Source organism: Stenella coeruleoalba, assembly GCF_951394435.1.
Source record: "Stenella coeruleoalba genome assembly, chromosome: X".
In the NCBI taxonomy this organism is placed as follows: Eukaryota; Metazoa; Chordata; class Mammalia; order Artiodactyla; family Delphinidae; genus Stenella; species Stenella coeruleoalba.
In genome coordinates, this window is record NC_137152.1 from 47124000 (window position 1) to 47196088 (window position 72089).

Below are 72089 nucleotides of genomic sequence, written 5' to 3' on the forward strand. Positions count from 1 at the left end.
GTAGTGTTTTTAATTTTTTCACCTAACAAAAATTTTGTAAGTAGGCAATCCAAGGTTCTTACGGCAGTTCCATTATGCCATTAGATAGCCACAACTGATTATTTTGCCTCTTATATAACTATTTGAATTTTAGGAAAAAAGAATGAGAAGAGCAAGAGGCAACTGCTAAGAGTCTGCCTCAATGATATGCTTATTAGCTACATTAAGCTACATTTGGAGAAGGGGTTGAATGGGAATGTCCCTGATTTGTAGCATTTGCTGATTTCTCTGATATAAATACTGTTCTTGCAAGCCAGTGAAATAGATGGTTTTACCACAGACTCTTGGCTCTGCCCTCTTTTAAAACACTTCCTTGTGAGCCACACTAAACAATTTCTATTTATATGTGACTACTCAGTATTGTATTCTGTAGCAACCCCTTGCTGCAGAGGAGGCTAGAATTATTGCTGCCCTAAAAGCATAGAAGGGGAGGAGAGCTGTTAGGCCAAAAGTGTCTGCTATAGTTGTCCATGTAAAAGAATAAGATAATAGTAGAAATATTTCTGAGGAAGAGAACATTGAGAAAAAAACAATTAGGTTACGTCTATAAAGTAGCAGAAGCAGGCAAATTAAAAGATTGCACACAGTAGATGCATAATTCAGTGCTGAAATATTTTATTAAAAGTTATAAAATTTGAGTATGTAAATATGGAAAGGAATGAAAGTCAAACTGTTGAGAATATTCATATCTTTAAAATGTTTGGACGATAGAAAAATATTCACACTGCATAAAATTTCATTATGGCTATATATATATGTATATGCTGCAAAGGAAGCATATACAGAACACATTTAACATAAATTTATTAATGTATAATAATGAATAAAATGTAAATTATTGGCAATGTTAGGAAATGGATTTTTATTTTATTTTTCTTTTTTTGTGGTACACGGCCTCTCACAGTGGTGGCCTCTCCTGTTGCAAACCACAGGCTCCGGACGCACGGGCTCAGTGGCCATGGCTCATGGGCCCAACTGTTCTGTGGCATGTGGATTCTTCCTGGACCAGGGCACGCAGTCGCGTCCCCTGCATCGGTAGGCAGACTGTCAACCACTGGACCACCATGGAAGCCCTAGCAACTGGATTTTATTACTTAAAATTGATTTAGAGTCCATTTGTTCTAAAGATAAATTAGAGAAGAAAATATGTATATTCCAAGTACAGAGAATTTTGCTTTTTCTATTCCATTAGAATTCCAAGGAATAACTATGAGAATAATTATTCCCTGACTCTAAGATGGCGTCAAGATGATACATGGGTTCATTTTGTCAGATCATTGTTTTAATTCGTTCTACAATCTATTCTATTATTCATTTTCTAATTAAAATCTACTGTGTGCTAGGCAATTGTGTCAAGACATCTTTTAGTCTATTGGGGAAGATAGTCAATAAAAATCATTTCAAATATGGAATTCTACCAACGTCCACTGCAAGGAGATGCTGAAGAACCCTATTGCCCATAAATTAAACTAATATGAGAATCATTGAAATCATAAAACTTAATTCCTCATTTAATAAAATTGTTAAAAATTGTTTTCCCTCAAGTGTAAAATCATAGAAGAAAATGATGTACACGGTTCTAACTGCATCATGCCTCCCATGATGAAAGATCACCTTCTCTGTTTATCTATAGCCAGATATAACTATAATAGGTAATTCCACAGCAAAAGTTGCAAATGATTATGTTTCTATGTTATTATCATATTCTCCTCAAGTTTTTTTGGACAATTTTGATTGATTCCAGTTTCTAAAAGTGAGATATTATGTCTTTTTAAAATTATAGTCCCAATATCTACAAAACTCCTGAAATTATAGTAAATGGCTGAAAATAAATGTTGAATGAATAAATGAAAGGCTGAGAGGATATCGGTGGTGTGCTGAAGTTCTGGATTGATAAAAGGCAAAGTGAGTTGGAAAGCAGCTGATAGGTCAAGAAAAAGCTTTTAAATAAATAGTAAAGGCAAGAGATATTGACTGTAGTATGATTTTGGACTCATGCCATACATATTTGTCATTATACGTCTAATGAAAACTAAATTATTTATGCTAATGGACTCTATGGATATTTTTTTAACAACTTTATTAGAGTATAATTGCTTTACAATGGTGTGTCAGTTTCTACTTTATAACAAAGGGAATCATTTATACATATACACATGTTCCCATGTCTCTTCCCTGCTGCATCTCCCTCCCTCCGACACTCCCTACCCCACTCCTCTAGGCGGTCACACAGCACCTAGCTGATTTCCCTGTGCTATGCAGCTGTTTTTCACTAGCTATCCACTTCATGCTTGGCAGTGTATATATGTCAATGCCACTCTCTCACCTCATCATAGCCTACCCTTCCCCCTCTCCATATCCTCAAGTCCATGCTCTGCTATGTCTGAGTTTTTATTCACGTCTTACACATAGGTTCTTCATGACCTTTTATTTTTTTTTGTTAGATTCCATTTAAATGTGTTAGCATATGGTATTTGTTTTTCTCTTTCTGACTTATTTCACTCTTTAAGGGAGACTCTAGAGCCATCCACCTTACCACAAATAACTCAATTTCATTTCTTTTTATGGCTGAGCAATATTCAGTTGTATATATGTGCCACAGCTCCTTTATCCATTCATCGGCTGATGGACACATAGGGTGCTTCCATATCCTGACTATTGTTAATAGAGCTGCAATGAATATTTTGGTACATGACTCTTTTTTTTTTTTTTTAATCATTTTTTTTTAACATCTTTATTGGGGTATAATTGCTTTACAATGGTGTGTTAGTCTCTGCTTTATAACAAAGTGAATCAGTCATACATAAACATATGTTCCCATATGTCTTCCCTGTTGCGTCTCCCTCCCTCCCACCCTCCCCATCCCACCCCTCCAGGCTGTCACAAAGCGCCGAGCCAATATCCCTGTGCCATGCGGCTGCTTCCCACTAGCTATCTACCTTACTGCGTTTGTTACTGTGTATATGCCCATGACTCTCTCTCGCCCTGTCACAGCTCACCCTTCCCCCTCCCCATAACCTCAAGTCCGTTCTCTAAGAGGTCTGCGTCTTTATTCCTGCTTCACCCCTAGGTTCTTCATGACATTTTTTTCTTAAATTCCATATATATGTGTTAGCATACGGTATTTGTCTTTTTCTTTCTGACTTACTTCACTCTGTATGACAGACTCTAGGTCTATCCACCTCATTACCATGACTCTTTTTGAATTAATGTTTTCTCAGGGTATATGCCCAGTAGTGGGATTGCTGGGTCGTATGGTAGTTCTATTTTTACCTTTTTAAGGAACCTCCATACTGTTCTCCATAGTGGCTGTATCAATTTACATTCCCACCAATAGTGCAAGAGGGTTCCCTTTAGTGCACACCCTCTCCAGCATTAGTTGTTTCTAGATGTTTTGATGAAAGCCATTGTGACAAGTGTGAGATGATATCTCATTGTAGTTTTGATTAGCATATATCTAATGATTAATGATGTTGAGCATTCTTTCATGTGTTTTTTGGAAATCTGTATACCTTCTTTGGAGACATGTCCGATTACGTCTTCTGCCCATTTCTAGATTTGCTTGTTTATTTTTTTGATATTGAGCTGCATGATCTGCTTGTATATTTCAGAGATTAGTATTCTGTGAGTTGCTTCATTTGAAAATATTTTCTCCCATTTTGAGTGTTGTCTTTTCATCTTCTTTATGGTTTCCTTTGCTGTGCAAAGATTTTAAGTGTCATTGTGTTACAATGTATTTTTATTTCCATTTCTGGGTCATAATGGATCTTGCTGTGATTTATGTCATGGATTGTTCTGACAATGTTTTCCTCTAAGAGTTTCATAGTGTCTGGCCTTACATTTAGTTCTTTAATCCATAACCAGTTTATTTTTGTGTACAGTTCTAGGGAGTGTTCTAATTTCATTCTTTTACAGTTAGCTCTCCTGTTTCCCAGCAGTAGATATTGAAGAGGCTGTCTTTTGTCCACTGTATATTCTTGCCTCTTTCATCGAAGATAAGATGACCTTATTGTGTGGGTTTATCTCTTGGCTTTCTATTCTGTTCCATAGCTCTATATTTCAGCTTTTGTGCCAGTACCTTACTGTCTTGATTACTGTAGCTTTATAATATAGTCTGAAGTCAGGGGGCGTGAATTGTCCAGCTCCGTTTTCCTTTCTCAAAATTGCTTTGGCTATCGGGTCTTTTGTGTTTTCATACAAATTTTGAAATTTTTTGTTTTGGTTCTGCGAAAAGTGCAATTTGTAGTTTGATATGGTTTGCATTGAGTTTGTAGATTGCTTTGGGTAGTATATTCATTTTCACAATGTTGCATCTTCCGACCCAAGGACATGGTATATCTCTACATGTGTGTGTATCATCTTTAATTTCTTTCAGCAGTGTCTTATTGTTTTCTGCATACAGGACTTTTGTGTCCTTAGGTAGGTTTGTTCCTAGGAATTTTCTTCTTTTTGTTGCAATGGTAAATGGGAGTGTTTCCTTACATTATTGTTCAGATTTTTCTTCATTACTGTATAGGAATGCAAGTGATTTCTGTGCCTTAATTTTGTATACTGGTACTTTACAAAATTCATTGATTAGCGTCATAGTTTTCTGGTAGCAACTTTCGGATTCTCTATGTATAGTATCATGTCATCAGCAAACAGTGCCAGTTTTATTTCTTTTCTGATTTGGATTCCTTTTATTTCCTTTTCTTGTCTGATTGCTGTGGTTAAAACTTCCAAAACTATGTTGAATAATAGTGGATAGAATGAGAAGCCTTGTCTTGTTCCTGATCTTAGTGGTAATGGTTTCAATTTTTCACCATGGAGAACGATGTTGGCTGTGGGTTTGTCATATATGGCATTCATTATGTTGAGGTAAGTTTCCTCTGTGCCTACTTTCAGGACAGTTTTTATCATCTATGTGTGTTGAATTTTGTCACCAGTTTTCCTGCTTCTATTGAGATTATCATATGGTTTTTATACTTCAGTTTTTTTAATATGGTGTACCACATTGATTGTTTTGCATATATTGAAGAATCCTTGCATTCCTGGGATAAACACCACTTGATCATGGTGCATGATCTTTTTAACGTGCTGTTGGATTCTTTTTGCTAGTATTTAGTTGAGAATTTTTGCATCTATATTCATCCGTGATATTGGCTTGTATTTTTCTGATTTTTTTTCTGGTTTTGGTATCAGGGTGGTATTGGCCTCAAAGAATGAGTTTGGGTTTGGTCCTACTTATGCTGTATTTTGTGAGAATTGGAGAAGGATAGGTGTTAGCTTGTCTCTAAATTTTTGATAGAATTCGCCTGTGAAGCTACTTGGTCCTGGGATTTTGTTTGTTTGAAGATATTCTTTTTAAGCACTGAATACTTATATAAAGAAAAACAATATAATAAGGTGGTGAGCACAAATACACACAATGTAGATTTGTAAATCAAATGACAAAATGCATTTATCTATTGTACAAAGTTTTCCTAAGCCAAACTTGGAGTACTTTTATAGTAGTTAACTTACAAAATAGCTACTATATTGCTAAATTTTAATTCACTACCTTGTTTTTTTAATTTACAATACCAGTTTTCTGCATAGTACAAAGTTGCATTTCTACCCCAGTGGTCTCCAACCTTTTTGGCACCAGGGAGTGGTTTTATGGAAGACAATTTTTCCCCAGGCAGGAAAGGTGAGGTGGGAAAGGTTGGTTCAGGTGATAGTGCAAGTGATCGTTCAGGCAGTAAAATGAGTAATTGTGAGCATTGGGGAGCAGACGAAGATTCGATCTGTTGCCCACTGCTCACCTCCTGCTGTGCAGCCAGGTTCTTAACAGGCCATGCAGCCTGGGAGTTGGGTATCCCTGTTCTAATCCACACAATACAAGAAGGATGTAAGTTCTTTTATTTTTTAAATAAATTTATTTATTTTATGTATTTATTTTTGGCTGTGTTGGGGCTTTGTTGCTGCATGTGGTCTTTCTCTAGTTGCAGCGAGTGTGGGCTACTCTTCGTTTTGGGGCACGAGCTTCTCATTGTGGTGGTTTCTTTTGTTGCTGAGCACCAGCTGTAGGCATGCGGACTTCAGTACTTGTGGCATGTGGGCTTAATAGTTGTGGCTCATGAGCTCTAGAGCACAGGCTCAGTAGCTGTGGCACACTGGCTTAGTTGCTCCATGGCATATGGGATCTTCCCAGACTAGAGATTGAACCCATGTCACCTGCACTGGTAGGCAGATTCTTAACCACTGTGTCATGAGGTAAGTTGGATGTTACTTCTTTATACTGTCTTTTAGATGAATCACTTTGCTCTACTTTTACAAGTATACCCTGCAAGAGCTACTAATCTTCTTCACATTCTAAATCCATTGTTCCTGTGAGTAATGGAAATTCCCTCCAGATTTCTGCAGATTGTTTTTTGCCAGTCAGTTTGGTATTCTGTGCTTTTTACATATTTTTGGCTGTTTGTAAATTTTTGTGTGAGCTTGAGAGTAGTTTTACCAGAAAAGGAAGGTCAGATGGCATGGTATGATGGAATAGCAATTTCATTCCATATTTCTATTATGAAGTTGTTTGTACCATAAGGTATTTTGCATGAGTCCTACATCCCCAAATGCTCAGTGAACTTCCTTGTGAAATCTACCCACTTATAAAAGAGTTTCATCATATCATTCAGATTGTTATCAAAGTGGGTTTTAGCTATCAAACTCACCAACTCTTTGTTGATGTTCCTTTCAACCACTAATTCATGTGTGAGATAATAAATGTCTAAATGTTGTCTTGAAAATTTGCTTTATAACAAACATACATCACCTGCAAAATGTTTTTTATATTTATTAGAATTGCATCGAATTGCAGCAAAATGCATAGTGACAGTGGTTTATATAAAGTGGGGTTTTTAACTTTTTCACCTAACAAAATTTTTCTAAGCAGGAAATCCAGGGCTGTTACGGCAGTTCCATTATGCCATTAAATAGTCACAACTTATTATTTTGCCTCCTATAATACTGTTTGAAATTTAGGAAGAAAGGATGAGAAGGGCAAGAGGCAATTGCTAAGAGTCTGTCTCAATGATATGTTTTTTAGGTACATAAAGCTACATTTAGAATTTGAGTGGGATGGGGATGTCCCTGATTTGTAGCATTTGCTGACTTAGTTGATATAAATACTGTTCTTGCAAGCCAGCGAAACAGAACGTTTTACCACAGACTCTTGGCTCTGCCTTCTTTTCAGCACTTTCTTGGGAGCCACACTAAATAATTTCTATTTATATCTGATTACTCAGAATTGTATTCGGTAGCAACCCCTTGCTACAGTGGAGGCTAGAAATTAGTACTGCCCTAAAAACAGGGAAGGGGAGAATAGCTGTTAGGCCAAAAATGTCAGCTATAATTGTCCATGAAAAGCAATAAAGTAATATTAGAAATATTTCTGAGGAAGAGAATATTCAGAAAAAATAAATTAGGTTACTTGTATAAAGTTGCAGAAGCAGACAAATTGAAGGATTGCACACAGTAGATGCATACTTCAGTGCTGAAATATATTATGAAAAATTTATTAAATTTGAGTATGTAAATATGTAAAGGAATGAAGGTCAAATTGCTGAAAATGTTCATATCATTAAAATATACGTGCAGGGCTTCCCTGATGGCACAGTGGTTGAGAGCCCGCCTGCCAATGCAGGTGACTTAGGTTCGTCTCCCTGTCTGGGAAGATCCCACATGCCGTGGAGCGGCTGGGCCCATGAGCCATGGTCGCTGAGACCGTGCGTCCAGAGCCTGTGTCCAGCGGTGGGAGAGGCCACAATAGTGAGAGGCCCATGTACCGCAAATAAATAAATAAGTAAAACTAATATAAAATAAAAAAAATATATGGAGGATAGAAATATATACTCATTGCATAAAATTTCATTATGGCTATATATATATATATATATATATATATATATATATATATATATGTCAAAGGACGCATATAGAGAACACATTTAACATTAATTTATTAATGTCTAATAAAGTATAAAATATAAATTAGTAATAATGCTTGCAAATGGATTTTTTTTTGTGGTACATGACCTCTCACAGTTGTGGCCCCACTTGTTGTGGACCACAGGCTCCAGACGCACAGACTCAGTGGTCATGGCTCATGGGCCCAGCCACTCCATGGCATGTGGGATCTTCCCGGACCGGGGCATGAACCCACGTCCCCTGCATTGGTAGGCGGACTCTCAACCACTGCACCACCAGGGAAGCCCTAGCAAATGGATTTTATCACTTAAAATTGAATTAGAGTCCATTTGTTCTAAAAATAGATTAGAGAAGAAAATGTGTATATGCCAAGTACATAAAATTTTGCTTTTCATATTCCATTAGAATTCCAAGAAATAACTATGAGAATTATTACTCCCTGACTCTTTGATGGAGTCAAGAAGACACATGGGTTCATTTTCTCTGGATCGTTGTTTTAATTCTTTCTAAAATCTATTCTATTTTTCATTTTCTAATTAAAATCTACTGTGTGCTAGGCAACAGTGTCAAGACATCTTTTAGTATATTGGGGAAGATAGTCAATAAAAATCATTTAAAATATGGAATTCTTACCAACTTCCATTGCAAGGAGGAGCTGAGAAACCCTATTGGCCATAAGCTAAACTAATTTGAGAATCATTGAAAGCTAAGAAGTTAATTCCTCAGTTAATAAAATTGCTAAAAATTGTTTTCCCTCAAGTGTAAAATCATAGAAGCAAATGAAGTACACATTTCTAACTGCATCATGCCTCCCATGATGACAGATCACCTTTGTTTATCTATAGCCAGATATATCTATAATAGGTAATTCCACAGCAAAAGTTGCAAATGATTATACTTCTATGTTATTATCATATTCTCCTCAAATTTCTTCTGAAAATTTTGATTGATTCCAGTTACTAAAAGTGAGATACCTGTTTTTTAAAAATTATAGTCCCGATATCTAAAAAATTCCTAAAATTATAGTAAATGGTTGAAAATAAATGTTGAAATAAAAAATGAAAGGCTGAGAGGATATCGGTGGTGTGCTGAAGTTTTGGATTGATAAAAGGCAAAGTGAGTTGGAAAGCAGCTGATAGGCCAAGAAAAAGCTATTCAATGAATAGTAAAGGAAAGAGACATTGACTCTAGTATGATTTTGGACTCATGCCATACATATTTGTCATTATACTTATAATGAAAACTAAATTATTTATGTTAATGGACTCTGGATAATTTTGTGTTTTTTTAACGTCTTTATTGCAGTATAATTGCTTTACAGTGGAGTGTTAATTTCTACTTTAAAATAAATTGAATTAGTGGTTCATATACACATGTGCCCATATCTCTTCTCTCCTGCATCTCTTTCCCTCCCACCCTCCCTATCCCACCCTTCTAAGTTGTCACACACCATCTAGCTGATTTCCCTGTGTTTCACAGCTGCTTCCCACTATCTATCCACTTTATGCTTGGTAGTGTATATATGACCATGCCACTCTCTCACCTCATCACAGCCTACCACTCCCGCTCCCCATATCCTAAAGTCCATGCTCTAGTAAGTCTGTGTTTTTATTCCCATCTTACTCCTAGTTTCTCCATGACCTTTTTTCTTTTCTTTTCTTAAATTCCATATATATGTGTTAGCATATGGTATTCGTTTTTCCCCTTCTGACTTACTTCACTCTTTATGACAGTCTCTAGATCCATCCACCACACTACAAGTAACTCAATTTCATTTCTTTTTATGGCTGAGTAATATTCCATTGTATATATGTGCCACACCTTCTTTATCCATTCATCTGCTGATGGACATTTAGGTTGCTTCCATGTCCTGGCTATTGTAAATAGAGTTGCAATGAACATTTTGGTACATGACTGTTTTTGAATTATGGCATTCTCAGTGTACATGTCCAGTAGTGGGATTGCTGGGTCATATGGTAGTTCTATTTGTAGTTTTTTAAGGAACCTCCCTACTGTTCTCCATAGTGGCTGTATCAATTTACATTCCCACCAACAGTGCAAGAGTGTTCCCTTTTCTCCACACCCTCTCCAGCATTTATGGTTTCTAAATTTTTTGATGAAAGCCATTCTGACCGGTGTGAGATGATATCACATTGTACTTTCGATTTTCAATTCTCTAATGATTAATGATGTTGAGCATTCTTTCATGTGTTTGTTGGAAATCTGTATACCTTCTTTGGAGACATGTCTGTTTAAGTCTTCTGCCTATTTTTGGATTGGCTTGGTTGAATTTTTGATATTGAGCTGCATAGTCTGCTTGTATATTTTGGAGATTAGTCTTCTGTTAGTTGCTTCATTGGAAAATATTTTCTCCCATTCTGAGAGTTGTTTTTTCATCTTGTTTATGGTTTGCTGTGCTGTGCAAAAGATTTTAAGTGTAATTGTGTCACAATCTTTTTTTTAAATTTCCATTTCTGTGTCATAATGGTTCTAGCTGTGATTTATGTCATGGATTTTTCTGCCTATGGTTTCCTCCTAGAGTTTCATAGTGTCTGGCCTTACATTTAGTTCTTTAATCCATATTGAGTTTATTCTTGTGTGCCGTGTTGGGGTGTGTTCTAATTTCATTCTTTTACATGTAGCTGTCCTGTTTTTCCAGCACTAGATATTGAAGAGGCTGCCTTTTCTCCATTGTATATTCTTGTCTCTTTCATCAAAGATAAGATGACCTTGTTGTGTGAGTGTATCTCTGGGTTTTCTATTCTGTCCCATTGCTCTATATTTCAGGTTTTGTGCCAGTACAATACTGTCTTGATTACTGTAGCTTTGTAATATTGTTTGAAGTCAGGGAGCCTGAATCCTCCAGCTCCGTTTTCCTTTCTCAAAATTGCTTTGGGTATTGGGTCTTTTGTGTTTTCATACAAATTTTGAAATTTTTTGTTTTACTTCTCTGAAACGTGCAATTTGTACTTTGATAGGAATTGCATTGAGTCTGTAGATTGCTTTGCATAATATATTCATTTTCACAGTCTTGATTCATGCGGCCCAAGAACATGGTATTGCTCTCCATATTTGTGCATCATCTGTAATTTCTTTCATCAGTGTCTTATGGTTTTCTGCATACAGGACTTTTGTGTCCTGAGGTAGGTTTGCTCCTAGGAATTTTCTTCTTTTTGTTGCAATGGTAAATGGGAGTGTTTCCTTACATTTTCTTTCAGATTTTTCTTCATTAATGTATAGGAATGCAAGTGACTTCTGTGCCTTAATATTGTATAATGCTACCTTACCAATTTCATTCATTAGCTCTCGTAGTTTTCTGGTAGCATCTTTCGGATTCTCTATGTATAGTATCATGTCATCTGCAAATAGTGACAGTTTTACTTCTTTTCTGGTTTGGATTCCTTTTATTTCTTTTTCTTGTCTGACTGCTGTGGTTAAAACTTCCAAAATTATGTTGAAAAATAGTGGTTAGAATGAGCAGCCTTGTCTTGTTCCTGACCTTAGTGGTAATGGTTTCATTTTTTCACCAGAAGGATGATGTTGGCTGTGGGTTTTTCATATATGGCATTTATTATGTTGAGGTAAGTTCCCTCTATGCCTACTTTCTCGACGGTTTTTACCATCAATGTGTGTTGAACTGTGTCACCCTGTTTTTCTGCTTTTATTGAGATTATCATATGATTTTTATTCTTCAGTTTGTTAATATAGTGTATCACAATGATTGGTTTGTGTATATTGAAGAATCCTATTATTTTTGTTTATTATGTCTATTCCTGGATAAACACCACTTGATCATGTTGTATGATCTTTTTAACGTGCTGTTGGATTCTTTTTGCTAGTATTTAGTTGTGGATTTTTGAATTTATATTCATCCGTGATGTTGGCCTTTAGTTTTCTTTTTTTGTGATATCTTTTTGTGGTTTTGGTATCAGAGTGATGTTGGCCTCATAGAATGAGTTTGCGAGTGGTCCTACTTATGGTGTATTTTTTGAGAATTTGAGAAGGATAGGTGTTAGCTCTTGACTAAATGCTTGGTAGAATTCGCCTGTGAATCTACCTGGTCCTGGTATTTTGTTTGTTTTAAGATTTTTTTAAAGCACTGAATATTTTATATAAAGAAAAACAATATAATAATGCTGTGAGCACAAATATACAAAATTTAGATTAATAAAACAAATGACAAAATGCATTTATCTATTGTACAAAGATTTCCTAAGCCAAATTTGGAGTATTTTTATATTAGTTAAGTTACTAAATAGCTACTAAATTCCTAAATTTTAATTCATTATATTGTATTTTCATTTACAATACCAGTTTTCTGAATAGTGCAAAGTTGCATTTCTACAGCAGTGGTCCCCAAACTTTTTGGCACCTGGGTCTGGTTTCGTGAAAGACAATTTTTCCACAGCGAGGAAAGGTGGGGTTGAAAGTGATGGTTCAGGTGATAATGCAAGTGATGGTTCAGGCAGTATTATGAGTGATGGGGAGTGATGGGGAGCAGCAGATGAAGTTTCACTCTCTTGCCCACTGCTCACCTCCTGCTGTGCAGCCTGGTTCATAACAGGCCATTCGACCTGGGAGTTGGGTATCTCTGTTCTAAACCACACAACACAAGAAGGTTGTAGGTTCTTTAATTTTTTTATACATTTTTTTATTTTATGTATTTATTTTTGGCTGTGTTGTGTCTGTGTTGCTGCATGTGGGCTTCCTCTAGTTGAAACGATTGGAGGATACTCTTCACTGTGGTGCACGGGCTTCTCATTGTGGTGACTTCTTTTGTTGCTGAGAGCCAGCTCTAGGTGTGCGGACTTCAGTAGTTGTGACACGTGGGCTTAGTAGTTTTGGCTCATGGGCTCTAGAGTGCAGGCTCAGTAGCTGTGGCACACGGTCTTAGTTGCTCTCTGGCATGTGGGATCTTCGTGGACCAGGGATTGAACCCGTGTCCACTGCCGTGGCAGGCAGATTCTTAACCACTGTGTCACCAGGAAAGTTGGATGTAGCTTCGTTATACTGTCTTTTAGATGAATCACTTTGTTCTACTTTAGCAGTATACCCTGCAAAAGCTACTAATCTGCTTCACATTCTAAATCCATTGTTCTTGTGAGCAATGGAAATTCCCTCCAGATTTCTGCAAAATGTTCATTGCCAGTCAGTTTGGTATTCTGTGCTTATTACATACTTTTGACTGTTTGTAAATATTCATGGGAGTTTGGAAGTAATTTTACCAGGAAAGGAGGGTCAGATGGCATTGTATGATGGAATAGCAATTTCATTCCATATTTCTATTATGAAGTTTTCTGTACCATAATGTACTTTGTGTGAGTCCTACGTCCTCAAATGTTCAGTAAACCTCCATGTGAAATCTACACTCTTATAAAAGAGTTTCATCATATCATTCAGATTATTATCAAAGTGGGTTCTAGCTATCAAAACTCACCAACTCTTTGTTGATTTTCCTTTCAACCACTAATTCATGTGTGAGATAATAATTCTCTAAATAAGTCCGGAAAATTTGCTTAATAAGAAACATGCCTCATCTGCAAAAATAAGTTTTTTATATTTATTAGAATTGTATCTAATTGCAGCAAAATGCATAATGACAGTGGCTTATATAAAATATTGTTTTTAATTTTTTCACATAACAATAATTTTCTAAGTAGGCAATCCAGGGCTGTTACAGCAGTTCCATTATGCCATTAGATAGCCACAACTGATTATTTTGTCTCCTATAATACTATTTGAATTTTAGGAAGAAAGAATGAGAAGGGAAAGAGGCAATCACTAAGAGTCTGCCTCAGTGATATGTTTATTAGCTACATTAAGCTACATTTAGAGTTTGGGAGGAATGGGGATGTCCCTGATTTGTAGCATTTGCTGATTTCATTGATATAAATACTGTTCTTGCAAGCCTGTGAAACAGAAAGTTTTACCACAGCCTCTTTCTGCCCTCTTTTAAAGCACTTTATTGGGAGCCAATCTAAATAATTTCTATTTATATCTGATTACTCAGAATTATATTCTGTTGCAAGCCCTTGCTACAGTGGAGGCTAGAAATTAGTACTGCCCTAAAATCAGGGAAGAGGAGAATAGCTGTTAGGCCCAAAATATCAGCTATCGTTGTCCATGAAAAGCAATAAAATAATATTAGAAATATTTCTGAGGAAGAGAATATTCAGAAAAAATAAATTAGGTTATGTCTATAAAGTTGCATAAGCAGGCAAATTGAAGGATTGCACACAGTAGACGCATACTTCAGTGCTGAAAGATATTATTAAAAATTTATTAAATTTGAGTATGTAAATATGTAAAGGAATGAAAGGCAAACTGCTGAAAATATTTGTATCTTTAAAATATATGTACGGGGCTTCCCTGATGTCCCAGTGGTTGAGAGTCCACTTGCCGATGCAGGTGACATGGGTTCGTATCCCTGTCTGAGAAGATCCCACATGCCGCGGAACAGCTGGGCTCATGAGCCATGGCCACTGAGCTCGCACATCCAGAGCCTGTGCTCAGCGACGGGAGAGACCACAATAGTGAGAGGCACTTGTACCGCAAATAAATAAATAAATAACATATAAAATAAAATAAAATATATGGACAATAGAAAAATATTCTCATTGCACAATATTCCATTATGACCATATATATATATATATATATATATATATATATATATATATATTTCAAAGGAAGCATATACAGAACACTTTTAACAGTAATTTATTGATGTGTAATAATGTATAAAGTATAAATTAGTAGCAATGCTTGCAAATGGATTTTTTTTTTTTTTTTTTGCGGTGCGTTTCCTCTCACAGTTGTGGCCTCTCCTGTTGCGGACCACAGCCTCCGGACGTGCAGGTTGAGCGCCCATGTTTCATGGGCCCAGCCACTGCATGGCATGAGGGACCTTCCCGGACCAGGGCAGGAAACCGTGTCACCTGTATCGGTAGCTGGACTCTCAACCACTGTGCCACCAGGGAAGCCCTAGCAAATGGATTTTATCACTTAATATTGAATTATAGTCCATTTGTTCTAAAAATAATTTAGGGAAGAAAATATGTATATGCCAAATACAGAAAATTTTGCTTTTTCTATTCCATTAGAAATCCAAGCAATAACAATGAGAATAATTATTCCCTGACTCTATGATGTAGTCAAGAAAATACATGGGTTCATTTTGTCTCGATCATTGTTTTAATTCTTTCTAAAATCTATTCTACTTTTCATTTCCTAATAAAAATCTACAGTGTACTAGGAAATTGCATAAAGACATCTTTTAGACTACTGGGGAAGATAGTCAATAAAAATCATTCAAATATGGAATTTTTACCAAATTCCACTACAAGGAGGAGCTGAGGAACCCTATCACCCATAAACTAAACTAATTTGAGAATCATTGAAAACTAAAAAGTTAATTCCTCAGTTAATAAAATTGTTAAAAATAGCTTTCCCTCAAGTGTAAAATCATAGAAGCAAATGAAGTATACATTTCTAACTGCATCATGCCTCCCGTGATGACAGATCACCTTCTTTGTTGATCTATAGACAGATATATCTATAATAGGTAATTCCACAGCAAAAGTTGCAAATGATTATGCTTCTATGCTATTATCATATTCTTCTCAAGTTTCTTCGGAAAATTTTCATTGATTCCAGTTTCCAAAAGTGAGATATTATGTCTTTTTAAAATTACAATCCCAATATCTATAAAATTCCTGAAATTATAGTAAATGGTTGAAAATATATGTTGAATGAATAAATAGAAGGCTGAGAGGATATCGGTGGTGTGCTGATGTTCTGGAATGATAAAAGGCAAAGTGAGTTGGAAAGCAGCTGATAGGCCAAGAAAAAGCTTTTCAATAAATAGTAAGTGCAAGAGACATTGACTCTAGTATGATTTTGGACTCATGCCATACATATTTGTCATTATACATATAATGAAATCTAAATTATTTATGCTAATGGACTCTATGGATAATTTTGTGTTTTTTTTAACATCTTTATTGGAGTATAATTGCTTTACAACGGTGTGTTAGTTTCTACTTTATAACAAAGTGAATCAGTTATACATGTACACATGTTCCCATATCTCTTCCCTCCTGTATTTCCCTCCCTCTAACGCTCACTATCCCACCCCTCTAGGCGGTCACACACCACCTAGCTGATTTCCCTGTGCTACGCAGCTGCTTCCCACGAGCTATCCATTTTATGCTTTGTAGTGTATATATGTCCATGCCACTCTCTCACCTCATCACAGCCTACCCCACCCCCTCCCCATATTCTCAAGTCCATGCTCTAGTAGGTCTGTTTTTTATTCGTGTCCTCCCCCTAGGCTCATGACATTCTTTTTTCTTTTCTTAAATTTCATATATATGTGTTAGCATACGGTATTTGTTTTTCTCTTTCTGACTTGCTTCACTCCTTATGACAGACTCCAGGTCCATCCACCTCACCACAATTAACTTAATTTCGTTTCTTTTTATGGCTAATATTCCATTTTCTATATGTGGCACATCTTCTTTATCCATTCATCTGCTGATGGACATTTAGGTTGCTTCCATGTCCTGGCTGTTGTAAATACAGCTGCAATGAATATTTTGGTACATGACTGTTTTTGAATTATGGTTTTCTCAGGGTATATGCCCAGTAGTGGGATTGCTGGGTAGTATGGTAGTTTTATTTGTAGTTTTTTAAGGAACCTCCATACTCTTCTCCATAGTGGCTGTATCAATTTACATTCCCACCAACAGTGCAAGAGTGTTTCCTTTTCTCCACACCTTCTCCAGCATTTATTGTTTGTAGATTTTTTGATGAAAGCCATTCTGACTGGTGTGAGAGGATATCTCATTGTAGTTTTGATAGGCTTTTCTCTAATGATTAATGATGTTGAGCATTCTTTCATCTGTTTGTTGTCAATCTGTATGCCTTCTTTGGAGACATGTCTGTTTAGGTCTTCTGCCCATTTCTGGATTGCCTTGTTTGTTTTTTTGATACTGAGCTGCATGATCTGCTTGTATATTTTGGAGATTAGTCTTCTGTGAGTTGCTTCATTTGAAAATATTTTCTACCATTCTGAGGGTTGTCTTTTCATTTTGTTTATGGTTTCCTTTACTGTGCAAAATATTATCAGTGTCATTGTGTCCATTTTTTAAAATTTCCATTTCTGAGTCATAATGGATCTTGCTGTGATTTATGTCATGGTTTGTTCTGCCAAAGTTTTCCTCTAAGAGTTTCATAGTGTCTGGCCTTACATTTAGCTCTTTAATCCATATTGAGTTTATTTTTCTGTACAGTGTTAGGGAGTGTTCTAATTTTATTCTTTTACAGGTAGCTGTCCTGTTTTGCCAGCACTAGATATTGAAGAGGATGTCTTTTCTCCATTGTATATTCTTGTGTCCTTCATCAAAGATAAGATGACCTTAGTGTGTGGGTGTATCTCTGGGCTTTCTATTCTGTTCCATTGCTCTATATTTCAGTTTTTGTGGCAATACCATAATGTCTTGATTACTGTAGCTTTGTAGTATTGTTTGAACTCACAGAGCCTGAATCCTCCAGCTCCATTTTTCTTTCTCAAAATTGCTTTGGCTATCGGGTCTTTTGTGTTTTCATACAAATTTTGAAATTTTTTGTTTTAGGTCTGTGAAAAGTGAAATTTGTAGTTTGATAGGGATTGCATTGTGTCTGTTGATTGCTTTGCATAATATATTCATTGTCACAATCTTGATTCTTCTGGCCCAGGAACATGATATATCTCTCTTTCACCAGTGTCTTATGGTTTTCTGCATTAAGGACTTTTGTCTCCTTAGGTAGGCTTGTTCCTAGGAATTTTCTTCTTTTTGTTGTAATGGTAAAAGGGAGTGTTTCCTTACATTCTCTTTCAGATTTTTCTTCATTCGTGTATAGGAATGCCAGTGACTTCTTGCCTTAATTTTGTTTACTGCTACTTTGCCAAATTCATTGATTAGCTCTTGTAGTTTTCTGGTAGCATGTTTCAGGTTCTCTATGTATAGTATCATGTTATCTGCAAACACTGACAGTTTTATTTCTTTTCTGATTTGGATTCCTTTTATTTCTTTTTCTTGTCTGATTGCTGTGGCTAAAACTTACAAAACTATGTTGAATAATAGTGGTTAGAATGAGCAGCCTTGTATTCTTCCTGACCTTAGTAGTAATACTTTCAATTTTTCACCAGGAAAATGATGTTGGCTGTGGAATTATCATATATGGCATTTATCATGTTGAGGTAAGTTTCCTCTATGCCTACTTTTGGGTGGATTTTATCATCAATGTGTGTTGAATTTTGTCACCAGGATTTTTTGCTTCTATTGAGATCATCATATGGTTTTTATCCTTCAGTTTTTTAATATGGTGCATAACATTGATTGTTTTGTGTATATTGAAGAATCCTTACACTCCTGGGATAAACACCACTTGATCATGGTGCATGATCTTTTAAACGTACTGTTGGATTCCTTTTGCTAGTATTTAGTTGAAGATATTTGCATCTATATTCATCCGTGATATTGGCTGGGCCTTTTATTTTTTTGTGATATCTTTGTCTTGTTTTGGTATCAGGGTGGTGTTGGCCTCATAGAATGAGTTTGGGAGTGTTCCTACTTATGCAGTATTTTGTGAGAATTTGAGTGGATAAGTGTTAGCTCTTCTCTAAATGTGTCATATATTTTGCTTGTGAAGCTAACTGGTCCTGGGATTTTGTTTCTTTAAAGATTTTTTTAAGCACTGATTATTTTATATAATAAAAAAATAAAATAAGGTGGTGAGCAAAAATACACACAATGTAGATTTATAAATCAAATGACAAAATGCATTTATCTATTGTACAAAGTTTTCCTAAGCCAAACTTGGAGTATTTTTATATTAGTTAAGTTACTAAATAGCTACTATATTCCTAAATTTTAATTCATTATCTTGTATTATTATTTACAATACCAGTTTTCTAAATAGTGCAAAGTTGCATTTCTACAGCAGTGGTCCCCAGTCTTTTTGGCACCAGGGACTGTTTTCGTGGAAAACAATTTTTCCACAAACAGGAAAGTTGGGTTGGAAAGGGATGGTTGAGGTTATAACGCAAGTGATGGTTCAGGCAGTAATGTGAGTGATGTGGAGTGATGCGGAGCGGCAGATGGAGTTTCACTCTCTTGCCCACTGCTCACCTCCTGCTGTGCAGCCAGGTTCCTAACAGGCCGTTTGGCCTGCGAGTTGGGTATCCCTGTTCTAAACCACACAACAAAAGATGGATGTAGGTTCTTTTAATTTTTTTTTTATTTTATGTATTTATTTTTGGCTGTGTTGCCTCTTTGTTGCTGCATGTGGGCTTTCTCTAGTTGCAGCGAGTGGGGGTTATTCTTCGTTGTGGTGCACGTGCTTCTCATTGTGGTGGCTTCTTTTGTTGCTGACCACCAGCTCTAGGAGCGGGGACTTCAGTAGATGCAGCACGTGGGCTTAGAAGTTTTGGCTCATGGGCTCTAGGGCACAGGCTCAGTAGCTGTGGCTCATGGGCTTAGGTGTTCTGTGGCATGTGGGATGTTCTCTCACCAGGGATCGAACCTGTGTCCACTGAAGTGGCAGGCAGATTCTTAACCACTGTGTCACCAGGGAAGTTGGATATAGCTTCCTTATACTGTCTTTAGATTAATCACTCTGCTCTGCTTTTAGCAATGTACCCTGCAAGAGCTACTAGTCTGCCTCACATTCTAAATCCATTATTCTTGTGAGTATTGGAAATTCCCTCCAGATTTCTGCAAAATGTTCATTGCCAGTCAGTTTGGTATTCTGTGCTTTTTACATAATTTTGACTGTTTGCAAATTTTTGTGGGAGTTTGGGTGTAATTTTACCAGGAAAGGAGGGTCGGATGGCATTGTATGATGGAATAGCAATTTCATTCCATATTTCTATTATGAAGTTTTCTGTACCATAAAGAACTTTGTGTGAGTCCTACGTCCTCAAATGCTCAGTAAACTTCCATGTGAAATCTACACTCTTAATAAAAGAGTTTCATCATATCATTCAGATTGTTATCAAAGTGGGTTCTAGCTATCAAAACTCACCAACTCTTTGTTGATTTTCCTTTCAACCACTAAGTCATGTGTGAGATAATAATTCTCTAAATATTGTCTGGAAAATTTGCTATATAAGAAACATACATCATCTGCAAAAATAAGTTTTTTGTATTTATTAGACTTGTATCTAATTGCAGCAAAATGCATAGTGACAGTGGCTTATATAAAGTAGTCTTTTTAACTTTTTCACCTAACAAAAATTTTGTAAGTAGGCAATCCAGGGCTGTCACGGCAGTTCCATTATGCCATTAGATAGCCACAACTGATTTGCCTCCTGTATTACTATTTCAATATTAGGAAGGAAGAATGAGAAGGGCAAGAGGCAATTGCTACGTGTCTGCTTCAATGATATGTTTATTAGCTACATTAAGTTACATTTGGAGTAGGGGTGGGATGAGGATGTACCTGATTGGTAGCATTTCCTGATGTCGTTGATATAAATACTCTTGTTGCAAGCCAGTGAAACAGATGATTTTACCACAGACTCTTGGCTCTGCCCTCTTTTAAAGCACTTTCTAGGGAGCCACACCAAATAATTGCTGTTTATATCTGATTACTCAGAATTGTATTCTATAGCAAGCCCTTGCTACAGTGGAGGCTAGAAATTAGTACTGCTCTAAAATCAGGGAAGGGGAGAATAGCTGTTAGGCCAAACGTGTCAGTATAGTTGTCCATGAAAAACAATATAATAATATTAGGAATATTTCTGAGGAAGAGAATATTCAGAAAAAATAAATTAGGTTACTTCTATAAAGTAACAGTAGCAGGAAATTTGAAGGATAACATACAGTAGATGCGTAATTCAGTGCTGAAATATTTTATTAAAAAGTTATTAAATTTGAGTATGTAAATATGTAAAGGAATGAAAGTCAAACTGCTGAAAATATTCATATCTTTAAAATATATGGACGATAGAAAAATATTCTCATTGCATAAAATTTCATTATGGCTATATATATATATATATATATACACACACACATATATGCTTCAAAAGAAGCATATACAGAACATATTTAACATAAAATTATTAATGTCTAATAATGTATAAAATGTAAATTAGTTGCAATGTTAGCAAATGGATTTTTTTTTTGTTCTGTTTTGTGGTACGTGACCTGTCAGAGTTGTGGCCTCTACTGTTGCGGACCACAGGCTCCGGACACGCAGGCTCAGTGGCCATGGATTATGGGTGCAGCCACTCCACGGCATGTGGGATCTTCCTGGAACGGGGCAAGAATCTGCAATCACTGCATCGGTAGGTGGACTCTCAACAACTGCGCCACCAGGGAATCTAGCAAATTGATTTTATCACTTAAAATTGAATTAGAGTCCATTTGTTCTAAAAATAAATTAGGGAAGAAAATATGTATATTTCAAGTACAGAAAATATTGCTTTTTCTATTCCATTAGAATTCCAAGGAAAAATTACGAGAATAATTATTCCCTGAATGTAAAGTGGAATCAAGAAGTTTCATGGGTTCATTTTTATCTGGATCTTTGTTTTAATGCTTTCTAAAATCTATTCTATTGTTCACTTTCTAATTAAAATCTACTGTGTGCTAGGCAATTGTGTGAAGACATCTTTTAGTCTATCGGGGGAAGGTAGTCAATAAAAATCATTTAAAATATGGAATTCTTACCGACTTCCACTGCAAGGAGGAGCTGAGGAACTCTATTGACCATAAACTAAACTAATTTGAGAATCATTGAAAGCTTAAAAATTCATTCCTCAGTTAATAAAATTGTTCAAAATTGCTTTCCCTCAAGTGTAAAATCACCGAAGAAAATGAAGCACACGTTTCTAACTGCATCATGCCTCGCCTGATGACAGATCACCTTCTGTGTTTATCTATAACCAGATATACCTATAATAGGTAATTCCACAGCAAAAGTTGCAAATGATTATGCTTCTATGTTATTATCATATTCTCCTCAAATTTCTTCTGACAATTTTGATTGATTCAAGTTTCTAAAAGTGAGATATAATGTCGTTTTAAAATTATAGTCCCAATGTCTATAAAATTCCTGAAATAATAGTTAATGGTTGAAAATAAATGTTGAGTGAATAAATGAAAGGCTGAGAGGATATCGGTGGTGTTCTGATATTCTGGATTGATAAAAGGCACAGTGAGTTGGAAAGCAGCTGATAGGCCAAGAAAAAACTTTTCAATAAATAGTAAAGGCAAGAGACATTGACTCTAGTATGATTTTGGAAACATGCCATACATATTTGTCATTATACATCTAATGAAAACTAAATGCTTTATGCTAATGGACTCTATGGATAATTTTGTGTTTTATTTTAACATCTTTATTGGAGTATAATTGCTTTACAATGGTGTGTTAATTTCTGCTTTATAACAAAGTGAATCCATTATACATATACACATGTTCCAATATCTCTTCTCTCCTGCATCTCCCCCCTCCCACACTCCCTCTCCTACCCCTCTAGGTGGTCACACACTACCTAGATGATTTCCCTATGCTACGCATCTGCTTTACACTAGCTATTCACATTATGCTTGGTAGTACATATGTCCATGCCACTTTCTCTCCTCATCACAGCCTTCCCCAACCCCTCTCCATATCCTCAAGTCCATGCTCTACTAGGTCTTTGTTTTTATTCCCGTTTTCCCCCTAGGTTCTTCATTACATTTTTTTTCTTTTCTTAAATTTCATATATATATGTTAGCATACGGTATTTGTTTTTCTCTTTGTGACTTACTTCACTCTTTATGACAGACTCCAGATCCATCCGCCTCACCACAAATAACTCATTTTCGTTTCTTTTTATGGCTGAGTAACATTCCATTGTATATATGTGCCACATCTTCTTTGTCCATTCATCTGCTGATGGACACCTAGGTTGCTTCCATGTCCTGGCTATTGTAAATAGAGCTACAATGAATATTTGGTACATGATTCTTTTTGAATTATGGTTTTCTCAGGGTATACGCTCAGTAGTGGGATTGCTGTGTTGTATGGTAGTTCTATTTGTAGATTTTTAAGGAACCTCCATACTGTTCTCCATAGTGGCTGTATCAATTTACATTCCCACCAACAGTGCAAGAGGGTTCCCTTTTCTCCACACCCTCTCCAACATTTATGGTTTCTAGATTTTTTGATGAAAGCCATTCTGACCAGTGTGAGATGATATCTCATTGTAGTTTTGATTTGCATTTCTCTAATGATTAATGATGTTGAGCATTCCTTCATGTGTTTGTTGGCCATCTCTATACCTTCTTTGGAAACATGTCTGTTTAGTTCTATCCATTTTTGATTGCCTTGTTTGTTTTCTTCATATCTGTACAAGCAGAGCTGCATGATCTCCTTGTAATGTTCTGTGAGTTGTTTTATTTGAAAATACTTTCTGAGGGTTGTCTTTTCATCTTGTTTATGGTTTCCTTTGCTGTTCAAAAGCTTTTAAGTGTCATAGTGTCACTATTATATTTTATTTCCATTTCTGGGTCATAATGGTTATTGCTGTGATTTATACCATGGATTTTTCTACCTAAGTTTTCCTCTAAGAATTTCATAGTGTCTGGCCTTACATTTAGTTCTTTAATCCATATTGAGTTTATTTTTGTGTACAGTGTAAGGGAGTATTCTAATTTCATTCTTTTACAAGTAGCTGTTCTGGTTTCCCAGCACTAGATATTGAAGAAGCTGTCTTATTTCCATTGTACATTCTTGCCTCCTTCATCGAAGATAAGATGACCTTATTGTGTGGGTGTTTCTATTCTTTTCCATTACTCTATATTTCAGTTTTTGTGCCAGTACCACACTGTCTTGATTACTGTAACTTTGTAGTATAGTCTGAAGTCAGGGAGCCTGAATCCTCCAGCTCCGTTTTCCTTTCTCAAAATTGCATTGGCTATCGGGTCTTTAGTGTTTTCATACAGATTTTGAAATTTTTTGTTTTTGTTCTATGAAAAGTGAAATTTGTAGTTTGATAGGGATTGCTTTGAGTCTGTAGATTGTTTTGCGTAGTATGTGCATTTTCACAATCTTGATTCTTCTGACCCGAGAACATGACATATCTCTCCATGTGTGTGTATCATCTTTAATTTCTTTCATCAGTGTGTTATTGTTTTCTGCATAAGGACTTTTGTCCCATTAGGTAGGTTTTTTCCTAGTAATTTTGTTCTTTTTGTTGAAATGGTGAATGGGAGTGTTTCCTTATGTTCTCTTTCAGAATTTCCTTCATTAGAGTATAGGAATGCAAGTGACTTCTGTGCCTTAATTTTGTATACTGCTGCTTTACCAAATTCGTTTGTTAGCTCTCGCAGCTTTCTGGTAGCATTTTTCGGATTCTCTAAGCATAGTATCATGTTATCTGCAAACAGTGACAGTGTTACTTCTTTTCTGATTTGGATTCCTTTTATTTCCTTTCCTTGTCTGATTGCTGTGGCTAAAACTTCCAAAACTATGTTGAATATTAGTGGTTAGAATGAGCAGCCTTGCCTTCTACCTGATCTTACTGGTTATGGTTTCTCTTTTTCACCAGGAGAATGATGCTGACTGTGGGTTTGTCATATATGGCATTAATTATTTTGAGGTTAGTTCCATCTATGCCTACTTTCTGGACTGTTTTTATCATCAATGTGTGTTTAATTTTGTCACCAGGTTTTTCTGCTTCTATTGAGATTATCATATGTTCTTTATACTTCAGTTTGTTAATATGGTGTATCCCATTGTTTGTTTTGTGTATATTGAAGAATCCTTGCATCCCTGGGATAAAGACCACTTGATTATGGTGCATGATCTTCTTAACATGCTGTTGCATTCTTTTTGCTAGTATTTAGTTAAGGATTTTTGCATCTATATTTATTGGTGATATTGGCCTGTAGTTTTCTTTTTTTGTGATATCTTTGTCTGGTCTTGGTATGTTGGGTGATGTTGGCCTCATAGAATGAGTTTGGGAGTGTTCCTACTTATGCTGTATTTTGTGATAATTTGAGAACAATAGGTGTTAGCTCTTCTCTAAATGTTTTATAGAATTCGTCTTTGAAGCTACCTGGTCCTGGGGTTTTGTTTGTTTGGAGATATTTTTTTAAGCACTGAATATTTTTTATAAAGAATAACAATATAATAAGCTTGTGAGCACAAATTCACATAATTTAGATTTATAAATCAATTAACAAAGTACATTTTATCTATTGTACAAAGTTTTCCTAAGGCAAACTTGGAGTATTTTTATATTAGTTAAGTTATTAAATAGCTATTAAATTCCTAAATTTTAATTCATTATATTGTATTATTATTTACAATACCAGTTTTCTGAATAGTACAAAGTTGCATTTCTACAGCGGTGGTCCCCAATCTTTTTGGCACCAGACACTGGTTTCGTGGAAGACAATCTTTCCACAGACAGGAAAGGTGGTGTGGAAAGGGATGGTTCAGGTGATAATGCAAGTGATGGTTCAGACAGTGATGTGAGTGATGGGGAGCGACGGGGAGCAGCAGATGAAGTTTCACTCTCTTGCCCACTGCTCACCTCCTGCTGTGCAGACAGGTTCCTAACAGGCCGTGGGGCCTGGGATTTGGGTATCCCTGTTCTAAACCACACAACACAAGAAGGATGTAGGTTCCTTAATTTTTAAAATAAATTTATTTATTTTATGTATTTATTTTTGGCTGTGTTGCATCTTTGTTGCTTCATGTGGGCTTCGTCTAGTAGCAACGAGTGGGGTCTACTCTTCGTTTTGGTGCACGGGCTTCTCATTGTGGTGGCTTCTTTTGTTGCTGAGAACAAGCTCTAGATGTGCAGACATCAGTATTTGTGGCACGTGGGATTAGTAGTTCTGGCTCATGGGCTCTAAAACGCAGGCTCTGTAGCTATGGCACATGGGCTTAGTTGCTCCATGTCTTGTGGAATCTCCGTGGGCCAGGGATTGAACCTGTGTCCACTGCAGTGGCAAGCAGATTCTTAACCACTGTGTCACCAGGGAAGTTGGATGTAGCTTCTTTATACTGTCTTTTGGAAGAATTAGTTTGTTCTACTTTTAACAGTATACCTTGCAAGAGCTATTAATCTGCTTCACATTCTAAATCCATTTTTCTTGTGAACAATGGAAATTCCCTCCAGATTTCTGCAAAATGTTCATTGCCAGTCAGTTTGGTATTCTGTGCTTTTTACATATTTTTGACTGTAAATTTTTGTGAGAGCTGGGAGTAGTTTTACCAGGAAAGGAGGGTCAGGTGGCATTTTATGATGGAATAGCAATTTCATTCCATATTTCTATTATGAAGTTTTTTTGTACCATAAGGTACTTTGGGTGAGTCCTACATCAAAAATGCTCAATACACTTCCATGTGAAATCTACACTCTTATAAAAGAGCTTCATCATATCATTCAGATTGTTATCAAAGTGGATTCTAGCTATCAAAACTCACCAACTCTTTGTTGATGCTCCTTTCAACCACTAATTCATGTGTGAGATAATAATTCACTAAATATTGCCTGGAAATTTTGTTTTATAAGAACCATACATTATCTGCAAAAGTAAGTTTTATATATTTATTAGAATTGTATATAATTGTAGCAAAATGTATAGTGACAGTGGCTTATATATAGTAGTGTTTTTAATTTTTTCACCTAACAAAAATTTTGTAAGTAGGCAAACCAGGGCTGTTACGACAGTTCCATTATGCCATTAGATAGCCACAACTGATTATTTTCCCACCTATAATACTATTTCAATTTTATGAAGAAAGAATGAGATGGGCAAGAGGCAGTTGCTAAGGGTCTGCCTCAATGATATGTTTATTAGCTACATTAAGCTACATTTAGAATTTGGGTGGGATGGGGATGTCCCTGAGTTGTAGCATTTGCTAATTTTGTTGATATAAATACTGTTCTTGCAAGCCAGTGAAACAGAAGGTTTTACCACAGACTCTTGGCTCTGCCCTCTTTTAAAGCACCTTCTTGGGAACCACACTAAGTAATTTCTATTTATATCTGAATACTCAGAATTATATTCTGTAGCATCCCTTTGCTACAGTTTAGGCTAGAAATTAGTCCTGCCTTAAAATCAGGGAAGGGGAGAATAGCTGTTATGCCAAAAGTGTCATCTATAGTTGTCCATGAAAAGCAATAAAATAATATTAGAAATATTACTGAGGAAGAGAATATTCAGAAAAAATAAATTAGGTTACTTCTGTAAGGTAGCAGAAGTAGGCAAATTGAAGGATTGCACACAGTAGATGCATAAATCAGTGCTGAAATATTTTATTAAAATGTTATTCAATTTGAGTATGTAAATATGTAAAGGAATGAAAGTAAAACGGCTGAAAATGTTCATATCTTTAAAATATATGTACAGGTTTTCCCTAATGGCACTGTGGTTGAGAGTGCACCAGCTGATGCAGGTGACACGGGTTCGTGCCCCTGTCTGGGAAGATCCCACATGGCATGGAGTGGCTGGGCCCATGAGCCATGGCCACTGAGCCCACGTGCCTGGAGCCTGTGTCCAGCAATGAGAGAGGCCACAACAGTGAGAGGCCTGTGTACTGCAAAAAATAAATAAATAAATAAAAACAAATAAAATAAAATATATGGATGCTATTAAAATATTCTCATTGCATAAAATGTCATTATCGAGCTATATATATATATATATGTATATATATATATCCTTCAAAGGAAGCATATACAAAACATATTTAACATAAATGTATTAATGTCTAATAATGTATAAAATGTAAATTAGTGGCAATGCTAACAAATGGATTGTTTTGTTTGTTTGTTTGTTTGTTTTTATTGCGGTATGCTGCCTGTCACAGTTATGGCCCTCCTGTTGTGGACAACAGGCTTTAGGCGAACAGGCTCAGCAGCCATAGCTCATGGGTTCATCCACTCCACAGCATGTGGGTTCTTACCAGACTGGGGCACGAACCAGCATCCCCTGCATCGGTGGGTGGACCCTCAACCACTGTGCCACCAGTGAAGTCCTAGGAAATGGATTTAATCACTTAAAATTCTGTTAGAGTGCATTTGTTCTAAAAATAAATTAGGGAAGAAAATATGTATATTGCAAATACAGAAAATTTTGCTTTTATTATTACATTTGAATTCCAAGCAAACCTATGAGAATAATTATTCCCTGACTCTAAGATGGAATCAAGAAAATACATAGGTTCATTTTGTCTGGATCATTGTTTTAATTCTTTCTAAAATGTATTCTATTTTTCATTTACTAATTAAAATCTACTGTGTGCTAGGCAATTGTCCCAAGACATCTTTTAGTCTATTGGGGAATATAGTCAATAAAAATCATTTAGGGGGGACCTTGAAGATGGTGGAAGAGTAAGATACGGAGATCACCTTCCTCCCCACAGATACACCAGAAATACATCTACACGTGGAACAACTCCTACAGAACACCTACTGAAGGCTGGCAGAAGACCTCAGACCTCCCAAAATGCAAGAAACTCCCCACGTACCTGGGTAGGGCAAAAGAAAAAAAGAAAAAACAGAGACAAAAGAATAGGGACGGCACCTGCACCAGTGGGAGGGAGCTGTGAAGGAGGAAAGGTTTCCACACACTAGGAAGCCCCTTCGCAGGCGGAGACTGCGGGAGGCGGAGGGGGGAGCTTCGGAGCCACAGAGGAGTGCACAGCAACAGGGGTGCGTAGGGCAAAGCGGGGAGATTCCCGCACAGAAGATCGGTGCTGACCGGCACTCACCAGCCCGAGAGGCTTGTCTGCTCACCCGCCGGGGCGGGCGGGGCTGCGACCTGAGGCTCGGGTTTCCGTCGGAGGGCAGGGAGAGGACTGGGGTTGGCGGCTTGAACATAGCCTGAAGGGGTTAGTGCACCATGGCTAGCCGGGAGGGAGTCCGGGGAAAAGTCTGCACCTGCCGAAGAGGCAAGAGACTTCTTCCCTCTTTGTTTCCTGGTGCGTGAGGAGAGGGATTTAAAAGCGCTGATAAAAGGAACTCCAGAGACGGGCGCGAGCCGCAGCTAAAAGAGTGAACCCCAGAGGCGGGCACCAGCTGCTGCTAAAAGCGCGGACACCAGAGACGGGCGAGAGCTGCAGGTAAAAGTGCGGACTCCAGAGACGGGCATGAGCCGCGGCTAAAAGCACGGACCCCAGGGACGGACGGGAGATGCTAAGGCCGCTGCTGCCACCACCAAGGGACCTGTGTGCGAGCACAGGTCACTATCCACATCACACTTCCGGGGAGCCTGTGCAGCCTGCCACTGCCAGGTTCCCGGAATCCAGGGACAACTTCCCAGGGAGAACGCACAGCGGGCCTCAGGCTGGTGCAAAGTCACGTCAGCCTCTGCCACCACAGGGCCGCCCCGCAAGCAGTATCCCTCCCTCCCCACAGCCTGAGTGTGCCAGAGCCCCCGAATCAGCGGCTCCTTTTACCCCATCCTGTCTGAGCAAAAAACAGACGCCCTCCAGCGACCTACATGAAGAGGCAGGGCCAAATCCAAAGCTGAGCCCCTGTGACCTGTGAGAACAAAGAAGAGAAAGGGAAATCTCTCCCAGCAGCCTCAGAAACAGCGGATTAAAGCTCCACAATCAACTTGATGTACCCTGCATCTGTGGAATACATGAATAGACAACGAATCATCCCAAATTCAGGAGGTGGGCTTCGAGAGCAAGATCTATGATTTTTCCCCTTTTCCTCTTTTTGTGAATGTGTATGTGTATGCTTCTGTGTGAGATCTTGTCTGTATAGATTTGCTTCCAACATTTGTCCTAAGGTTCTATCCGTCCATGGTTTTATTTTACTTTTTTTCTTAATAATTAATTTTAATAACTTTTTTATACTTCACCTTCTTTCTTTCTTTCCTTGCTTCCTTCCCTCCTTTAGACAACGAATCATCCCAAAATGAGGAGGTGGTCTCTGAGAGCAAGATTTATGATTTTTTACCATTTACCTCTTTTTGTGAGGGTGTATGTGTATGCTTCTGTGTAAGATTTTGTCTGTATAGCGTTGCCTCCAACATTTGTCCTAAGGTTCTATCCGTCCTTTTTTTTTCCAAAAAATTATTTTTAATTCAATAACTTTATTATACTTTATTTTATTTTACTGTATCTTCCTTCTTTCTGTTTTTTCCTTCCTTCCCTCCTTCCTTCCCTCCTCCCTCCCTCCTTTCTTTACTTCTTGCCTTCTTTCCTTCTTTGCTTTTCTTTCTTTCTTCCTTCCTTCCTTCAGTCCTTCCTTCCTTTCCTCCTTTCTTTCTTCCTTTCTTCATACTTCTACTGATTCTCTCTAACTTTTTTCCCTTTTATTCTGACCCGTGTCAATGAAAGGCTCTTGGTGCTCCAGCCAGGAGTCAGGGCTCTGCCTCTGAGGTGGGAGAGCCAACTTCAGGACACTGGTCAACAAGAGACCTCCCAGCTCCACATAATATCAAATGGTGAATATCTACCAGAGACCTCCATCTTAACACCAGCACCCAGGTTCAATCAACGACCAGCAAGCTACAGTGCTGGACAACCTATGCCAAACAACTAGCAAAACAGGAACAAAACCCCACCTGTTAGCAGACAGGCTGCCTAAAATCATAATAAGGCCACAGACACCCAAAACACACCACCAGATGTGAACCTGCCCACTAGAGACACAAGATCCAGCCTCATCCACCACAACACAAACACTAGTCCCCTCCACCAGGAAGCCTACACAACCCACTGAACCAACATTATCCACTGGAGACAGACATCAAAAACAGCAGGAACTACGAACCTGCAGCCTGCAAAAAGGAGACTCCAAGCACAGTAAGATAAGCAAAATGGGAAGACAGAAAAACACACAGCGGATAAAGGAGCAAGATAAAAATGCACCAGACCTAACAAATGAAGAGGAAATAGGCAGTCTACGTGAAAAAGAATTCAGAATAATGATAGTAAGGATGATCCAAAATCTTGGAAATGGGATGGACAAAATGCAAGAAACAGTTAACAAGGACCTAGAAGAAATAAAGATGAAACAAGCAATGATGAACAACAGAATAAATGAAATTAAAAGTACTCCAGATGGGATCAATAGCAGAATAACTGAGGCAGAGGAACAGATAAGTGACCTGGAAGATAAAATAGTGGAAATAACTACTGCAGAGCAGAATAAAGAGAAAATAATGAAAAGAACTGAGGACAGTCTCAGAGACTTCTGGGACAACATTAAGCACACCAACATTCGAATTATAGGGGTTACAGAAGAAGAAGAGAAAAAGAACGGGACTGAGAAAATATTTGAAGAGATTATAGTTGAAAACTTCTCTAATATGGGAAAGGAAATAGTTAATCAAGTCCAGGAAGCACAGAGAGTCCCACACAGGATAAATCCAAGGAGAAATGCACCAAGACACATATTAATCAAACTGTCAAAAATTAAATACAAACAAAGCATATTAAAAGCAGCAAGGGAAAAACAACAAATAACACACAAGGGAATCCCCATAAGTATAACATCTGATCTCTCAGCAGAAATCCTACAAGCCAGAAGGGAGTGGCAGGACATACTGAAAGTGATGAAGGGGAAAAACCTGCAACCAAGACTACTCTACCCAGCAAGGATCTCATTCAGATTTGATGGAGAAATTGAAACCTTTACAGACAAGCAAAAGCTGAGAGAGTTCAGCACCACCAAACCAGCTTTACAACAACTGCTAAAGGAACTTCTCTAGACAAGAAACTCAAGAGAAGGAAAAGACCTATAATAACGTACTGAAAACAATTTAGAAAATGGGAATAGGAACATACACATTGATAATTACCTTAAATGTAAATGGACTAAATGCTCCCACAAAAAGACACAGAGTGGCTGAATGGATACAAAAACAAGACCCATATATATGCTGTCTACAAGAGACTCACTTCAGACCTAGAGACACATACAGACTGAAAGTAAGGGGATCGAAAAAGATATTCCATGTAAATGGAAAGCAAAAGAAAGCTGTAGTAGCAATTCTCATACCAGAAAAAATATACTTTAAAATAAAGACTATTAGAAGAAACAAAGAAGGACACTACATGATGATCAAGGGATCAATCCAAGAAGAAGATATACCAATTGTAAACATTTATGCACCCAACATAGGAGCACCGCAATACATAAGGCAAATACTAACAGCCATAAAAGGGGAAATCGACAGTAACACATTCATAGTAGGAGACTTTAACCCCCCATTTTCAACCATTGACAGATCATCCAAAATGAAAATAAATAAGGAAACACAAGCTTAAATGATACATTAAACAAGATGGACTTAATTGATATTTATAGGACACTCTATCCAAAAACAACAGAATACACATTTTTCTCAAGTGCTCATGGAACATTCTGCAGGATAGATCATATCTTGGGTTACAAATCAAGCCTTGGTAAATTAAAGAAAATTGAAATTGTATCAAGTATCTTTTCCGACAACAATGCCATGGGACTAGATATCAATTACAGGAAAAGATCTGCACAAAATACAGACACATGGAGGTTAAACAATACACTACTTAATAATGAAGTGATCACTGAAGAAATCAAAGAGGAATTAAAAAGCTACCTAGAAACAAATGACAATGGAGACATAACGACCCAAAACTTATCGGATGCAGAAAAGCAGCTCTATGGGGGAAGGTTATAGCAATACAAGCCCACCTTTAGAAGCAGGAAAAATCTCGAATAAACAACCTAACCTTGCACCTCAAGCAATTAGAGAAAGAAGAACAAAAAAACACCAAAGCTAGCAGAAGGAAAGAAATCATAAAAATCAGATCAGAAATAAATGAAAAAGAAATGAAGGAAACAATGTCAGAGATCATTAAAGCTAAAAGCTGGTTCTTTGAGAAGATAAACAAAATAGATAAACCACTAGCCAGACTCATCAAGAAAAAAAAGGGAGAAGACTCAAATTAATAGAATTAGAAATGGAAAAGGAGAAGTAACAACTGACACTGCAAAAATAAAAAAAGATCATGAGAGATTACTACAAGTAACTCTATGCCAATAAAATGGACAATCTGGAAGAAATGGACAAATTCTTAAAAATTCACAACTTGTCAAGACTGAATCAGGAAGAAATAGAAAATATGAACAGACGAATCACAAGCACTGAAATTGATACTGTGATTAAAAATCTTCCAACAAATAAAAGCCCAGGGCCAGATGGCTTCACAGGCAAATTCTATCAAACATTTAGAGAAGCGCTAACACCTATCCTTCTCAAACTCTTCCAAAATATAGCAGAAGGAGGAACACTCCCAAATTCCTTCTATGAGGGCACCATCACCTTGATACAAAAACCAGACAAGGATGTCACAAAGAAAGAAAACTGCAGGCCAATATCACTGATGAACATAGATGAAAAAATTCTCAATAAGATACTAGCAAACAGAATCCAATAGCACATTAAAAGGATCATACACCATGATCAAGTGGGGTTTATTCCAGGAATGCAAGGATTCTTCAATATACACAAATCTATCAATGTGATAAACCATATTAACAAACTGAAGGAGAAAAACCATATGATCATCTCAATAGATGCAGAGAAAGCTTTTGACAAAATTCAACACCCATTTATGATAAAAACCCTGCAGAAAGTAGGCATAGAGGGAACTTTCCTCAACATAATAAAGGCCATATATGACAAGCCCACAGCAAACATCATCCTCAATGGTGAAAAACTGAAAGCATTTCCACTAAGATTAGGAACAAGACAAGGTTGCCCACTCTCACCACACTTATTCAACATAGTTTTGGAAGTTTTAGCCACAGCAATCAGAGAAGAAAAGGAAATAAAAGGAATTCATATTGGAAAAGAACAAGTAAAGCTGTCACTGTTTGCAGATGACATGATAGTATACATAGAGAATCCTAAAGATGCTACCAGAACACTACTAGAGCTAATCAATGAATTTGGTAAAGTGGCAGGATACAAAATTAATGCACAGAAATCTCTGGCATTCCTATATACTAATGATGAAAAATCTGAAGGTGAAATCAAGAAAACACTCCCATTTACCATTGCAACAAAAAGAATAAAATATCTAGGAATAAACCTACCTAAGGAGACAAAAGACCTGTATGCAGAAAATTATAAGACACTGATGAAAGAAGTTAAAGATGATACAAAAAGATGGAGAGATATACCATGTTCTTGGATTGGAAGAATCAACATTGTGAAAATGACTCTACTACCCAAAGCGATCTATAGATTCAACGAAATCCCTTTCAAACTACCACTGGCATTTTTCACAGAACTAGAACAAAAAATTTCACAATTTGTATGGAAACACAAAAGACCCCGAATAGCGAAAGCAATCTTGAGAACGAAAAACGGAGCTGGAGGAATCAGACTCCCTGACTTCAGACTATACTACAAAGCTACAGTAATTAAGACAGTATGGTACTGGCATAAAAACAGAAAGATAGATCAATGGAACAGGATAGAAAGCCCAGAGATAAACCCACGCACATATGGACACCTTATCTTTGATAAAGGTGGCAGGAATGTACAGTGGAGAAAGGACAGCCTCTTCAATAAGTGGTGTTGGGAAAACTGGACAGAAACATGTAGAAGTATGAGATTAGATTACTCCCTAACACCATACACAAAAATTAGCTCAAAATGGATTAAAGACGTAAATGTAAGGCCAGAAACTATCAAACTCTTAGAGGAAATCATAGGGAGAACACTCTATGACATAAATCACAGCAAGATACTTTCTGACCCACCTCCTAGAGAAATGGAAATAAAAACAAAAATAAATAAATGGGACCTAATGAAACTTCAAAGCTTTTTCACAGCAAAGGAAACCATAAACAAGACCAAAAGACAACCCTCAGAATGGGAGAAAATATTTGCAAATGAAACAACTGCCAAAGGCTTAATCTCCAAAATTTACAAGCAGCTCATGCAGCTCAATAACAGAAAAACAAACAATCCAATCCATAAATGGGCAGAAGACCTAAATAGACATTTCTCCAAAGAAGATATACAGACTGCCAACAAACACATGAAAGAATGCTCAACATCATTAATCATTAGAGAAATGCAAATCAAAACTACAATGAGGTATCATCTCTCACCAGTCAGAATGGCTTTCATCAAAAATTCTAAAAACAATAAATGCTGAAGAGGGTGTGGAGAAAAGGGAACACTCTTGCACTGCTGGTGGGAATGTGAGTTGGTTCAGCCACTATGGAGGTTTCTTAGAAAACTACAAATAGAAATACCATATGACCCAGCAATCTCACTACTGGGCATATACCCTGAGAAAACCAAAATTCAAAAAGAGTCATGTACCAAAATATTCATTGCAGCTCTATTTACAATAGCCTGGAGATGGAAACAACCTAAGTGCCCATCATCGGATGAATGGATAAAGAAGATGTGGCACATATATACGATGGAATATTACTCATCCATAAAAAGAAACGAAATTGAGCTATTTGTAATGAGGTGGATAGACCTAGAGTCTGTCATACAGAGTGAAGTAAGTCAGAAGGAAAAGACAAATACCGTATGCTAACACATAGATATGAAATTTAAGAAAAATAAATGTCATGAAGAACCTAGGGGTAAGACAGGAATAAAGACACAGACCTACTGGAGAACGGACATGAGGATATGGGGTGGGGGAAGGGTGAGCTGTGACAGGGCGAGAGAGAGCCATGGACATATATACACTAACAAACGTAAGGTAGATAGCTAGTGGGAAGCAGCCGCATGGCACAGGATATCGGCTCGGTGCTTTGTGACCGCCTGGTGGGGTGGGATAAGTAGGGTTGGAGGGAGGGAGGCGCAAGAGGGAAGAGATATGGGAACATATGTATATGTATAACTGATTCACTTTGTTATAATGCAGAAACGAACACACCCTTGTAAAGCAATTATACCCCAATAAAGATGTTAAAAAATAAAATAATCATTTAAAATATGGAATTCTTACCAACTTCCACTTTAAGGAGGAGTTGAGGAACCCTAATGCTCATAGACTGAACTAATTTGTGAATCATTGAAAGCTTAAAAGTTAATTCCTCAGTTAATAAAATTGTTAAAAACTTTTCCCCCAAGTGTCAAATCATAGAAACAAATGAAGTACACATATCTAACTGCATGCCTCCTGTGATGACAGATCACCTTCTTTGTTTATCTATAACCAGATATATCTTTAATAGGGAATTCCAAGCAAAAGTTCCAAATGATTATACTTCTATGTTATTATCATATTCTCTTCAAGTTTCTTCTGACAATTTTGATTGATTCCAGTTTCTAAAAGAGAGATATTATGTCTTTTTAAAATTATAGTCCCAATATCTATAAAATTCCTGAAATTATAGTGAATGGTTGAAAAAAAATGTTGAATGAATAAATGAAAGGCTGAGAGGATATCAGTGGTATGCTGAAGTTCTTGACTGATAAAAGGCAAAGTGAGTTGGAAAGCAGCTGATAGGCCAATAATAAGCTTTTTAATAAATAGTAAAGGCTAGAGACATTGACTGTAGTATGATTTTGGACTCATGCCTTACATATTTGTCATTATACCTCTAATGAAAACTAAATTAGTTTTGCTAATGGACTCTATGGATAATTTTGTTTTTTTAAAAAGCATCTTTATTGGGGTATAATTGCTTTACAGTGGTGTGTTAGATTCTGCTTTAAAACAAAGTGAATCGGTTGTGCATATACACATGATCCCATATCTCTTCTCTCCTGCATCTCCCTCCATACTACCCTCCCAATCCCACCCCTCTAAGCGGTCACACACGAACTAGCTGATTTCTCAGTGCTACATGTCTGCTTCCCACTAGCTATCCACTTTACGCTTCATAGTGTATATATGTCCATGCCACTCTCTCACCTCATCACAGCCTACACCTCCTCCTCCCCATATCCTCAAGTCCATGCTCTAGTAGTATTGTTTTTCTATTCCCGTCCTCCCCCTAGGTTCTTCATGACCTTTTTTTTTCTTTTCTTAAATTTCATATATATGTGTTAGCATATGGTATTTTTTTTCTCTTTCTGACTTACTTCACTCTTTATGACAGACTTTAGATCCATCCACCTCACCACAAACAACTCAATTTCGTTTCTTTTTATGGCTGAGTAATATTCCATTGTATACATGTGCCACATCTTCTTTATCCATTCATCTGCTGATGGACACTTAGGTTGCTTCCATGTCCTGGCTATTGTAAATAGAGCGGCAATGAATATTTTGGTACATGACTCTTTTTGAAATATGTTTTTTTCAGTGTATATGCCCAGTAGTGGGATTCCTGGGTTGTATGGAAGTTCTATTTGTAGTTTTCTAAGGAACCTCAATACTGTTCTCCATAGTGGCTGTATCAATTTACGTTCCCACCAACAGTGCAACAGGGTTCCCTTTGGTCCAAACCCTCTCCAGCACTTATTGTGTCTAGATTTTTTGATGAAAGCCATTCTGACTGGTGTGAGATGATATCTCATTGTAGTTCTTATTTGCATTTCTCTAATGATTAATGATGTTGAGCATTCCTTCATGTGTTTGTTGGCAATATGTATACCTTCTTTGGAGACATGTCTATTTAGGTCTTCTGCCTATTTTTGGATTGGATTTATATATATATATATATATATATATATATATATATATATATATATATATATATATATATATATATATATATATATTGAGCTGGAGATTAGTCTTCTGTGAGTTGCTTCATTTGAAAATATATTCTCCCATTCTGAGGGTTTTCTTTTCATCTTGTTTATGGTTTCCTTTGCTGTGCAAAAGATTTTAAGTGTCATTGTGTCACAATTATTTTTAAATTTCCATTTCTGGGTCATAATGGATCTTCCTGTGATTTATGTCATCCATTGTTCTGCCTACTTTTTCTTCCAAGATTTTCATAGTGTCTGGCCTTACATTTAATTCTTTAATGCATATTGACTTTATTTTTGTGTACACTGTTAGGGAGTGTTCTAATTTCATTCTTTTACAGGTAGCTGTCCTGTTTTACCAGCACCGGATATTGAAAAGGCTTTCTTTTCTCCATTGTATATTCTTGCCTCCTTCATTGAAGATAAGATGACCTTATTGTGTGGGTGTATCTCTGGGCTTTCTATTCTGTTCCATTGCTCTATATTTCAGTTTTTTTCCCACTACGATACTGTCTTGATTATTGTAGCTTTGTAGTATAGTCTGAAGTCCGGGAGCCTGAATCCTCCAGCTCCGTTTTCCTTTCTCACTATTGCTTTGGCTATCAGGTCTTTTGAGTTTTCATAGAAATTTTGAAATTCTTTGTTTTAGTTCTGTGAAAAGTGCAATTTGTAGTTTGATAGGGATTGCTTTGAGTCTGTAGATTGCTTTGGGTAGTATATTCATTTTCACAATCTTGACTCTTCTGACCCAAGAACATGGTACATCTCTCCATGTGTGTGTATCATGTTTCATTTCTTTCATCAGTGTCTTATGGTTTTCTGCATACAGGACTTTTGTCTCCTTTGGTAGGTTTGTTCTTAGGAATTTTCTTCTTTTTGTTGCAATGGTAAATGTGAGTGTTTCCTTACGTTCTCTTTCAGATTTTTCTTCATTAGTGTATAGGAATGCAAGTGACTTCTGTGCCTTAATTTTGTATCCTGCTACTTTACCAAATTCATTGGTTAGCTTTTGTAGTTTTCTCATAGCATCTTTTGGATTCTGTATGTAGAGTATCATGTCACCTGCAAACAGTGACAGTTTTACTTCTTTTCTAATTTGGATTCCTTTTATTTCTTTTCTTGTCTGATTGCTGTGGCTAAAGCTTCCAAAACTATGTTGAATAATATTGGTTAGAGTGAGCAGCCTTGTCTTCTTCCTGATCTTATTGTTAATGGTCTCAATTTTTCACCAGGAGAACGATATTTGCTGTGTGTTTGTCATATATGGCATTTATTACGTTGAGGTAAGTTCCCTCTATGCCTACTTTCCGGACGGTTTTTATCATCAATATGTTTTGAATTTTTTCTCCAGGTTTTTCTGCTTCTATTGAGATTACCATAAGGTTTTTATCCTTCAGTTTCTTTATATGTTGTATCACATGGATTACTTTGCGTATATTGAAGAATCCTTGCATTCCTGGGATAAACAACTCTTGATCATGGTCCATGATCCTTTTAACGGGCTTTTGGATTCTTTTTGCTAGTATTATTTGAGTATATTTCCATCTATATTCATCCGTGATATTGGCCTGTAGTTTTCTTTTTTGTGATATCTTTGTCTGGTTTTGGTATCAGGATGATGTTGACCTCACAGAATGAGTTTGGGAGTGTTCCTACTTATGCTCTATTTTGTGAGAATTTGAGAAAGATAGGTGTTAGCTCTTCTCTAAATGTTTGATAGATTTTGCCTGTGAAGCTACCAGGTCTTGGGATTTTGTTTGTTTGAAGATATTTTTTAAGCACTGAATACTTTATATAAAGAAAAACAATATAACAAGTTGGTGAACACAATGTAGATTTATAACTCAAATGACAAAATGCATTTATCTATTGTACAGAGTTTTCCTAAGCCAAACATGTACTATTTTCATATTAGTTAAGTTACTAAATAGCTACTAAATTCCGAAATTTTAATTCATTGTCTTGTTTTTTTTATTTACAATACCAGTTTTTTGAATAGTATAAAGTGGCATTTCTACACCAGTGGTCCACAACCTTTTTGGCACCTGGGACTGGTTTCGTGGAAGACAATTTTTCCACAGACAGGAAAGGTGTGCTGGAAACGTATGGTTCAGGTGATAATGCAAGTGATGGTTCAGACAGTGATGTGAGTGATGGGGAGCGATGGGGAGTGGCAGATGAAGTTTCACTCTCTTGCCCACTGCTCACCTCCTGCTGTGCAGCCAGGTTCCTAACAGGCCGTGCGGCCTGGGTGTTGGGTATCCCTGTTGTAAACCACACAACACAAGAAGGATGTAGGTTCTTTTATTTTTTAAATATGTAAATAAAATAAATAAATTTATTTATTTTGTGTATTTATTTTTGTCTGTGTTTGATCTTTGTTCCTGCATGTGGGCTTTCTCTATTTGCAGCGAGTTGGGGCTACTCTTCATTGTGGTGCACGGGCTTCTCATTGTGGTGGCTTCTTTTTTGCTGAGCATCAGCTCTAGGTGTGCGGCCTTCTCTAGTTGTAGCACGTGGGCTTAGTACTTTTGCCTCATGGGTTCTCCAGTGCAGGCCCAGTAGCTGTAGCACACGGGCTTAGTTGCTCCGCAGCATGTGGGATCTTCACGGACCAGGGATCGAACCTGTGTCTACTGCAGTGACATGCAGATTGTTAAACACTGTGTCACCAGGGAAGTTGGATGTACCTCATTTATACTGTCTTTTAGATGAATCACTTTGCTCTACATTTAGCAGTACACCCTGCAAGAGCTACTAATCTTCTTCACATTCTAAATCCATTGTTCTTGTGAGTAATGGAAATTCCCTCCAGATTTCTGCAAAATGTTCATTGCCAGTCAGTTGGGTTTTCTGTGCTTTTTACATATTTTTGGCTGTTTGTATATTTTTGTGGGAGTTTGGGAGTAGTTTTACCAGGAAAGGAGTGTCAGATGGCATTGTATGATGGAATAATAATTTCATTCCATATTTCTATTATGAAGTTGTTCATACCATAAGGTACTTCGGGTGAGTCCTACGTCCTCAAATGCTCAGTAAACTTCCATGTGAAATCTACACTCTTATAAAAGAGTTTCATCGTATCATTCAGATTGTTATCAAATGGGTTCTAGCTATCAAAACTCACCAACTCTTTCTGGTTGTTCCTTTCAACCACTAATTAATGGGTGACATAATAATTCTCTAAATATTGTCTGGAAAATTTGCTTTATAAGAAACATACATCATCTGCAAAAATAAGTTGTTTATATTTATTAGAATTGTATCTAATTGCAGCAAAATGCATAGTGGCAGTGGCTGATATAAAGTAGCATTTTTAATTTTTTCACCTAACAAAAATTTTGTAAGTCAGCAAGCCAGGGCTGCTACGGCAGTTCCATTATGCCATTAGATAGCCACAACTGTATATTTTGCCTCCTATATTATTATTTGAATTTTAGGAATAAAGAATGAGAAGGGCAAGAGGCAATTGCAAAGAGTCCCCCTCAATGATATGTTTTTTAGCTACATTAAGCTATATTTTGAGTTGGGGTGGGATGCGGATGTCCCTGATTTGTATCATTTGCTGATTTCCTTGGTATAAATACTGTTCTTGCAGGCCAGGGGAATGAATGGTTTTACCACAGCCTCTTGGCTCTGCCTTCTTTTAAAGCAATTTCTTGGGAGCCACACTAAATAATTTCTATTTATATCTGATTACTCAGAATTGTATTCTGTAGCAACCCCTTGCTACCGTGGAAGCTAGAAATTACTACTGCCCTAAAATCAGGGAAGGGGAGAATAGCTGTTATGCCAGAAGTGTCAGCTATAGTAGTCCATGAAAAGCAATAAAATAATATTAGAATTATTTCTGAGGAAGAGAATATTCAGAAAAAAATAAATTAGGTTACTTCTATAAAGTAGCAGAAGCAGGTAAATTGAAAGATTGCACACAGTGGATGCATATTTCAGTGCTGAAATATTTTATTAAAAGTTATTAAATTTGAGTACGTAAATATGTAAAGGAATGAAAGTAAAACTGTAGAAAATATTCATATCTTTAAAATATATGGACGATATAAAAATATTGCCATTACATAATATTTCCTTATGGCTATATATATATATATATATATATATATATATATGTATATATATACTTCCAAGGAAGCATATACAGAACGTATTTAACATAAATTTCTTAATGTCTAATAATGTATAAAATGTAAATTATTGGCAATGCTAGGAAATGGATTTTTTCTTTTTTATTTGTGGTACGCAGCCTCTCACAGTTGTGGCCTCTCCTGTTATGGACCAAAGGCTCCGGATGCGCAGGCTCAGCGGCCATGGTTCATGGGCCCAGCCACTCTGTGGCATGTTGGATCTTCCAGGACCGGGGAATGAACCCACGTCCCCTGCATCAGTAGCTGGACTCTCAAACACTGTGCTACCAGGGAAACCCTAGGAAATGGATTTTATCACTTAAATTTGAATTAGAGTCCATTTGTTCTAAAAATAAATTAGGGAGGAAAATATGTATATTCCAAGAACATAAAATTTTGCTTTTGCTATTCCATTAGATTTCAAAGCAACAACTAAGAGAATAATTATTCCCTGAATCGAAGATCGAGTCAAGAAGATATATGGGTTCAGTTTTTTTGGATCACTGTTTTAATTCTTTCTAAAATCTATTCTATTTTTCATTTTCTAATTAAAATCCACTGTGTGCTAGGCAATTGTGTCAAGACATCTTTTAGTCTATTGGGGAAGATAGTGAATAAAAATCATTTAAAATATGAAATTCTTACCAACTTCCACTGCAAGGAGGAGCTGAGGAACTCTACTGCCCATAAACTAAACTAATTTGAGAATCATTGAAAGCTTAAAAATTAATTCCTCACTTAATAAAATTGTTAAATATTGTTTTCCCTCAAGTGTAAAATCATAGAAGCAAGTGAGGTACACATTTCTAACTGCATCATGCCTCCCATGATGACAAATCACCTTCTTTGTTTATCTATAGCCAGATATATCTATAATAGGTAATTCCACAGCAAAAGTTGCAAATGATTATACTTCTATGTTATCATATTCTCCTCAAATTTCTTCTGAAAATTTTGCTTGATTCCAGTTACTAAAAGTGAGATATATATCTTTTTAAAATTATAGTCCCAATATCTATAAAATTCCTGAAATTATAGTAAATGGTTGAAAATAAATATTGAATGAATAAATGAAATGCTGAGAGGATATCAGTGGTGTGCTGAAGTTCTGGATTGATAAAAGGCAAAGTGAGTTGGAAAGCAGCTGATAGGTCAAGAAAAAGCTTTTAAATAAATAGTAAAGGCAAGAGATATTGACTGTAGTATGATTTTGGACTCATGCCATACATATTTGTCATTATACGTCTAATGAAAACTAAACTATTTATGCTAATGGACTCTATGGATAATTTGGTGCATTTTTAAACATATTTATTGGAGTTTAATTGCATTACAGTGGTGTGTTACTTTCTGCTTTAAAACAAAGTGAATCACTTGTTCATACACACATGTTCCCATATCTCTTCTCTCCTGCATCTCCCTCCCTCCCACCCTCCCTATCCCACCCCTCTAAGCAGTCACACACCACCTAGCTGATTTCCCTGTGCTACACGGCTGCTTCCCACTAGCTATCCACTTTACGCTTGGTAGTCTATATATGTCCATGTGACTCTCTCACCTCATCACAGCCTACACCTCCCCCTTGCCATATCCTCAAGTCCATGCTCTAGTAGGTCTGTTTTTTATTTGCGTCCTCCTCCTAGGTTCATGACCTTCTTTTTTCTTTTATTAAACTTCATATATATGTGTTAGCATACGGTATTTGTTTTTCTCTTTCTGACTTACTTCACTCTTTATGACAGACTTTAGATCCATCCACCTCTCACAAGTAACTCAATTTCGTTTCTTTTTATGTCTGAGTAGTATTCCATTTTATATATGTGGCACATCTTCTTTATCAATTCATCTGCTGATGGACACTTAAGTTGCTTCCATGTCCTGGCTATTGTAAATAGAGCTGCAATGAATATTTTGGTACATGAATCTTTTTTAATTATGGTTTTCTCAGGGTATATTCCCAGTAGTGGGATTGCTGGGTCGTATGGTAGCTCTATTTGTATTTTTTTAAGGAACCTCCATACTGTTCTCCATAGTGGCTGTATCAATTTACATTCTCACCAACAGTGTAAGGGAGTTCCCTTCAGTCCACACCCTCTCCATCATTTGTTGTTTCTAGATTTTTTGATGAAAGCCATTCTGACCGGTGTGAGATGATATCTCATTGTAGTTCTGATTTGCATTTCTCTAATGATTAACGATGTTGAGCATTCTTTCATGTGTTTGTTGGCAATCTGTATATCTTCTTTGGAAACATATCTGTTTTGGTCTTCTGCCCATTTTTGGATTGGCGTTTTTTTTTTTATATTGAGCTGCATGATCTGCATGTATATTTTGAAGATTAGTCTTCTGTGAGTTGCTTCATTTGAAAATATATTCTCCCATTCTGAGGGTTGCCTTTTCATCTTGTTTATAGTTTCCTTTGCTGTGCAAAAGATTTTAAGTGTCCTTGTGTCACAATTTTTTAATTTCCATTTCTGGATCATAATGGATCTTGTAATTTATGTCATGGTTTGTTCTGCCTATGTTTTCCTCTAAGTGTTTCATAATGTCTGGCCTTACATTTAATTCTTTAATGCATATTGACTTTATTTTTGTTTACAGTGTTAGGAAGCGTTCTAATTTCATTCTCTTAAAGGTAGCTGTCCTTTTTTCCCAGCACTAGATATCGAAGGGGCTGTCTTTTTCTCCATTGTATATTCTTGCCTTCTTCATTGAAGATAAGATGACCTTATTGTGTGGGTGTATCTCTGGGCTTTCTATTCTGTTCCATTGCTCTATATTTCAGTTTTTGTTGATGTTCCTTTCAACCACTAATACATGTGTGAGATAATAATTCTCTAAATATTGTGCAGAAAATTTGCTTTATAAGAAACATACATCATCTTCAAAAATAAGCTTTTTGTGTTTATTAGAATTGTATCTAATTGCAGCAAAATGCATAGTGACAGTGACTTATATAAAGTAGTGTTTTCTATTTTTTCACCTAACAATAACTTTGTAAGTAGGCAATCCAGGGCTCTTACGGCAGTTCCATTATAGAGCCACACTGATTATTTTGCCTCCTATGTTACTATCTGAATTTTAGGAAGAATGAGAAGAGCAAGAGGCAGTTGGGAAGAGTCCACCTCAATGATATATTTATTAGCTACATTAAGCTACATTTAGAGTTGGGGTGGGATGGTGATGTCGCTGACTTGTAGCATTTGCTGATTTTGTTGATATAAATACAGTTCTTGCAAGACAGGGAAACAGAGGCTTTTACCAGAGACTCTTAGCTCTGCCCTCTTTTAAAGCACTTTCTTGGGAGCCACACTAAATAATTTCTATTTATATCTGATTACTCAGAATTGTATTCTGTAGCAACCCCTTGCTACTGTGGAGGCTAGAAATTAGTCCTTCCCTAAAATCAGGGAAGGGGAAAATAGTTGTTAGGCCAAAAGTGTCAGCTATATTTGTCCATGAAAAGCAATAAAATAATATTAGAAGTATTTCTGAGGAGGAGAATACTCAGAAAAAATAAATTAGGTTACTTCTATAAAGTAGCAGAAGCCGGCAAATTGAAAGATTGCACACAATAGATGCATAATTCAGTGCTGAAATATTTTATTAAAACTTTATTAAATTTCAGTATGTAAATATGTAAAGGAATGAAAGTCAAACTGCTGAAATATTCATATCTTTAAAATATATGGATGATAAAAAATATTCTCGCATAAAATTTCCTTTTGGCCATATATAACTAACTTACTATATATATATATATATATATATATATATATATATATATATACATTTCAAAGGAAACATATACAGAACATATTTAGCATAAATTTATTAAAGTCTAATAATATATAAAACGTAAATTAGTGGCAATGCTAGCAAATGGATTTTTTTTTCCCTATACGTGACCTCTCACAGTTGTGGCCTCTCCTGTTGCCAACCACAGACACGCAGGCTCAGCAGCCATGGCTCATGGTCCCAGCCACTCCGCGGCTTGCGAGATCTTCCTGGATTGGGGCATGAACCCGTATTCCCTGAAGTGGTCAGCGGACTCTCAACCACTGCGCCAAGAGAAGCCTTAGCAAATGGATTTTTTCACTGAAAATAGAATTAGAGTCTATTTGTTCTAAAAATAAATTAGGGAAGAAAATATGTAGAGTCCAAGAACAGAAAATTGTTCTTTTTCTATTCCATTATAATTTCAAGCAATAACTACGAGAATAATTATTCCTTGCCTCTAAGATGGAGTCAAAAATATGCATGGGTTCATTTTTTCTGGATCATTGTTTTAATTCCTTCTAAAATCTATTCTATTTTTCATTTTCTAATTAAAATCCACTGTGTGCTAGGCAACTGTGTCAAGACATCTTTTAGTATATTGGGGAAGATAGTCAATAAAAATCATTTAAAATATGAAATTCTTACCAACTTCCACTGCAAGGAGGAGCTGAGGAACCCTTTGCCCATAAACTAAACTAATTTGAGAATCATTAAAAGCTTAAAAATTAATTCCTCACTTAATAAAATTGTTAAAAATTGTTTTCCCTCAAGTGTAAAATCATAGAAGAAAATAAAGTACACATTTCTAACTGCAACATGCCTCCCATGATGAAAGTTCACCTTCTTTATTTATCTATAGCCACAAATATCTATAATAGTTAATTTGACAGCAAAAGTTGGAAATGATTTTGCTTCTATATTATTATCATATTCTCGTCAAGTTTCTTCTGATAATTTTGATTGATTCCAGTTTCTAAAAGTGAGATATTATATCTTTTTAAAATTATACTCCCAATATCTATAAAATTTCTGAAATTATAGTAAATGGTTGAAAATAAATGCTGAATGAATAAATGAAAGACTGAGAGGATATCGGTAGTGTGCTGAAGTTCTGGATTGATAAAGGCAAAGTGAGTTGGAAAGCAGCTGATAGGCCAAGAAAAAGCTTTTCACTAAATAGTAAAGGCAAGAGACATTGACTGTAGTATGATTTTGGACTCATGCCATACATATTTGTCATTATACATCTAATGGAAAATAATTATTTTTGCTAATTGACTCTATGGATAATTTTGTTTTTTTAACATCTTTATTGGAGTATAATTGCTTTACAATGGTGTGTTAGTTTCTGCTTTATAAACAGTGAATCAGATATAAATATACACATGTTCCCATATCTCTTCGCTCCTGCATCTCCCTCTCTCCCACCCTCCCTATCACACCCCATGCCACTCTCTCACCTCATCACAGCCTCCCCCTCCCCCTTCCCATATCCTCAAGTCCATGCTATATTATGTCTGTGCTTTTATTCCCGTCCTATCCCTAGGTTCTTCATGACCTTTTTTTCTTTTCTTTTCTTAAACTTTATATATATGTCTTAGTATACGGTATATGTTTTTCTCTTTCTGACTTACTTCACTCTTTATGACAGACACTAGATCCATCCACTTCACCACAAATAACTCAATTTCCTTTCTTCTTATGCTGGAGTACATTCCATTGTATATATGTGCCACATCTTCTTTATCCATTCAACTGCTGATGGACACTTAGGTTGCTTCCATGTCCTGGCTATTGTAAATAGAGCTGCAATGAATATTTTGGTACATGACTCGTTTTAAATTATGGTTTTCTCAGTTTATATGCCCAGTAGTGGGATTGCTGGATTGTATGGTAGTTCTATTTGTAGTTTTTTAAGGAACCTCCATACTGTTCTCCATAGTGGCTGTATCAATTTACATTCCCACCGGCAGTGCAAGAGAGATTCCTTTTCTCCACACCCTCTCCAGCATTTATTGTTTATAGATTTTTTGATGAAAACCATTCTGACTGGTGTGAGATGATATCTCTTTGTAATTCTTATTTGCATTTCTCTAATGATTAATGATGTTGAGCATTCTTTCATGTGTTTGTTGTCAATCTGTGTACCTTCTTTGGAGACATATCTGTTTAGGTCTTCTGACCATTTTTAGATTGGCTTGTTTGCTTTTTTAATATTGTGCTGCATGATCTGCTTGTATATTTTGGAGATTATTCTTCTGTGAGTTGCTTCATTTGAAAATATATTCTCCCATTCTGAGGGTTGTCTTTTCATCTTGTTTATGGTTTCCTTTGCTGTGGAAAAGATTTTAAATGTCATTGTGTCACAATTTTTTTTTTATTTCCATTTCTGGGTCATAATGGATCTTGCTGTGATTTATGTCATGGATTGTTCTGTCTATGTTTTCCTCTAAGTGTTTCATAATGTCTGGCCTTACATTTTATTCTTTATCCATATTGAGTTTATTTTTGTGTTCACTGCTAGGGAGTGTTCTAGTTTCATTCTTTTACATGTAGATGTCCTGTTTTCCCAGCACTAGATATTGAAGAGGCTGTCTATTCCATTGTATATTCTTGCCTCCTTCATTGAAGATAAGATGACCTTATTGTGTGGGTGTATTTCTGGGCTATCTATTCTGTTTCATTACTATATATTTCAGTTTTTGTGCCAGTACCATACCATACTGTCCTGATTACTGTAGCTTTGTAGTATAGTCTGAAGTCAGGGAGCCTGAATCCGCCAGCTCTGCTTTCCTTTCTCAAAATTGCTTTGGCTATCGGTCTTTTGTGTTTTCATACAAATTTTGAAATTTTTTGTTTTAGTTCTATGAAATGTGCAATTTGTAGTTTGATAGGGATTGCTTTGAGTCTGTAGATTGATTTGCATAATATATTCATTTTCACAACATTGATCCTTCCAACCCAAGAACATGGTATATCTCTCCATGTTTGTGTATCATCTTTAATTTCCTTCATCAGTGTCTTATGGTTTTCTTCATAAAGGACTTTTGTCTCCTTTGGTAGGTTTGTACCTACGAATTTTCTTATTTATGTTGCAATGGTAAATGGGAGTGTTTCCTTACGTTCTCTTTCAGATTTTTCTTCATTAGTGTATAGGAATGCAAGTGACTTCTGTGCCTTAACTTTGTATCCTGCTACTTTATCAAATTCATTCATAGCTCTCGTAGTTTTCTGGTAGCGTCTTTCAGATTCTCTATGTATAGTATCATATCATCTGCAAACAGTGACAGTTTTACTTCTTTTCTGAATTGGATTCCTTTTTTTTTTTTTTTGTCTGATTGCTGTGGCTAAAACTTTCAAACTGTGCTGAATAATAGGCTTTAGAATGAGCAGCCTTGTGTTGTTCCTGACCTTAATGGTAATGGTTTCAATTTGTCACCAGGAGAATGATGTTGACTGTGGGTTTGTCATATATGGCATTTATTATGTTGAGGTAAGTTCCCTCTGTGCCTACTTTATGGATGGCTTTTATCATCAATGTGTGTTGAATTTTGTCACCAGGTTTTTCTGTTTCTATTGAGATTATCATATGGTTTTTATCCTTCAGTTTTTTCATATGGTGTATCACATTGTTTGCTTTGTGTATTTTGAAGAATCCTTGCATTCCTGGGACAAACACCACTTGATCATGGTGCATGATCTTTTTCACGTGCTGTTGGATTCCTTTTGCTAGTATTTAGTTGAAGATTTTTGCCTCTATATTCATCCGTGATATTGGCCTGTAGTTTTCTTTTTTTGTGATATCTTTGTCTTGTTTTGGTATCAGGGTGATGTTGGCCTCATTGAATGCGTTTGGGCGTGTTCTTACTTATGCTGTATTTTGTGAGAATTTGAGAAGGATAGGTGTTAGTTCTTCTGTAAATGTTTGACAGAATTCGCCTTTGAAGCCACCTGGTCCTGGGATTTTGTTTGTTTGAAGATATTTTTTAAGCCCTGAATACTTTATATAAAGAAAAACAATATAAAAAGTTGGTGAGCACAAATACACAAAATGTAGATTTATAAATCAAATGACAAAATGCATTTATCTATTGTACAAAGTTTTCCTAAACAAAACTTGGAGTATTTTTATATTAGTTAAGTTGATAAATAGCTACTAAATTCCTAAATTTTAATTATCTTGTTGTTTTATTTATAATAGCAATTTTCTGAATAATATAAAGTTGCATTTCTACACCAGTGGTCCCCAATCTTTTTGGCACCAGGCATTGGTTTCGTGGAAGACAATTTTTCCACAGACATGAAAGTTGGTGTGGAAAGGGATGGTTCAGGTGATAATGCAAGTGATGGTTCAGGCAGTAATGTGAGTGATGGGGAGCGATGGGGAGTGGCAGATGAAGTTTCACTCTCTTGCCCACTGCTCACCTCCTGCTGTGCAGCCAGGTTCCTAAAAGGTCATGCGGCCTCGGAGTTGGGTATCCCTGTTCTAAATCACACAACAAAAGAAGGATGTAGGTTCTTTTATTTTTTAAATAAAATTATTTATGTATTTATTTTTGGCTGTGTTGTGTCTTTGTTGATGCATGTGGGCTTTCTCTTGTTGCAGCGAGTGGAGTTTACTCTTCATTGAGGTGCACAGGCTTCTCTTGTCGTGGCTTCTATTGTTGCTGAGCACCAGCTCTAGGTGTGCAGACTTCAGTATTTGTGGTACGTGGGCTTAGTAGTGTTGGCTGATGGGCATTAGAGCGCAGGCTCAGTAGCTGTGGCACACGGGCTTAGTTGCTCAGTGACATGTGGGTTCTTCTCGGACCAGGTATCGAGCCCATGTCCACTGCAGTGGACAGCAGATTCTTAACCACTGTGTCACCAGGCAAGTTGGATGTAGCTTCTTTATACTATCTTTCAGATGAATCACTTTGCTCTACTTTTAGCAGTATACCCTGCAAGAGCTACTAATCTGCTTCACATTCTAAATCCATTTTTCTTGTGAGTAATGGAAATTCCCTCCAGATTTCTGCAAAATATTCATTGCCAGTCAATTTGGTATTCTGTGCTTTTTACATATTTTTGACTATTTGTAAATTTTTGTGGGAGGTTGGGAATAATTTTACCAGGAAATGTGGGTTAGATGGCATTGTATGATGCAATAGCAATTTCATTCCATATTTCTATTATGAAGTTTTCTGTACCATAAGGTAATTTGAGTGACTCCTATGCCCTAAAATGCTCAGTAAACTTCCATGTGAAATCTACACACTTATAAAAGAGTTTCATCATATCACTCAGATTGTTATCAAAGTGTGTTCTAGTTATCAAAACTCACCAACAGTTTGTTGATGTTCCTTTCAACCACTAATTCATGTGTGAGATAATAATTCTTTAAATATTGTCCAGAAAATTTGCTTTATGAGAAACACATATCATCTTCAAAAATAAGTTTTTTGTATTTATCAGAATTGTATCTAATTGCAGCAAAATGCATAGTGACAGTGGCTTATATATAGTAGTGTTTTCTATTTATTCACCTAACAAAAATTTTGTAAGTAGGCAATCCAGGGCTGTTCCGGCAGTTCCATTCTGCCATTAGATAGCCACAACTGATTATTTTGCCTCCTGTATTACTATTTGAATTTTAGGAAGAATGACAAGTGTAAGAGACAATTGCTAACAGTCCACCTCAATGCTATGTTTATAAGCTACATTAAGCTACATTTAGAGTTGGGGTGGGATGGTGATGTCCCTGATATGTAGCATTTGCTGATTTCGTTGATATAAATACAGTTCTTACAAGACAGGGAAACAGTAGGTTTTACCACAGCCTCTTGCATCTACCCTCATTTAAAGCACTTTCTTGGAAGCCACACTAAATAATTTCAATTTATATCTGATTACTCAGAATTGTATTCTGTAGCAACCCCTTGCTACAGTGGAGGCTAGAAATTAGTCCTGCCCTAAAATCAGGGAAGGGGAGAATAGCTGTTAGGCCAAAAGTGTCAGCTACAGTTGTCCATGAAAAGCAATAAAATAATATTAGAAGTATTTCTGAGGAAGAGAATATTCAGAAAAAATAAATTAGGTTACTTCTATAAAGTAGCAGAAGCAGGCAAATTGAAAGATTGCACACAGTAGATGCATAATTCATTGCTGAAATATTTTATTAAAAATTTATTAGGGCTTCCCTGGTGGCGCAGTGGCTGAGAGTCCGCCTGCCGATGCAGGGGACGCGGGTTCGTGCCCTGGTCCGGGAAAATCCCACATGCCGTGGAGCGGTTGGGCCCGTGAGCCGTGGCCGCTGGGCCTGCGTGTCTGGAGCCTGTGCTCCACAACGGGAGAGGCCACAACAGTAAGAGGCCCACGTACTGCAAAAAAAAACCAAACAAGAAACAAAACAAAACAAAACAAAAAATTTATTAAATTTCAGTATGTAAATATGTATAAGAATTAAAGCCAAACTGCTGAAATATTCATATCTTTAAAATATATGGACTATAGAAAAATAGTCTCATTGCATAAAATTTCATTATGGCTATATATATATACTTCAAAAGAAGCATATACAGAACATATTTAACATAAATTTATTAATGTATAATAATGTATATAATGTAAATTAGTGGCAATGCTAGCAAATGGATTTTTTTTTTTTTGCGTTACACAGCCTCTCACTGTTGTGGCCTCTCTTGTTGCAGACCACAGGCTCCAGACGCACAGGCTCAGTGGCCATGGCTCATGGGCCCAGCCATTCCATGGCATGTGGAATCCTCCCAGACTGGGGCACGAACCCATGGCCCCTGAATTGGTCGGAGATTTGAAAGATTAATAATTAATTCCTCTTTGAAAGCTTAAAAAATAACTCCTCAGTTAATAAAATTGTTAAAAATAGTTTTCCCTCAAGTGTAAAATCATAGAAGCAAATGAAGTACACATTTCTAACTGCCTCATGCCTCCCATGATGACAGATCACCTTCTTTGTTTATCTATAGCCAGATATACCTATAATAGGTAATTCCACAGCAAAAGTTGCAAATGGTTATACTTCTATGTTATTATCATATTCTCCTCAAATTTCTTCTGACAATTTGGATTGATTCCAGTTTCTAAAAGTGAGATATTAGGTCTTTTCAAATTATAGCCTCAATATCTATAAAATTCCTGAAATTATAATAAATGGTTGAAAATAAATGTTAAATGAATAAATGAAAGGCTGAGAGGATATCGGTGGCGTGCTGAAGTTCTGGATTGATAAAAGGCAAAGTGAGCTGCAAAGCAGCTGATAGGCCAAGGAAAACCGTTTCAATAAATAGTTAAGGCAAGAGACATTGACTCTAGTATGATTTTGAACTCATGCTAAAATATTTGTCATTATACATCTAATGAAAAATAATTATTTATGCTAATTGACTCTATGGATAATTTTGTGTTTTTTTAACATCTTTATTGGAGTATAATTGCTTTACAATGGTGTGTTAGTTTCTGCTTTATAACAAAGTGAGTCAGTTATAGATATACACATGTTCTCATATCTCCTCCCTCATGCATCTCCCTTCTTCCAACCCTCCCTATCCCACCCCTCTAGGCAGTCACAAAACACCTAGCTGATTTCCCTGTGCTACACAGCTGCTTCCCACTAGCTATCCACTTTATGCTTGGTCGTGTATATATGTCCATGCCACTCGCTCACCTCATTACAGCCTACAACTCCCTCTCCCCGTATCCTGATGTCCATTCTCTAATAGCTCTGTGTTTTTATTCCCATCTTACCACTAGGTCCTTCATGACTTTTCTTTGCTTTCCTTACATTCCATATATATGTGTTAGCATATGGTATTTGTTTTTCTCTTTCTGACTTACTTCACTCTTTGTGACAGACTCTAGATTCATCCACCTCACCACAAATAACTCAATTTCATTTCTTTTTATGGGTGAGAAATATTCCATTGTATATATGTGCCACATCTTCTTTATCCGTTCATCCATTGATGGACACTTAGGTTGCTTCCATGTCCTGTCTATTGTAAACAGAGCTGCAATGAATATTTTGGTACATGTCTCTTTTTTAATTATGGTTTTCTCAGGGTATATTCCCAGTAGTGGGATTGCTGGGTCATATGGTATTTCTAATTGTAGTTTTTTACGGAACCTCCATACTGTTCTCCATAGTGGCTGTATCAATTTACATTCCCACCAACAGTGCAAGAGGGTTCCCTTTTCTCTGCACCCTCTCCAGCATTTACTGTTTATAGATTTTTTGATGAAATCCATTCTGACTTGTGTGAGATGATATCTCATTGTAGTTTTGATTTGCATTTCTCAAATGATTAATGATGTTGAGCATTCTTTCATGTGTTTGTTGGAAATCTGTATACCTTCTTTGGAGACATGTCTGTTTAGGTTTTCTGCCCATTTTTAGATTGGCTTGTTTGTTTTTTTGATATTGAACTGCATGATCTGCTTGTATATTTTGGAGATTAGTCTTCTGTGAGTTGCTTCATTTGAAAATATTTTCTACCATTCTGAGGGTTGTCTTTTCATTTTGTTTATGGTTTCCTTTACTGTGCAAAAGATTTTAAGTGTCGTGTCACAATTTTTTTTAATTCCCATTTCTAGGTCATAATACAAATTGCTGTGATTTATGTCATGGATTGTTCTGTCTATGTTTTCCTCTAAGTGTTTCATAGTGTCTGGCCTTACATTTAGTTCTTTATTCCATATTGAGTTTATTTTCGTGTACTGTGTTAAGGAGTGTTCTAATTCTTTTACAGGTAGCTGTCCTGTTTTGCCAGCACTAGATATTGAAGAGGATGTCTTTTCTCCATTGTATATTCTTGTGTCCTTCATCAAAGATAAGATGACCTTATTGTGTGGGTGTATCTCTGGGCTTTCTATTCTATTCCATTGCTCTATATTTCAGTTTTTGTGCCAGTACCTTGCTGTCTTGATTACTGTAGCTTTGTAGTATAGTTTGAAGTCAGGGAGCCTGAATCCACCAGCTCTGTTTTCCTTTCTCAAAATTGTTTTGGCTATCGGGTATTTTGTGTTTTCATACAAATTTTGAAATTTTTTGTTTTATTTCTGTGAAACATGCAATTTGTAGTTTGGTAGGGATTGCATTGAGTCTGCAGATTGCTTTGGGTAGTATATTCATTTTCACAGTCTTGATTCTTCTGACCCAAGAACATGGTATATCTCTCCATGTTTGTGTATCATCTTTAATTTCTTTCATCAATGTCTTATAGTTTTCCGCATACAGGACTTTTGTCTCCTTAGGTAGGTTTGTTTCTAGTAATTTTCTTCATTTTGTTGCAATGGTAAATGGGAGTGTTTCCTTACGTTCTCTTTCAGATTTTTCTTCATTAGTGTTTAGCAATACAAGTGACTTCTCTGCCTTAATTTTGTATCCTGCTACTTTATCAAATTCATTGATTAGCTCTCGTAGTTTTCTGGTAGCATCTTTTGGATTCCCTATGTATATTATCATGTCATCTGCAAACAGTGACAGTTTTACTTCCTTTCTGATTTGAATTCCTTTTATTTCATTTTTTTGTCTGATTGCCGTGGCTAAAACTTCCAAAATTATGTTGAATAATAGTGGTTAGAATGAACAGCCTTGTGTTGTTCCTGATCTTAGTACTAACGGTTTCAATTTTTCACCTTGGAGAATGATGTTGGCTGTGGGTTTGTCATATATGGCATTTATCAGGTTGAGTGAAGTACCCTTTATGCCTACTTTCTAGTCGATTTTTATCATCAGTATGTGTTGAATTTTGTCACCAGGTTTTTCTGCTTCTTTTGAGATTATCATATGGTTTCTATCCTTCAGTTTTTTAATATGGTGTATCACATTGATTGCTTTGCGTATAGTGAAGAATCCTTGCATTCCTGGGGTAAACACCAGGTGATCATTGTGCATGATGTTTTCAACATGCTGTTGGATTCTTCTTCTTAGTATTTAGTTGAAGATTTTTGCATCTATATTCATCCATGATATTGGCCTCTAGTTTTCTTTTTCTGTCATATCTTTGTCTTCTTTTGGTATCAGGGTGATGTTGGCCTCATTGAATGAGTTTGGGTGTGTTCTTACTTAGACTGTATTTTGTGAGAATTTGAGAGGTATAGGAGTTAGCTCTTCTCTAAATGTTTCATAGAAGTTGCCTGTGAATTTACCTGGTCCTGGGATTTTGTTAGTTTGAAGACTTTTTTGTTTAAGCACTGAATAATTTATGTAAAGAAAAAGAATATAATAAGGTGGTGAGCACAAATACACACAATGTAGATTTATAAATCAAGTGATAAAATGCATTTAACTTTGTACAAAGTTTTCCTAAGCCAAACTTGGAGTATTTTTATATTAGTTAAGTTACTAAATAGCTACTATATTCTTATATTTTAATTCATTATCTTGTTTTTTTATTTACAAGAACAGCTTTCTGAATAGTACAAAGTTGCATTTCTACACCAGTGGTGCCCAACCTTTTTGGTACCAGGACTGTTTTTGTGGAAGACAATTTTTCCACAGACAGAAAAGGTGGGGTTTGAATGGATGGTTCAGTTGATAATGCAAGTGATGGTTCAGGCAGTAATGTGAGGGTTGGGGAGCGATTGGGAGCGGCAGATGAAGTTTCGCTCTCTTGTTCACTGCTCAAGTCCTACTCTGCTGCCTTGTTTCTAAGAGGCTGTGCCAACTGGGAGTTGGGTAACCCTGTTCTAAACCACACAATACAAGAATGATGTAGGTTCTTTTATTTTTAAAATAAATTTATTTATTTTATGTATTTATTTTTGGCTGTGTTGGGTCTTTGTTGCTGCATATAGGCTTTGCCTAGTTGCAGCGAGTGGTGGCTATTCTTCATGTGGTGCACGGGCTTCTCATTGCGGTGGCTTCTTTTGTTGCTGAGAACCAGCTCTATGTGCACGGACTTCAGTAATTGTGGCACGTGGCCTTAGTAGTTTTGGCTCATGGACTCTAGAGTGCAGGCTCAGTAGCTGTGGCACGTGGGCTTAGTTGCTCCGTGGCATGTGTGATCTTCGTGGACCAGGGATTGAACCTGTGTCCACTGAAGTGGCAGGCAGATTCTTAACCACTGTGTTACCAGGGAAGTTGGATGTAGCTTCTTTATACTGTCTTTGAGATGAATCACTTTGCTCTACTTTTAGCAGTATACACTGCATGAGCTATTAATCTGTTTCACATTCTAAATCCATTGTTCTTGTTAGTAATGGAAATTCCCTCCAGATTTCTGCAAAATATTCATTGCCAGTCATTTTGGTATTCTTTACTTTTTACATATATTTAGCAGTTTGTAAATTTTTGTGGGAGATTGGGAGTAGTTTTACCAGGAAAGGAGGGTCAGATGGCATTGTATGATGGAATAGCAATTTCATTCTGTATTTCTATTATGAAGTTTTTTGTACCATAAGGTACTTTGGGTGAGTCCTACGTTCTCAAATTCTCAGTAAACTTCCATATGAAATCTACACTCGTATCAAAGAGTTTCATCATATCATTCAGATTGTTATCAAAGTGGGTTCTATCTATCAAAACTCACAAACTCTTTTTTGATGTTGCTTTCAACCACTAATTGTTGTGTGAGATAATAATTCTCTAAATATTGTCTGGAAAATTTGCTTTATAAGAAACATAAATCATCTGTAATAATAAGTTTTTTGTATTATAATTGTATCTAATTGCAGCAAAATGTATAGTGACACTGGGTTATATAAAGTAGTATTTTTAATTTTTTCACCTAACAAAAAATTTGTAAGTAGGCAATCCTGGGCTGTTAGGGCAGTTCCATTATGCCATTAGATAGCCACAACTGATTATTTTCTCTCCTGTATTACTATTTGAATTTTAGGAAGAAAGAATGAGAAGGGCAAGAGGCAATTGCTAAGATCCCTCCTTAATGATATGTTTATTAGCTACATTAAGCTACATTTGGAGTGCAGGTGGGATGGGGATGTCCCTGATTTGTAGAATTTGCTGATTTTATTGATATAAATACAGTTCTTGCAAGCCAGGGAAACAGAGATTTACCACAGACTCTTGGCTCTGCCCTCTTTTAAAGCAGTTTCTTGGGAGCTACACTAAGTAGTTTCTATTTATATCTGATTACTCAGAATTGTATTTTGTAGCAACCCATAGCTACAGTGGAGGCTAGAAATTATTATTGCTCTAAAATCAGGGAAGGAGAGAGTAGCTATTAAGCCAAAAGGGTCAGCTATATTTGTCCATGAAAAGCAATAAAATAATATTAGAAATATTTCTGAGGAAGAGAATATTCAGAAAAAATAAATTAGGTTGCTTCTATAAAGTAGCAGAAGCAGGCAAATTGAAAGATTGTCCACAGTAGATGCATAATTCAATGCAGAAATATTTTATTAAAAAGTTAGTAAGTTTGAGTATGTAAAGTAATTGAATTCAAACTGATGAAAATATTCATATGTTTAAAATATTGGGACAATAGAAAAATATTCTCATTGCATTAAATTTCCTTATGGCTATATATGTACATATATATATATATATGCCTCAAAGGAAGCATATACAGAACATATTTAACATAAATTTATTAATGTCTAATAATGTATAAAATGTAAATTAGTGGCAATGTTAGCAAATGGTTTTTTTTTTTTTGTCGTACACGGGCCTCTCACTGTTGTGGCCTCTCCTGTTGCGGATCACAGTCTCTGGACATGCAGGCTCAGTGACCATGTCTCACGGGCCCACTTGCTTTGTGGCATGTGGGATATTCCTGGACCATGCCAAGAACCCGTGTCCCCTGCATTTGTAGGTGGAGTCTCAACCACTGTGCCACCAGGGGAGCCATAGCAAATGGATTTTATCACTGAAAATTGAATTAGAGTCCATTTGTTCTAAAAATAAAATGGGAAGAAAATATGTATATTCCAAATACAAAAATTTTTGCTTTTTTTATTCCATTAGAATTGCAAGGAATAACTATGAGAATACTTATTCCCTGACTCAAAGATGGAGCCATGAAGATTCAAGGGTTCATTTTGTCTGGATCATTGTTTTAATTCCTTCTAAAATCTATTCTATTATTCATTTTCTAATTAAAATCTACTGTGTGTTTGCAATTGTGTCAAGACATCTTTTAGTCTACTGGGGAAGATAGTCAATAAAAATCATTTAAAATATGGGATTCTTACTGACTTTCAGTGCAACGAGGGGCTGAAGAACCCTATTGCCCATAAACTAAACTAATTTTAGAATCACTGAGAGCTTAAAAATTATTCCCTCAGTAAATAAAATGGTTAAAAATTGTTTTCCCACAAGTGTAAAATCATAGAAGAAACTGACGTACACATTTCTAACTGCATCAAGCCTCCCATGATGATAGATCACCTTCTTTCTTTATCTATAGCCAGATATACCTATAATAGGTAACTCCACAGCAAAAGTTGCAAATGATTATACTTCTATGTTATTATCATATTCTCCTCAAGTTTCTTCTGACAATTTGGATTGATTCCAGTTTCTAAAAGTGAGATAGTATGTCTTTTTAAAATTATAGTCACAATATCTATAAAATTCCTGAAATTATAGTAAATGGTTGAAAATAAATGTTGAATGAATAAATGAAAGGTTGAAGGATATCGGTGGTGTTCTGAAGTTCTGGATCGATAAAAGGCAAAGTGAGTTGGAAAACAGCTGATAGCCCAAGAAAAACGTTTTCAATAAGTAGTAAAGGCAAGAGACTTTGACTCTTGTATGATTTTGGACTCATGCCATAAATATTTGTCATCATACATCTAATGAAAACTAAACTATTTATGCTAATGAACTCTATGGATAATTTTGTTTATTTTTTTAACATCTTTATTGGAGTATAATTGCTTAAAAGATGTGTTAGTTTCTGCTTTATAACAAAGTGAATTAGTCATACATATACACATGTTCCCATATCTCTTCCCTCCTGCATCTCCCTCCCAACCACACTCCCTATCCCACACCTCTAGACGGTCACACACCACCTAGCTGATTTCCCTGTGCTGTGCAGCTGCTTCCCATTAGCTCTCCACTTTAAGCTTGGTAGTGTAGGTATGTCCATGTCACTCACTCACCTCATCACAGCCTACCACCTCCCTCTGCCCATATTCTCAAGTCCATGCTCTAGTAGGTCTGTGTTTTTATTCCCCTCTTACCCCTAGGTTCTTCATGGCTTTTATTTCCTAGATTACGTATATATTTGTTAACATACGGAATTTGTTTTTCTCTTTCTGACTTACTTCACTCTTTATGACAGACTCTTGATCCATTCACCTCACCACAAATAACACAATTTTGTTTCTTTTTATGGCTGAGTAATATTCCATTGTATATATGTGCCACATCTTTTTTTTTAACATCTTTATTGGAGTATAATTGCTTTACAATGGTGCGTTAGTTTCTGCTTCATAACAAAATGAATCAGTTATACATATACATATGTTCCCATATCTCTTCCCTGATGCTTCTGCCTCCCTCTCACCCTCCCTATGCCACCCCTCCAGGTGGTCAAAAAGCACTGAGCTGATCTCCCTGTGCTATGTGGCTGCTTCCCACTAGCAATCTACCTTATGTTTGGTGCTGTATATATGTCCATGCCTCTCTCTCGCTTTGTCACAGCTTACCCTTCCCCCTCCCCATATCCTCAAGTCCATTCTCTAGTAGGTCTGTGTCTTTATTTGTGTCTTACCCCTAGGTTCTTCATGACATTTTTTTTCTTAAATTCCATATATATGTGTTAGCATACGGTATTTGTCTTTCACTTTCTGACTTACTTCACTCTGTATGACAGACTCTATGTCTATCCACCTCATTACAAATAGCTCATTTCATTTCTTTTTATGGCTGAGTAATATTCTATTGTGTATATGTGCCACATCTTCTTTATCCATTCATCTCTTGATGGACGCATAGGTTGCTTCCATGTCCTGGCTATTGTAAACAGAGCTGCAATGGATATTTTGATACATGACTTTTCAAAAATGGTTTTCTCAGCGTATATGCCCAGTAGTGGGATTTCTGGTCATGAGCTATTTCTATTTATAGTTTTTTAAGGAAACTCCATATTCTTCTCCACATTGGCTGTACCAATTCACATTCTCACCAGCAATGCAAGAGAGTTCCCTTTTCTCCACCCCCTCTACAGCATTTATTGTTTCTAGATTTTTTGATGACAGCCATCCTTACCAGTATGAGATGATATTTCATTCTAGTTTTGATTTGCATTTCTGTAATAATTAATGATGTTGAGCATTCTTTCATGTGTTTGCTGGCAATCTGTATATCTTCTTTGGAGAAATGTCTATTTGGTCTTCTGCTCATTTTTGGTTTGGGTTGTTTGTTTTATTGTTATTGTGCTGCATGAGCTGCCTATAAATTTTGGAGATTAATCCTTTGTCAGTTGCTTCATTTACAAGTATTTCCCCCCATTCTCAGGGTTGTCTTTTGGTCTTCTTTATGGTTTCCGTTGCTGTGCAGAAGCTTTTACGTTTCCTTAGGTCTCATTTGTTTTTGTTTCCATTTCTCTAGGAGGTGGGTCTAAATGGATCTTGCTGTGATTTGTGTCATAGAGTGTTCTGCCCATGTTTTCCTCTAAGAGTTTGATAGTTTCTGGCCTTACCTTTAGGTCTTTAATCGATTTTGAGCTTATTTTTTATGTGATGTTAGGGAGTGTTCAAATCTCATACTTTAACATGTACCTGTCCAGTTTATCCAGTACAAATTATTGAAGTTGCTGTTCTTTCTCCAATGTACAATCCTGCCTCATTTATCAGAGATAAGTTGACAATGTTTCCACGGGTTTTTCTCTGGGTTTGTATCCTGTTCCATTGATCTATATTTCTGTTTTTGTGCCAGCACCATACTGTCTTGATTAATGTAGCTTTGTATTATAAACTGAATTCAGGGCACCTGATACATCCAGCTCCATTTTTCATTCACAAGATTGCTTTGGCAATTCAGATTTTTTTGTGTGTTTCCATACAAATTGTGAATTTTTTTGTTCTAGTTCTGTGTATAATGCCAGTGGTAGTTTGATAGGGATTGCATTGAATCTGTAGATTGCTTTGGGTAGTAGAGTCATTTTCACAATGTTGATTCTTCCAATCCAAGAACATGGTTTATCTCTCCATCTATTTGTATCATATTTAATTTCATTCATCAGTGTCTTATAATTTTCTGCATACAAGACTTTTGTCTCTTTAGGTAGGTTTATTCCTAAACATTTTATTCTTCTTGCTTCAGTGGTAAATGGGAGCGTTTTTTTGATTTCACTTTCTGATTATTCATCATTAGCGTATAGGAATGCCAGAGATTTCTGTGCATTAATTTTATATCCTGCTACTTCAACAAATTCACTGATTAGCTCTAGTAGTTTCCTGGTAGCATGTTTAGGATTCTCTCTATATAGTATCATATCATCTGCAAACAGTGGAAGCTTTACTTCTTTTCCAATTTGGATTCCTTTTACTTCTTTTCCTTCTCTGATTGCTGTGGCTAGAACTTTCAAAACTGTGTTAAATAAGAGTAGTGAGTGTGCGCAACCTTGTGTTTTTCCTGATCTTAGTGAAATGGTTTCAATTTCTCACCATTCCGGACGATGATGGTTGTGGTTTTGTCATATCTGGTCTTTATTATGTTGAGGAAAGTTCCCTCTATGCCTACTTTCTGCAGGAATTTTATCATAAATGGGTGTTGAATATTGTTGAAAGCTTTCCCTGCATCTATTGAGATGATCACCTGGTTTTTCTCCTTCAGTTTGTTAGTATGGTGTATCACGTTGATTGCTTTGCATATATTGAAGAATCCTTGCATTCCTGGAATAAACCCCACTTGATCATGGTGTATGATCCTTTTAATGTGCTGTTTGATTCTGTTCGCTAGTATTTTGTTGAGGATTTTTGCATCTATGTTCATCAGTGATATTGGCCTGTAGTTTTCTTTCTTTGTGACATCTTTGTCTGGTTTTGGTGTCAGGGTGTTGGTGGCCTTGTAGAATGAGTTTGAGAGTGTTCCTCCCTCTGCTATATTTTGGAAGAGTTTGAGAAGTATACATGTTAGCTCCTCTCTAAATGTTTGAAAGAATTCGCCTGTGAAGCCATCTGGTCCTGGGCTTTTCTCTGTTGGAAGATTGTTTTTAATATCCTTATTGGAGTATAATTGCTTTACAATGGTATGTTAGTTTCTACCTTTTAACAATGTGAATCAGTTATACATATACATATGTTCCCATATCTCTTTGTTGGAAGATTTTTAGTCACAGATTCAATTTCAGTGCTTGTGATTGGTCTGTTCAAATTTTCTACTTCTTCCTGGTTCAGTCTCAGCAGGTTGTGCATTTCTAAATATTTGTCCATTTCTTCCAGTTTGTCCATTTTATTGTCATACAGTTGCTTGTAGTAATCTCTCATGATCTTTTGTATTTCTGCAGTGTCAGATGTTACTTCTCCATTTTCATTTCTAGTTCTATTCATTTGAAACTTCTCCATTTTTTTGATGTGTCTGTCTAATGGTTTATCAATTTTGTTTATCTTCTCAACGAACCAACTTTCAGTTTTTTGATCTTTTCTGTCATTTCTTTTTCATTTATTTCTGATCTGATCTTTCTGTTTTCTTTCCTTCTGCTATCTTTCAGGCTTTTATGTTCTTCTTTCTCTAATTTCTTTAGCTGCAAGGTTAGGTTGTTTATTTGAGATGCTTCCTGTTTCTTAAAGTAGGATTGTATTGCTATAAACTTCCCTCTTTGAACAGCTTTTGCTGCATCCCATAGGTTGTGATTCATCGTGTCTCCCTTGTCATTTCTTTCTAGGTATTTTTTTTACATCGTTCTTGGAGTAAAATTGCTTTACAATAGTGTGTTAGTTTGTGCTTTATAACAAAGTGAATCAGTTATACAGATACATATATTCCCATATCTCTTCCCTCTTGCATCTCCCTGCATCCCATATTCCCTATCCCACCCCATCAGTGGTCAAAGAGCACCAAGCTGATCTCCTACTGCTATGCTGCTGCTGCTCAATAGCTACCTATTTTATGTTTGGTAGTGTATATATGTCCATGCCACTCTCTCACTTCGTCACAGCTTAGCATTCCCCCTCCCCATATCATCAATTCCATTCCCTAGTAGGTCTGTGTCTTTATTCCTCTCTTACCCCTAGGTTCTTCAATACATATTTTTTCTTAGATTCCATATATATGTGTTAGCATACATTATTTGTCTTTCTCTTTCTGACTTACTTCACTCTGTATGACAGACTCTATATCCATCCACCTCACTACAGAAACCTCAATTTCGGTTCTTTTATGACTGAGTAATATTCCATTGTATATATGTGCCACATCTTCTTTATCCATTCATGCAATGATCAACACTTAGGTTGCTTCCATCTCCTTGTTATTGTAGATAAAGGTACAATGAACTTTTTGGTACATGAGTCTTTTCAAATTATGGTTTTCTCAGGGTATATGTCCAGTAGTGAGTTTTCTGGTCATGTGGTATTTCTATTTTTAGTTTTTTAAGGAACCTCCATACTGCTCTCCATAATGGCTGTACCAATTCACATTCCCACCAGCAGTGAAAGAGAGCTCCCTTTTCTCCAAACCCTCTCCAGCATTTTTGTTTCTAGATATTTTGATGATGGCCATTCTGACTGGTATGAGATGATATCTCACTGTAGATTTGATTTGCATTTCTGTAATGATTAATGATGTTGAGCATTCTTTCATGTGTTAGCTGGCAATCTGTATATCTTCTTTGGAGAAATGTCTATTTGGTCTTTTGTTGTTTGTTTTATTGTTATTGTGCTGCATGAGCTGCCTATAAATTTTGGAGATTAATCCTTTGTCAGTTGCTTCATTTGCAAATATTTTCCCCCATTCTGAGGGTTGTCTTTTGGTCTTCTTTATGGTTTCTGTTGCTGTGCATAAGCTTTTATGTTTCATTAGGTGTCATTTGTTTATTTTTGTTTTTATTTCCATTTCTCTAGGAGACGGGTCTAAACGGATCTTGCTGTGATTTGTGTCATAGAGTGTTCTGCCTATGTTTTCCTCTAAGAGTTTGATATTTTCTGGCCTTACATTTAGGTCTTTAATGCATTTTGAGCTTATTTTTGTATATGGTGTTAAGGAGTGTTTTATTCTCATACTTTTACATATAGCTGTCCAATTTTCCCAGCACAACTTATTGAAGCGGCTGTTTTGTCTCCACTTTACATTCCTTCCTCCTTTACCAAAGATAAGTTGACCATATGTGCGTTGGGTTATCGCTGGGCTTTCTATCCTATTCCATTGATCTATATTTCTGTTTTTGTTCCAGTACCATACTGTCTTCATTACTTTAGATTTGTAGTATAGTCTGAAGTCATGGAACCTAATTCCTCCAGCTCCGTTTTTCATTCTCAAGATTGCATTGGGATGAGGGGAAGATGGCACAAGAGTAAGACACAGAGATCATCTTCCTCCCCAGAGATACAGCAGAAATACATCTACATGTGGAACAACTCCTACAGAACACCTACTGAATGCTGGCAGAAGACCTCAGAAATCGCAAAAGGCAAGAAATCCCCACGTACCTGCGTATGGCAAAAGAAAAAAAGAATAAACTGAGACAAAATAATAGGGATGGGACCTGCAACAGTGAGAGGGAGCTGTGTAGGAGGAAATGTTTCCATACACTAGGAAGCCCCTTCACGGGCGGAGAGTGCGGGTGGTTGAGGGGGAAAGCATCGGAGCCGCAGAGAAGAGCACTGCAACAGGGATACAGAGGGCAAAGCGGAGAGATTCCCGCACAGAGGATTGGTGCCAACAGGCACCCACCAGCCCGAGAGGCTTGTCTGCACACCCGCCGTGGCTGGAGAGCTGGGAGTTGAGGCTTGGGCTTCGTTCAGAGCACAGGGAGAGGACTGGGTTTGGCAGCTTGAACACAGCCTGCAGGGGGTTAGTGCACCACAGCTAGCTGGGTCGGAGTCTGGGGAAATGTCTGTCCCTGCCGAAGAGACAAGAGACTTTTTATTCCCTCTTTGTTTCCTTGTGTGCGAGGAGAGGAGATTAAGATCGCTGCTTAAAGTAGCTCCAGAGACGGGTGCATGCTGCTGCAAAAACGGCAGACCCCAGAGAGAGGTATGGGATGCTAAGGCTGCTGCGGTCCCCAACAAGAAGCCTGTGTGCGAGCACAGGTTAATATACACACCATCCTTCTGGGGAGCCTGTGCTGTCCACAACTGGCAGGGTCCTGGGATCCAGGGACAACTTCCCCAGGAGAACACATGGCACGCCTCATGCTGGTGCAACGTCACGCCGGCTTCTGCCACAGCAGGGTCACACCGAATCCGTACCCCTCCCTCACTTTCGCCTGAGTTTGCCAGAGTGCCCAAACCAGCTCCTCCTTTAACTCCATCGTGTCTGAGCAAAGAACAGACTCCATCCGTTGACCTACATGCAGAGACAGGACCAAATCTGAAGCTGAGTCCCGGGAGCTGTGAGAACAAAGAAGAGAAAGGGAAATCTCTCCCCAGAGCCTCAGAAGCAGCAGATTTAAACTCCACGTTCAACTAGATGTACCCTGCATCTGTGGAATACATGAATAGAGAATGAAACATCCAAACTTGAGGAGGTGGAGTTTGAGAGCAAGATTTATTATTTTTTCCCCTTTTCCTCTTTTTGTGAGTGTGTATGTGTATGCATCTGTGGGAGATTTTGTCTGTAAAGCTTTGCTCCCACAATTTGTCCTAGGGATCTCTCTGTCCGTTTTTTGTTTTCTTTCTTTTAAAAAAATTTTTTCCTTAATAATTTTTTTGTTTTAATAATTTTATTTTATTTTATCTTCCTTATTTCTTTCTTTCTTTCCTTTCTACCTTCCTTTCTTCCTTCCTTCCTTCCCTCCTTCCTTCCTTCTTTCCTTCCTTCTTCCCTCCCACCCTTCCTCCCTCCTTTCTTTCTTTCTTCCTTTCCTCCTTTCTTTTCTCTTTCTTTCTGTCTACTTTTTCTCCCTTTTTTTCTGAGCCATGTGGATGAAAGGCTCTTGGTGCCATAGCCAAGAGTCAGTGCTGTGCCTCTGAGGTGGGAGAGCCAACTTCAGGACACTGGTCCACAAGAGACCTCCCAGCTCCACATAATATCAAATGGTGAAAATCTCCCAGAGATCTCCATCTCAACACCAGCACCCAGCTTCACTCAACGACCAGCAAGCTACAGTGCTGTACACCCTATGCCAAACAACTAGCAAGACAGGAACACAACCCACCCATTAGAAGAGAGGCTGCCTAAAATCATAATAAGTCCACAGACAGCCCAAAACACACCAACAGACATGGACCTGCTTACCAGAAAGTCAAGATCCAGCCTCATCCACTAGAACACAGGAACTAGTCCCCTCCACCAGGAGCACTACATAACCCACTGAACCAACTTTAGCCACTGGAGACAGACACCAAAAACAACGGGAACTATGAACCTGAAACCTATATAAAGGAGACCCCAAACACAGTAAGATAAGCAAAATGAGAAGACAGAAAAACACACAGCAGATGAAGGAGCCAGGTTAAAACCCACTAGACCCAACAAATGAAGAGGAAATAGGCAGTCTACCAGAAAAAGAATTCAGAATAATGATAGTAAAGATGATCCAAATTCTTGGAAATAGAATAGACAAAATGCAAGAAACATTTAACAAGGACCTAGAAGAACTAAAGATGAAAGAAGCAATGGTAAACAACAAAATAAATGAAATTAAAAATACTCTAGATGGGATCAATAGCAGAATAACTGAGGTAGAAAAACGGATAAGTGACCTGGATGATAAAATAGTGGAACTAACTACTGCAGAGCAGAATAAAGAAAAAAAGAATGAAAAGAACTGAGGACAGTCTCAGAGACCTCTGGGACAACATTAAACGCACCAACATTCAAATTATATGGGTTCCAGAAAAAGAAGAGAAAAAGAAAGGGACTGAGAAGATATTTGAAGAGATTATAGTGAAAATTTCCCTAATATGGGAAAGGAAATAGTTAATCAATCCAGGAAGCACAGCGAGTCCCATACATGGTACATCCAAGGAGAAATACACAAAGGCACATGTTAATCAAACTGTCAAAAATTAAATACAGGGCTTCCCTGGTGGTGCAGTGGTTGGGAGTCCGCCTGCCGATGCAGTGACGCGGGTTCATGCCCCGGTCCGGGAGGATCCCTCATGCCGGTGGAGCAGCTGGGCCCGTGAGCCATGGCCACTGGGCCTGTGCGTCCGGAGCCTGTGCTCCACCACAGGAGAGGCTACGACAGTGAAGGGCCCACATACCACAAAAAAAACCCAAACAAACAAAAAAATTAAATACAAAGAGAAAATATTAAAAGCAGCAAGGGAAAAACAAGAAATAACACACAAGGTAATCCCCATAAGGTTAACAGCTGACCTTTCAAAAGAAAATCTGTAAGCCAGAAGGGACTGGCAAGACATATTTAAAGTGATGAAGGAGAGAAACCTGCAACCACGATTACTCTACCCAGCAATGATCCCATTCAGATTTGATGGAGAATTTAGAACCTTTACAAACAAGCAAAAATGAGAGAGATCAGCACCACTAAACCAGCTTTACAACAAATGATAACGGAACTGCTCTAGGGAAGAAACACAAGAGAAGGAAAAGACCTACAATAATGAACACAAAACAATTAAGAAAATGGGAATAGGAACATACATATCGATAATTACCTTAAAAGTAAATGGACTAAAGGCTCCCACCAAAATACACAGATTGGCTGAATTGATACAAAAACAAGACCCATATATATGCTGTCTACAAGAAACACAGTTCGGACCTAGAGACATATACAGACTGAAAGTAAGGGGATAGAAAAAGATATTCCATGCAAATGGAAACTGAAAGAAAGCTGGAGTAGCAATTCTCATATCAGACAAAATAGACTTTAAAATAAAGACTATCAGAAGATACAAAGAAGGGCACTACATAATGATCAAGGGATCGATCCAAGAAGAAGATATAACAATTGTAAATATTTATGCACCCAACATAGGAGCACCTCAATACATAAGGCGAATGCTAACAGCCATAAAAGGGGAAATCGAAAGTAACACATTCATTGTAAGGGACTTTAACAGCCCACTACCACCAATGGACAGACCATCCAAAATGAAATAAATAAGGAAACACAAGCTTTAAATGATACATTAAACAAGATGGACTTAATTGATATTTATAGGACATTCCATCTAAAAAGAACAGAACACACATTTTTCTCAAGTACCCATGGAACATTCTCCAGGATAGATCATATCTTGGGTCACAAATCAAGCCTTGGTAAATTTAAGAAAATTGATATTATATCAAGTATCTTGTCTGAACACAATGCTGTGAGACTAGATATCATTTCCAGGAAACTATCTGTAAAAAATATAAAACACATGGAGGTTAAGCAATACACTATATAATAACGAAGTGATAACTGAAGAAATCAAACAGGAAATTAAAATACTACCTAGAAACAAAAGACAATGGAGACACAATGACACAATACCTATGGAATGAACAAAAGCAATTGTAAGAGGGAAGATTATAGCAATGCAATCCTACCTTAAGTAACAGGAAATATCTTGAATAAGCAAGGTAATCTTGCACCTAAATTAATTAAAGAATGAAGAACAAAAAAACCCCTAAAGCTAGCAGAAGGAAAGAAATCATAAAAATCAGATCAGAAGTGAATGAAAAATAAATTAAGGAAACACAGCAAAGATCAATAAAACTAAAAGCTGGTTCTTTGAGAAGATAAGCAAAGTTGATAAACCATTAGCCAGACTAATCAATAAAAAAGGGAGAACACTCAAATTAATAGAATTAGAATTGAAAAAGGATAAGCAACAACTGACACTGAAGAAATACAAAAGATCATGAGATATTACTGCAAGCAACTGTATGCCAATAAAATGGACAACCTGGACGAAATGGACAAATTCTTAGAAATGCACCACCTGCCAAGAATGAATCAGGCAGAAATAGAAAATATGAACAGACCAATCACAAACACTGAAATTGAAACTGTGATTAAAAATCTTCAAACAAACAAAAGCCCAGGACCAGAGAGCTGCAAAGGCGAATTCTATCAAACATTGAGAGAAGAGATAACACCTATACTTCTCAAACTCTTCCAAAATATAGCAGAGGGAGGCACACTCCCAAAATCATTCTACGATGCCACCATTACCCTGACACCAAAACCAGACAAAGACATCACAAAGAAAAAAACTACAGGCTAATATCACTGATGAATATAGATGCAGAAATCCTCAACAAAATACCAGCAAACAGAATCCAACAGCACATTAAAAGGATCATACACCATGATCAAGTTGGGTTATTCCAGGAATGCAAGGATTCTTCAATATACGTAAATCAATCAATGTGATAAACCATATTAACAAATTGAAGGAGAAAAACTATATGATTATCTCAAGAGATGCAGAGAAATGTTTAGACAGAATTTGACACCCATTTATGATAAAAACCCTGCAGAAAGTAGGCATGGGGGAACTTTCTTCAACATAATAAAGGCTATATATGACAAGCCCACGGCCAACATCGTCCTCAATGGTGAAAAACTGAAAGCATTTTCACTAAGTTCAGGAACAAGACAAGGTTGGCCACTCTCACAACTCTTATTCAACATAAACTTTTGGAAGTTTTAGCCACAACAATCAAAGAAGGAAAGGAAGTAAAAGGAATCCAAATTGGAAAAGAAGTAAAGCTGTCACTGTTTGCAGGAGACATGATACTGTACACAGAGAATCCTAAAGATGCTACCAGAAAACTACTAGAGCTAATCAATGAATTTGGTAAAGTAGCAGGGTACAAAATTAATGCAAGGGAATCTCTGGCATTCCTATATACTAATGATGAGAAATCTGAAATTGAAATCAAGAAAACACTCCCATTTACCATTGCAACAAAAACAATAAAATATCTAGGAATAAACCTACGTAAGGAGACAAAAGACCTGTATGCAGAAAATTATAAGACAGTGATGAAAGAAATTAAAGATGATACAAATAGCTGGAGAGATATAACATGTTCTTGGATTGGAAGAATCAACATTGTGAAAATGACTCTACTACCCAAAGCAATCTACAGATTCAATGCAATCCCTATCAAACTACCACTGGCATTTTTCCCAGAACTAGAACAAAAAAATTCACAATTTGTAAGGAAACACAAAAGACCCCGATTAGCCAAAGGAATCTTGAGAATGAAATACAGAGCTGGAAGAATCAGGCTCCCTCTCTTCAGACGACAGAACAAAGCTACAGTAATTAAGACAGTATCCTACTGGAATAAAAACAGAAAGATAGATCAATTGAACAGGATAGAAAGCCGAGAGGTAAACCCATGCACATACGGTCACCTTATCTTGATAAAGGAGGCAGGAATGTACAATGGAGAAAGGACAGCATCTTCAATAAATGGTTCTGGGAAAACTGGACATGTGCATGTAAAAGTTTGATATTAGATCACTCCGAAGTACAATACACAAAATAACTGCAGTGTCAGTTATTATTTCTCCTTTTTCATTTCTAATTATATTGATTTGAGTCTTCTCCCTTTTCTCTTTGATGTGTCTGGCTAATGTTTTATCAATTTTGTTTATCTTCTCAGAGAAGCAGCTTTCCGTTTTATCTTTTCTATCATTTCTTTCATTTCTTTTTCATTTATTTCTGATATGATCTTTATGATTTCTTTCCTTCTGCTATCTTTGGGTTTTTTGTTCTTCTTTCTCTAATTACTTTAGCTGCAAGGTTAGGTTGTTTATTTGAGATGCTTCCTGTTTCTTAAGGTAGGATTGTATTTCTACAAACTTCACTATTCAAACTGCTTTTGCTGCATCCCATAGGTTTTTTGTCATCATGTCTCCACTGTCATTTGTTTCTAGGTATTTTTCGTTACATCTTTACTGGAGTATAATTGCTTTACAATGGTGTGTTAGTTTCTGCTTTAAAACAAAGTGAATAAGTTATACAGATATCTATGTTCCCACATGTCTTCCCTCTTGCATCTCCCTGTCTCACACCCTCCCTCTCCCACACCTCTTGGTGGTAAAATGCACCAACCTGATCTCCTTCTGCAATGTGGCTTCTTCTCACTAGCTATCTATTTTAAGTTTCGTAGAGTATATATGTCCATGCCAACCTCTCACTTTGTCACAGCTTACACTTCTGCCTCCCCAAATCACCAAGTCCATTCTCTAGTAGGTCTGTGTCTTTATTTCTGTCTTACCCCTAGGTTTCTTATGACAATTTTTTTCTTAGATTCCACATATATGTGTTAGCATACAGTATTTGTTTTCCCCTTTCTGACTTTCTTCACTCTGTATGACAGACTCTATGTCCATCCACCTCACTACAAATAACCCAATTTCGTTTCTCTTTATGGCTGAGTCATATTCCATTGTTTATATGTGCCACATCTTCTTATCCATTCATCCAATGATTG